The following is a 72089-nucleotide window of genomic DNA, read 5'->3' on the forward strand; positions in this document are numbered from 1 at the left end:
AGATTGAATAGGCTTTAAGTTCAGCAAAACTTTTATCTGCTTCCGGCAATTTTTGAGTACTTATGGGCACAGGAAGAATGAATCAATAATAATGATAATAAAATTTTTGAGCTAGGTGGAGCTTTATACTTCAGCTACTTCAACTCCTTCCTACTAAAGATGAAAGAATTAAGGTTTCATCTTAGTGATGAAGTTCAGTGACATGACTGAAGTCACAGAGCTTGTCAGCTACAGAATTAGTACTAGAATTCAGTTGTTTAAATCACAACTGGTGTTCTTTAGAAGATACTACTCTACTCCTTAAGAAAGTGTAATCCAAATACAAATAATGGATATCATGTTGTGTTGATTTAGTAATAGAACAAATACTTTAGAGTTTGGTGTACGAAGATTATTTCCAGTACTGAAACTTGCTAATGAGAGAAATTTTCATACTTACACTTAAAAATGTTATGTGGCAATGACATCTGTTTCACAAAATTGTTGTAAGGCTGTATATTGGAATTTGCTAAGAAAATGAAAAATTATCCAACTGGCACACTAGGCTGACAAATCGCCTAACTGGCAACTAGCTATTCCCAGTTGAGCATAAACAATGCTCATAGATATAAGCCATAAGCAAGATTATCTTCCAAACCAAATATATATATATATATAAAATATATAAATTCCTCACTTTTGATCAGCATCACTGAGTGCTGCATTACCAATGGTAACCCTAACCCACTTTAATCCACTCACCAACTATAGAGAAATCTTTACAAAATTCACTTATCTGAATTACCCCCGGTTTTTTGACATCTTATTCATATTTTCCCCTTAAGCCCTACTTTTTCATTCAACATATCAAAATTATATTTACAATTTCCTCCTATACCCTCTTATAGAGATGTCCAAGGGCCTGGATTATGTCCCTTGCTCAAAACAGTTAAATAAATCGACTTTATTCACTTATTTATTTTTGTTGCCTTTAGGTATGCTTCTGGTTGTCTTCGAGCAGTAGGCTTGTACAGTCCTTAGAAAAAAGTCACTCTAAAAAATTTCTCCCAGCACATAGAAATGATAAGTACTCAAGCTGATGAACACTCTAAATACCTTGGCTTGATAATTACACATTCTATGCGTGTAACAAAATATCACATGTGCCCCATGAATATGTACACATGTGTACCAATAAAAAATTAATTATTTCTTTTTTGCTTTTCTCGTCAACTTCTGCTTTCTTCTTACTTTTTTTTTCAATGCTTCACTCATAATTTAAGAGTTTGGTTTAGTCTGGGTGGCTTTCTGCTTTCTTATGATCTTGTTTCTGCCCAGGTCAGGGTCTTCCTGTTCACTGTTTTCTTATCCACTGTCCTTATGGTGTTCTTGATTAGTACCTCATATACTTCACTTACTTAAAAATTTTTTGTATGTACTTTTGTTAAGTAAGATTTTTTTGTTCATAGATAGTCTGTCTGTGAAAATTTTTACTTTACTTATCATATACTCTTTACATTCCTTACTTTTTCTCTGAGAAAATAATAATCACAAATTATATTTCTGAATATCTCTCATTGAATTCCAAGCAATCTAAAATTATAATTGCCACTCTTTGCTTTAACAAAATGAATCTGCTAAAAATGAAGAACCAATTTAAAGAATCTATTTCAGTGACTATCATGACATATTATATTCTAGAAAGAGCTCAAAGTAGTGAAATGAGAACTAATATGATGTATATTAGGTAATGTTATTTTTCTTTTAAACTCTGAGTTGCCAAAAAGCTAAATGTGACGCTTGTAACAGATATAAAATTTCTCTGTAGTAATTTCATTTTTCATTTCTATAGATAATGAGTGTCAACTCCTCCACCTTCAACACTTCCTCTCATTCTGGTAATAAAGGAAAAAGTGAAAATGTGTCAAACTAGATAAATCATAAAATTGTTTCTAGTTATTTTTTAAATATATATTGCTACATTGTAAGATATTTTACATTTATTTGTGTAATTAACTATATACCTATGTAAAATACAAACTGAACAAAATGATTGTGAAAATTGCTTTTCCAAGTTTCATAATTACTCTTTTCAAGTTATCCAACCACAATTGATAGCACTGATTATTATTATAGCATCTTCTGGTTATACAAAGAATTTTGAAGTGGCTTTGGGTTGGGGTTTGAATTTTAGGTTTTGTTAGCCTTCTAACATTCCTGTGGTTTCAGTTAATATAATTATCCAGCTTCACTATTTAAGAAACACAGAATAACTCAAAATTACCATGGTTAAATGCTCTAATTGAGTGCATGGCCATTTTAAATGCCGGGCATCACTTAGGATAAGTTCAAATTAGTACTCATCATTAAAGCAGGAAAACTTGAATCTGAATATGGAAAGGATCATAAGATTAAGGAGATCGCTACACTAATGTTAGTAGAATAAGATAAATTTAGAGGCACTTGTCAGTTTATTAGCTCATAGGAGGCAGATGCTTTTCTAGCTCATTTACTTTTGTATTCCGTATTTTGACTAGCGCATGTTACATAGTAAATGTAGCATGTTTAATTAAATGAAAAAAGAAAATTAACGAGAACAAATAAATTTTAATGTGAATTTAATTCATAGTATACTTTTCATCTATATGGAGGAATGGCACATTAACGCAATCCCTACAAAGACTAACTAGAGATAACAATTTAATAAAAGACAAATAATACAATTTATATAATCTTACGGTCAATAACTTTATAGTTTTAAAGCTAATTTTTTGTTTTATAAAAGCATAATATATTACAAACATTTTTCCTTAATTACATTTTAAAACATTTCTTGCACTGAAATATCTGTACTTGTGTAATCTTGTTTTATTAAACACATATACAATTCAGTAATGCTATAAAATTTATAGGGGGCCGGGTGCAGTGGTTCATGCCTTTAATCCCAGCACTTTGGGAGGCCGAGAAGGGTGGATCACCTGAAGTCAGGAGTTTAAGATTAGCTGGGCCAACATGATGAAATCCCATCTCTACTAAAAATACAAAAATTAGCTGGGTGTGGTGGCGCTTGCCTGCAGTCCCAGCTTCTTGGGAGGCTGAGGCAGGAGAATCACTTGAACCCAGGAGGCGGAAGTTACAGTGAGCCAAGATCTGGCCACTGCACACCAGCCTGGGTGAAAGAGCTAGACCGCATCTAAAAAATAATTATACTAGACAAAAAATTATGCCAAACTAATAATGAATTTAAAAGATGGTTTGGGTTCTGGAAAAAAAAAAAAGAGACACCAGATGTATTTGGTATTTACAGTGGCAGCATTTAGTATTATTTCACAGATAACCTTAAGACATATAACTAGTTCATTGACTTTTGATTGTCTTAAGTTTGAAAAAAAATAAGTCAACCTTGAGAATGACTCATTGAAAATAGTCAATAGATTGCTGACCATCTTCTATCTTTTTATCTCAAGCAAATCAAGAAAAAACAACAATGATAAAACCTGTCAGTGAGCTCCCAAAGCAAAACAAAAAGCAAGCAAAATATTATGTAGCAAAGTAACAAAATGATTATTTTAGAGTATATTTAATATGATTTCACATGAAAGAAAACACATTTTAATAAAATAGTTATTACTAATTTTTTCAACTACAAAAAGCACTGAAGTACTCTTTCCACAAGAACAGAATAAATAAGGTGATATTTATATTATTTTCCTATGTGACAAATGCTTTAATGCTAACTACATTTTTATTATATTCCTTATGATTTTTGTATTTTATGGCTATATTTTTCCTCTGAAAGTATCAATATTAGAGAAGAGAGAACTTATACAACTCAAATTCTGTATTTTTTTCTGGAACCGGGAAGATAATAAGTTTCTTGTTTTTACATGAAAGTGAATTGGTAGCCTAAACTAATATGCATGCAGAAAAATGTGTCATATCTTAAAATGGCAATAGCTAAATTCTTGTCAGAAAACATAGCTTCTATAAAGATATACACTGAAAATATTTATGAGAAGGTAAGATATAGAAGTCAGTGTCACAAAGTCAGTGTCACAACACCAAAAATGAGAAGGAACTCAAGTGAGGAAAGAACATTTTAATTTATCTAATGTCCTTAATATGTACATTTGCAGATTTACCTAATGTTTTTGGCCTCTCAAAGCCTCAGTTTCCTCATTATTTAAGAAATGTATTTAAATAATTTTAAGATTGGCTATTTATTAGCTATTAACAATCATGATTTCCCAGTAGTCACGTTGTAATTTTATTAAAAATTTAGATAACAGTTGATGTTGGAAATAGAGAAAACAGGGAGCATTTACTAGAAAGGGGGCACAAATAAGAATACATTGCTTTTCCAAAATCACCATTACTATCTACTGGTAAGGAGTAAAGTCTAGACTGGACCCTGTAATATTGTCTTAGTGTTGGAGATATAAGTGTGTGTGTGTGTGCACGCACTCACACACCCATACCCATATATTTGTGTATGTATATATATTTTTCAAAAAACTTCAGAATTAAATTTCACAATGTTTGAGCAAAGAATAGTTCCTGAATCAGGCAGCACTCGGAGAGGTTCAAAGAGCTCTACCCATCAATGTCAGCATTCAATATTTGCAGAAGAAAAAGGAAGGGACTTAACAAAAACAACTTAATTTGTTACACCTGGGTGTATGCCTTATTTGGGCATGGTGTAATCAGAAATTTCCTTATATGGACATAGTCTAATCAGTTGGCAGCCTGTGATTGACTGTATCTTGACTACTGTAATTGTCTGGGACTCAGCTATTTACAAGAATGTCCTTTTAGGTTATGTTGCAGTTAATTTACATACTATGTTAGGTTGCAGTTCACTGCAGTTCACCCATACACACACACATACAAATACATATATACACACACAGAAATGTATATATATAAATATATATGCACACGCATACACATACAGAAAAATAGATACTGAAATGAACACACACACATGTATTTGGATACATGAGTTTTTCTACACACATATATGCCTTGGCGTCTGTGAAAGGGCCTAGTAACAGTGACACCTCAAAAGCAGCAAGCATACTTAAGCCAAGATCTTGGTTTTTAAGCTCAGTCACCTAATCAAATACCTAGGAATTCTTAAAGAAATGGGGATTCTAGAATTAAAGCAAGAAAAACATAAGTTGAGTCTGTAGCATCTTGCAGAGACAGAAAGGAAGTGCAAAAGAAAGAAGGAAGGAAAGAAGGAACATTCCAAATAATACATGTGAATGAATAAAGCAAATAGAAAATTGTCATTAGAATCTCCCACCAATACTTCCTCAAAGAGGTCCACTAATTAATGCTAAAATTTGTGAGTACATTTTAAGGAGAAACAAGATATTTGCATAGTTTCAAATGTATTTAGCCTCCAATGTATTTATTAATGACTGGTAATAACATAAGCTTATGGAAGCAATGAAACACTTCCCTCTCGGAGGTGAAGCTTAATTTCTCTCCCCTTGAATGTGGGATGAGCTCAGTTACACACTTACAGTGAATAGAATATGGAAAGAGAAAAATAATTACACAGTTGCGAAGCCTGGCAGACATAATTCCAGCTGGTGAAGGCTAACCTCATCAATAATCAGTCATTTTAACAACATGAATTCCTGATATGATGCAATGAGAAGGTCACTTCACTTGTGGGCTATTTTTTCCTTAAATCCATAAACTTACTTTGATAATAAGAAAAACATCTGGCCAGGTATGGTGGCTCACATGTGTAATCCCAGCATTTTGGGAGGCAGAGGCAGGTGGATTGATTGAGCATAGGCATTTGAGACCAGCCTGGACAAGATGGCGAGATGCCGTCTCTACAAAAAATACAAAAATTATCTGGGCATGCTGGTCCCCGCCTGCAGTCCCAGCTCCCTGGGAGGCTGAGGTGGGAGGTTCACCTAAGCGCAGGAGGTGGAGGTTGCAATGAGCTGTGATCCTGCCAGTGCACTTCAGCCTGGGCAACAGAGTGAGACCCTGTCTCAAAAAACAAACAAACAAAAAAAAAAATCAGGTAAACAGAAACTGAGGAACATTTTATAAAAACACCAGACTAGAACACCTCAAGACCAGCAAGATCATGAAAGGAAAGACTGGGAAACTACTACACAGCAGAAGAAAGTAAGAAAACATGAAACTCAATATGTCGTGGTATGCTGGATTTTATCTCAGAACCGAAAAAAGGAAATTAGTAAAATGAAACAAACAAGCAAACAAAGCAAAACAAAACAAAAGCAACAGTAACACAATAACACTAGATAAATCCAAATAACCTTTGTAGGGTAGCACTGTAACAATGTTCCTTAGTTTTGATTAACGTACTATGATTACATAGTACCTTAATGGAAGATGCTAATATTGGGGGAACTTGGGTGAAAAGCTGGGTGAAGTGTACACAAAATACTCTGTAAATCTTTGCAAACCTGCTATAAATCTTAAGTTATTTTAAAACAGCAAGTTAAAAACAAAGAAATATAGGCATAACAGACAACTATTACTAGCAGCCTTAAGAGCCTCCCACAAAAATTTTTCCCTTGTTTAATCTGTTTAAAATATTTGGAATATGACCGTTAATGAGAGATCTTCAGAACAAAATAAAATTCCACTAAAGATACTCGCAACCAAGTAAACTTTCTACTAAATCAGGAGAACATATTGGGGTTTTTTTGTTTAAAAAATGAATGTCTTCATTGGTAAATCTAATGGGATTACGTTAGCTTTTGATCTTTTAGTCATCAGGATAAATGTTAATATTTTTTCTTTCTTTTGTCTCTGTCTTTCTCTGTGTATATATATATCTACATATATAATTAACTAGTTACATATAATATATATTCTATATGTAATGTTATATAATTATAACTACAGAATTACAGTAACATGTACTTGCCTTTAATAATCTTAGACTTCAAAATTCCAATATAAAGCAGCATATTATTTGTTTAAATTTGTAATCCATAAATGTTTAGCGTGATTTAAGTACTAAATAAATTAAAAGTTTTACACTACACTTCATGCTTAACAGTATTCTATTTGCTTGAGAAAAAAGAAAAAAAAAAGGCCATCTGAGATTGATAAAGTACTAAATAAATTAAAAGTTTTACACTACATTTCATGCTTAACAATTTTCTATTTGCTTGAGAAAAAAGAAACAAAGAAAAAAATGGCCATCTGAGATTAAGATATGACACTAAAAAAGAAAATTAATAGCATAATGAAAATTTGTCATGCATCTCTTCACTAATTAATGCCGTTTTTTACCTTTTTATTACACAATATTATCAAATATATGAGCGATTTTAGGAGAAAATAATGATCAAAGGTAATATGAGAAATATTAAAAAATTGTAAGTGGGCAGGTATATCATACATCAAGAATATCCTCTAAAATATACATCAAAAGCTATCTCTTCAAAAGCTCCTTTCAAGATAGAACATTATTTAAAATGTTTCAAAGAAATAAGATGAAATATGATAACAGGAAAATCTAATGGACCAAATTAAGAAATTGCTGTTAATATCAGATGTCACTCTTATCATAGTACTATTGAAAATCCATCTTCTTTCTGAACAGGAGAGGCAGGGTAGTGTATGTCCTATAAATGTTTTCTGTGATTTAGACCAGTGGAATTACATAACGGGCTTAGAAATCAGTTGCATCTGTGAAGATGACTTTTTATTTCATACCAAATTATTTTCTCAAACAAGCTACTTTTACATTTTTCAGCTTATTTTCAAATTTTGCCCTAAGTCATTAATCAAGTTAATCAAATTGAAATCTTGTTACAAAATGCTATAAAGTTTCTGTTAAACAACAAGCTTCTCACCATAAACAACAGACGGCATAATTTAAAAATAAAGAACTGCAAATCCTTGGGAAAACATTCTTATTAAAAGTATAGAGAAAGACTAAATGACAGAACCTCCCTCTCTCAAATTGTTCTAAAATAAATACAATCAAGAAGTTAAGAACACTAGCACAAATTAAACACATACCATTATATCTTAACAGAAAAAAAAGAAAGCATATTTAAAAATCAATACCTGTCCTAAGTGCCAACTATGATAATTGTACTTCATCCAAAATTAGGAGGGAAGGAAGGTGAGTGAGTGGTCAAAGCCTGGCATCCACACTTATTACCACCTAAAAATTATTTTGTGGAAGACCCATCCTGAGAAGATAGGCAGGGATTCTATAGAACAGAGGTTGAAAACTTTAGCACAGATGTGTAACTTTACCACTCAATGTGTCACCACTGCTATCTAGGACTACCCTTTAAAGCTATGATGAAAAAGCTTGTGAGAAAAGGCAGCTAATTTAAAGTATTCTCCCTTGAGACTTCCTCTGACTCATGAGTTATACAGAAATGCGTTTTTTACTTTATAAATACTTGGAGATTTCCCAGATAACTTTCTATAATTGAGTTCTAGCTTTATGTTGTCATAGTCCAAGAACATAACTTTGTATATAATTTCTATCATTTTACATTCATTAAGATTTGTCTGTGTTCCAGAATTCAGTCTATCTTGATGTATTTCAGTTACTCATGGGAAGATAATATATTCTGTTGTTGTTGGGTGGAATATTCTACAACTCTTAGATCCAACTGGGTTGATAAGTGTTTTTCAGGTCATCTATTTTCTTACTGACTTTCTGCCTACTGAGTTGTATCAGCTACTGAGAGAGGCATGCAGATGCCTCTAACTATAATTCCAGATTTATCTGCTTCTCTTTTCAGGTCCATCCATTTTTCCTCATGTATTTTGAAACTTTATTAATAGACTCATGTCTAGTTAGGATTCTGAAATCTTTGTAGAAAATGTACCCCTTTTAGCATTATGTAATATTTCTCTTTATTTCTGAAAAATTTTCTTGTTTGGTAGTGTAATTTTCTGAAATTAATATAGTTAAAACAGCCCTCTTTTGGTTAGTGATTTTTATCTTTATCCATCCTCTACCCTAATTTATCTTTCTCCATCCTGGTTTATCTTCTCCATTTTTCTTACCCTAACTTATCAATGGCTGAGATTTCTACTGTTTCTCATAGACTACATATAGTTGGATCATTATTCTTTATCTAACATAAAATTATCTTTTAATTAGTAGATTTAGATCATTCACATTTAAAATGGTTATTTATGTGGTTGGGTTAAATTGGAACATATTGTTAGTAATTTTCTATTTGTTACAATTGGCTTTTGCTTCTTTTATTTTTCTGCACTCTCTGGTTTTAACTTAGCATCTTTTTAAGTGATATCATTTTATCTAATTTGTGGACTTATTGGTTATATTATTTTTAATACTTTTTGTGGCCACTCTAGGATTTGCAACATGCTTTTTAAAATCACCTGATGTTACCTTCAAAGAACATTATACTACTTCACGTGTAGTGTAATTACATATAGCTAATTCCTCCCTCCCATCCCTGTGCCATCATTGTTATGCATTTTATGCTATACACACCCAATATATAGTTTGGTTTGTTTTTCCTCAGTTGTCTTTTAGAAAAACTAAAAACACTTTCTTATTAGAACAAATTCAGTTTTTGGTAGTTTTTAAAACATTTCTAGCTTGGTTCTCTTACCAATCTATATGACATTCTGGAGCATCTGTTGCAGGTAAACAAGTACTTGGATCCTTTTTCTCCTTTCAGAGGAAAGAGCCTCTTCCTCGACTTTTTCGATATTTGAGACAGGATTTTGTCCTGCAACCTCAGTTTTCTATTGGGCTCAAGAAAGGCTGTTAATTTGCATTTTGTCTAAATTTTTCTTATTGTAAGTGTGTGGGTGATGCTCTTCTTAGTGCTCTCCATTTCCCAGCTGAAAGAAGTCTATTTAATGTAAAATAAAGATAAATGAACAAAATGAGACAATAATTAAGAGAGGCTTTTCTAATGCAATATAATTCTTAGGAGAAAGGGTCTTGATGAATATTTTTTTCTTTACTTCTTATTAACGAAGCCAATGCTAGTAACACACACACAGACACACACACACACACACACACACACACACGGAGGCTTTGCATTTCCATGACACCTCTTAGCTTACTGGGAAGTGAAAATGACTGCTGGAGAGAGGAGAAGTACTGAAGGTTAATGATTGAGATTTAGTCCCTGTATTAGTCTGTCCTCACACTGCTATAAAAGAATACCAGAGGAAGGAGGAGCCAAGATGGCCGAATAGGAACAGCTCCGGTCTACAGCTCCCAGCGCGAGCGACGCAGAAGACGGGTGATTTCTGCATTTCCATCTGAGGTACCGTGTTCATCTCACTAGGGAGTGCCAGAGAGTGGGCACAGGTCAGTGGGTGAGTGCACCGTGCGCCAGCCGAAGCAGGGGTGAGGCATTGCCTCACTCGGGAAGCGCAAGGGGTCAGGGAGTTCCCTTTCCTAGTCAAAGAAAGGGGTGACAGACGGCACCTGGAAAATCAGGCCACTCCCACCCGAATACTATGCTTTTCCGATGGGCTTAGGAAACGGTGCCCCAGGAGAGTATAGCCCGCACCTGGCTCAGAGGGTCCTACGCCCACGGAGTCTCGCTGATTGCTAGCACAGCAGTCTGAGATCAAACAGCAAGTCGGCAGCGAGGCTGGGGGAGGGGCGCCCGCCATTGCCCAGGCTCGCTTAGGTAAACAAAGCAGCCTGGAAGCTTGAACTGGGTGGAGCCCACCACAGCTCAAGGAGGCCCGCCTGCCTCTGTAGGCTCCACCTCTGGGGGCAGGGCACAGACAAACAAAAAGACAGCAGTAACCTCTACAGACTTAAATGTCCCTGTCTGACAGCTTTGAGGAGACCAGTGGTTCTCCCAGCACGCAGCTGGTGATCTGAGAATGGGCAGACTGCCTCCTCAAGTGGGTCCCTGACCCCTGACCCCCAAGCAGCCTAACTGGGAGGCACCTCCCAGCAGGGGCAGACTGACATCTCACACGGCCGGCCAGGTACTCCAACAGACCTGCAGCTGAGGGTCCTGTCTGTTAGAAGGAAAACTAACAGAAAGGACATCCACACCAAAAACCCATCTGTGCATCACCATCATCAAAGACCAAAAGGAGATAAAACCACAAAGATGGGGAAAAAACAAAGCAGAAAAACTGGAAACTCTAAAAAGCAGAGTACCTCTCCTCCTCCAAAGGAACGCAGTTCCTCACCAGCAACGGAACAAAGCTGGATGGAGAATGACTTTGACGAGCTGAGAGAAGAAGGCTTCAGATGATCAAATTACTCCGAGCTACGGGAGGATATTCAAACCAAAGGCAAAGAAGTTGAAAACTTTGAAAAAAATTTAGAAGAATGTATAACTAGAATAACCAATACAGAGAAGTGCTTAAAGGAGCTGATGGAGCTGAAAACCAAGGCTCGAGAACTATATGAAGAATGCAGAAGCCTCAGGAGCCGATGCGATCAAATGGAAGAAAGAGTATCAGCCCTGGAAGATGAAATGAATGAAATGAAGCAAGAAGGGAAGTTTAGAGAAAAAAGAATGAAAAGAAATGAGCAAAGCCTCCAAGAAATGTGGGACTATGTGAAAAGACCAATTCTACGTCTGATTGGTGTACCTGAAAGTGACGGGGAGAATGGAACCAAGTTGGAAAACACTCTGCAGGATATTATCCAGGAGAACTTCCCCAATCTAGCAACGCAGGCCAACATTCAGATTCAGGAAATACAGAGAACGCCACAAAGATACTCCTCGAGAAGAGCAACTCCAAGACACATAATTGTCAGATTCACCAAAGTTGAAATGAAGGAAAAAATGTTAAGGGCAGCCAGAAAGAAAGGTCGGGTTACCATCAAAGGGAAGCCCATCAGACTAACAGCGGATCTCTCGGCAGAAACCCTACAAGCCAGAAGAGAGTGGGGGCCAATATTCAACATTCTTAAAGAAAAGAATTTTCAACCCAGAATTTCATATCCTGCCAAACTAAGCTTCATAAGTGAAGGAGAAATAAAAGACTTTACAGACAAGCAAATGCTGACAGATTTTGTCACCAGCAGGCCTGCCCTAAAAGAGCTCCTGAAGGAAGCGCTAAACATGGAAAGGCATAACCGGTACCAGCCACTGCAAAATCATAACGAAAAGTAAAGACCATCGAGACTAGGAAGAGACTGCATCAACTAACGAGCAAAATAACCAGCTAACATCATAATGACAGGATCAGATTGACACATAACAATATTAACTTTAAATGTAAATGGACTAAATGCTCCAATTAAAAGACACAGACTGGCAAATTGGATAAAGACTCAAGACCCATCAGTGTGCTGTATTCAGGAAACCCATCTCACGTGCAGAGACACACATAGGCTCAAAATAAAAGGATGGAGGAAGATCTACCAAGCAAATGGAAAACAAAAAAAGGCAGGGGTTGCAATCCTAGTCTCTGATAAAACAGACTTTAAACCAACAAAGATCAAAAGAGACAAAGAAGGCCATTACATAATGGTAAAGGGATTAATTCAACAAAAAGAGCTAACTATCCTAAATATATATGCACCCAATACAGGAGCACCCAGATTCATAAAGCAAGTCCTGAGTGACCTACAAAGAGACTTAGACTCCCACACATTAATAATGGGAGACATTAACACCCCACTGTCAACATTAGACAGATCAACGTGACAGAAAGTCAACAAGGATACCCAGGAATTGAACTCAGCTCTGCACCAAGCGAACCTAATAGATATCTACAGAACTCTCCACCCCAAATCAACAGAATATACATTTTTTTCAGCACCACACCACACCTATTCCAAAATTGACCACATACTTGGAAGTAAAGCTCTCCTCAATAAATGTAAAAGAACCGAAATTATAACAAACTATCTCTCAGATCACAGTGCAATCAAGCTAGAACTCAGGATTAAGAATCTCACTCAAAACCGCTCAACTACGTGGAAACTGAACAACCTGCTCCTGAATGACTACTGGGTACATAACGAAATGAAGGCAGAAATAAAGATGTTCTTTGAAACCAACGAGAACCAAGACACAACATACCAGAATCTCTGGGATGCATTCAAAGCAGTGTGTAGAGGGAAATTTATAGCACTAAATGCCCACAAGAGAAAGCAGGAAAGATCCACAATTGACACCCTAACATCACAAATAAAGAACTAGAAAAGCAAGAGCAAACACATTCAAAAGCTAGCAGAAGGCAAGAAATAACTAAAATCAGAGCAGAACTGAAGGAAATAGAGACACAAAAAACCCTTCAAAAAATCAATGAATCCAGAAGCTGGTTTTTTGAAAGGATCAACAAAATTGATAGACCGCTAGCAAGATTAATAAAGAACAAAAGAGAGAAGAATCAAATAGATGCAATAAAAAATGATAAAGAGGATATCACCACCGATCCCACAGAAATACAAACTACCATCAGAGAATATTACAAACACCTCTACGCAAATAAACTAGAAAATCTAGAAGAAATGGATAAATTCCTGAACGCATACACCCTCCCAAGACTAAACCAGGAAGAAGTTGAATCTCTGAATAGACCAATAACAGGATCTGAAATTGTGGCAATAATCAATAGCTTACCAACCAAAAAAAGTCCAGGACCAGATGGGTTCACAGCCGAATTCTACCAGAGGTACAAGGAGGAGCTGGTACCATTCCTTCTGAAACTATTCCAATCAATAGAAAAAGAGGGAATCCTCCCTAACTCATTTTATGAGGCCAGCATCATCCTGATACCAAAGCCTGGCAGAGACACAACAAAAAAAGAGAATTTTAGACCAATATCCTTGATGAACATTGATGCAAAAATCCTCAATAAAATACTGGCAAACAGAATCCAGCAGCACATCAAAAAGCTTATCCACCATGATCAAGTGGGCTTCATCCCTGGGATGCAAGGCTGGTTCCATATATGCAAATCAATAAATGTAATCCAGCATATAAACAGAACCAAAGACAAAAACCACATGATTATCTCAATAGATGCAGAAAAGGCCTTTGACAAAATTCAACAACTCTTCATGCTAAAAACTCTCAATAAATAAGGTATTGATGGGACGTATCTCAAAATAATAAGAGCTATTTATGACAAACCCACAGCCAATATCATACTGAATGGGCAAAAACTGGAAGCATTCCCTTTGAAAACTGGCACAAGACAGGGATGTCCTCTCTCACCACTCCTATTCAACATAATGTTGGAAGTTCCGGCCAGGGCAATTAGGCAAGAGAAGGAAATCAAGGGTATTCAATTAGGAAAAGAGGAAGTGAAATTGTCCCTGTTTGCAGATGACATGATAGTATATCTAGAAAACCCCATTGTCTCAGCCCAAAATCTCCTTAAGCTGATAAGCAACTTCAGCAAAGTCTCAGGATACAAAATCAATGTACAAAAATCACAAGCATTCTTATACATCAATAACAGACAAACAGAGAGCCAAATCATGAGTGAACTCCCATTCACAATTGCTTCAAAGAGAATAAAATACCTAGGAATCCAACTTACAAGGGATGTGAAGGACCTCTTCAAGGAGAACTACAAACCACTGCTCAAGGAAATAAAAGAGGATACAAACAAATGGAAGAACATTCCATGCTCATGGGTAGGAAGAATCAATATCGTGAAAATGGCCATCCTTCCCAAGGTAATTTACAGATTCAATGCCATCCCCATCAAGTTACCAACGACTTTCTTCACAGAATTGGAAAAAACTACTTTAAAGTTCATATGGAACCAAAAAAGAGCCCGCATCACCAGGTCAATCCTAAGCCAAAAGAACAAAGCTGGGGGCATCACGCTACCTGACTTCAAACTATACTACAAGGCTACAGTAACCAAAACAGCATGGTACTGGTACCAAAACAGAGATATAGATCAATGGAACAGAACAGAGCCATCAGAAATAATGCCACATATCTACAACTATCTGATCTTTGACAAACCTGACAAGAACAAGAAATGGGGAAAGGATTCCCTATTCAATAAATGGTGCTGGGAAAACTGGCTAGCCATATGCAGAAAGCTGAAACTGGATCCCTTCCTTACACCTTATACAAAAATCAATTCAAGATGGATTAAAGACTTAAATGTTAGACCTAAAACCTAAAAACCCTAGAAGAAAACCGAGGCATTACCATTCAGGACATAGGCATGGGCAAGGACGTCATGTCGAAAACACCAAAAGCAATGGCAACAAAAGCCAAAATTGACAAATGGGATCTAATTAAACTAAAGAGCTTCTGCACAGCAAAGGAAACTACCATCAGAGTGAACAGGCAACCTACAAAATGGGAGAAAATTTTCGCAACCTACTCATCTGACAAAGGGCTAATATCCAGTATCTACAATGAACTCCAACAAATTTACAATAAAAAAACAAACAACCCCATCAAAAAGTGGGCGAGGGACATGAACAGACACTTCTCAAAAGAAGACATTTATGCAGCTAAAAAACACATGAAAAAATGCTCACCATCACTGGCCATCAGAGAAATGCAAATCAAAACCACAACGAGATACCATCTCACACCAGTTAGAACAGCAATCATTAAAAAGTCAGGAAACAACAGGTGCTGGAGAGGATGTGGAGAAATAGGAACACTTTTACACTGTTGGTGGGACTGTAAACTAGTTCAACCCTTGTGGAAGTCAGTGTGGCGATTCCTCAGGGATCTAGAACTAGAAATTCCATTTGACCCAGCCATCCCATTACTGGGTATATACCCAAAGGACTATCAATCATGCTGCTATAAAGACACATGCACACGTATGTTTATAGCTGCACTATTCACAATAGCAAAGACTTGGAACCAACCCAAATGTCCAACAATGATAGACTGGATTAAGAAAATGTGGCACATATACACCATGGAATACTATGCAGCCATAAAAAATGATGAGTTCACGTCCTTTGTAGGGACATGGATTAAATTGGAAATCATTCTCAGTAAACTATCGCAAGAACAAAAAACCAAACACCGCATATTCTCACTCATAGGTGGGAATTGAACAATGAGAACACATGGACACAGGAAGGGGAACATCACACTTCGGGGACTGTTGTGGGGTGGGGGGAGGGGGGAGGGATAGCATTGGGAGATATACCTAATGCTAGATGACGAGTTGGTGGGTGCAGCGCACCAGCATGGCACATGTATACATATGTAACTTACCTGCACGTTGCGCACATGTACCATAGAGCCTAAAGTATAATAATAATAATAATAATAATAATAATAATAAAAAAGAAAAAAAAATACCAGAGACTGGATAATCTATGATGGAAAGAGGTTTAATTGACTCATAGTTCCACATGGCTAGGGAGGCCTCAGGAAACTTACATTCATGACAGAAGGTGTAGAGGAAGCAATGACCTTCTTCACATGGCTGCAGGAGGGAGAAGGGCATGTGAGAGGGCAGAAAAAACTACCATTTATAAAACCATCAGATCTCATGAGAATTCACTCACTATCACAAGAACTGCATGGGGGAAAGCACCCCCATAATCCAATGACTTCCCTCCCTCCTCACATGAGAATTACAGGTTTTTCTCTCAATTCATGGGGCTTACAATTTGAGATCAGATTTTGGTAGGGACACAGAACCAAACCATATCAGTCTCTGATCAAGTTTTAACAGAAACCTCTACCTATGATGAGGAGTTAACTATGTACAAACTCTTTGACATTACATGAAGAAACCTAGGCACTATATCTATGAATAGCCATTGAGTTGTCCTTGTTCTTTTGTATCAATAAGGTTGTGTTTAGTAAGAATTTCTACCAGAGATGTATTATCACACCTAACATATAACTAACACCCAACAAAACAGGTAATATCTAACAGAAGGCCTGTAATAGAGAGTCCTAGACTGGTTCAGATCATCAGAGATACAATTTGGAAATGAGGTGTAGACATCCTTAAATATCAACCTGATTTATAGACTTACTTTCTATTATTTGAAATCCTGGACATCTCACACCTAGGTAAAGAATAGATTTATTTTCATTATTTTTTTAAGTCAGGGAATAAGACCTTTTGCAGAAATCATCCCCCCAGCAGACTTTCTCTGGGTCTATTCCTACTATGAGTCAAGATTTATCAATATGTCTTATTTGCTTACTGTGATTGAAAGTGGAAAAGCTAGTGTCTGACATTAGCAGTTTTTATAGTAGAAGATAAACTCACTCAGATAGGAAAATGTGTAGGTCATTGGGCTTTTGGGTATGCAATTATTGGCACTATGAAACATATATCTCCTTAAAAATATCTTGCTATGAAAGATGGACAAAATCAACAATATTTATCTCTCAAGACAAAACTTCAAGGGAAAGACAAATGTCTTGGGTTACATGGAAATAAAATCTCACCATCTCAGTAACATCATCCTGGTTCAAGCCACCAACAAGAGTTACAACATCCCAATATGTTATTGTGAAAAATTATTTTATTATTAATGTGATAAGCTGAATTATATATGATAGCTAAAGGTAATTCCAACCTGGCATTTATCATTTCAATATTTAGAACAAAGTCATCATGGTATGTTATCTGGTTATAATTAAGCTAAAGTTTAGTATAGGGCTTAATTTTCATGGTTAAAATGGAATAGAAAAGAAGGTCTCATTTTAGGCATTCTAAGCACGGCTTTCTCATGATATCTTTGCTCTTAGAGCAACATTCCAATAAGAGGGCCTAAAAAGAAAATATTGAAAAACACATCAGCAATCTCAGGAATTGGATAATGCCATTAAACAAAATAATAGGACAGTAATTTTATTCATCATCAGCATATTATTAAACAAGTGTACTCCATATTTTAGTTTTTGTTTTAATACTGAGAAATGTAGATCATGGCAAAAATAAATACATTTGTTTTAAATCATAAAACACATTATGAATCAATTTAAGATTAAATCTTTCCTGCTATAAATTCAAAATTACATACCATTATACATCCTAATTCTAAAGCATTATGCTTTATGAAATCACTCTCCAAGAATATTTTTGTAGTGCAATTAGTGGCATCATTAATGAATAATTCAAATTTCTTAATTCAAAGAACTTGAAAATGGCAGAAGTATTTGGTGGATCCCTGAAGCCAATACAGTTTATGTTCAGTTATTCTATAGTTGTTATGAAAAATTTATAAAATACTACAATTATTTGATAAATTAACAAATAAGAATCAATACTTATGAACCTCATCAATATCTATATACTTAACATAAAACAAATATATATAAAGTTTTAGGAATATTTGATAGACTATTTAGAATATTACAAAGTATTTACAATATATATTTAAAATCCAAGGACAACTGATAATGTCAAAAATTATAGAGAGAGTTACTAAAAATATATGTATTAGAGGGCTCACAAAATGATTTGAAGAGTTAAATGGAAACATGTATAATATATATAAATCAAAATGTCATTTAAGTGGAACAGAAAATTGATAATATTATATGAAAAATTTTAATAAACTTTCCTTAGAATAAAACCTCATCATTTCTCATTTTCCCCTCTCCCAAGTATAGAAATTATCAACTCTTATTGAATGCCTATTATGTTTCAAGCTTTCTATGGGGTGCTCAAATTGAAAGAGTGACAATTTCCAAGGTCTTCTTAGACTAGTAGAGATGATAGACAACTAAGCAATTTCAGTATAATTTAAGTATTGTGTGAAAGATTAATATACAAGCTTTTATAATAGTACATCAAATATGTTCTTCTCATGAAAAGAATGATATGATCAAAGCCATTTATAGTAAATTGTCATCTAAGCTAAACTGTCAAGTTAAGTAGGAATTGGTCATGTGAAAGTAGTTTTCTCTCCACAGATGGACTACTATATGAAATACCACAGAGGCACAAGAAACAAGGCACATTCAGAAAGTTATATTTATCCTTCCATTTTTCTGGGGGCATGATGTTCAAGAAAAGAAAGGACAGAATAAAAACCTGGAAAAGTAAGTATGTTCAAGACATTAGGGGTTATGTGTGAAGTCACAGCACAGTAGCTATGACTGTTCTCTCTCTAAAATTCCAAGTTTTTTTTTTTTTTTTTTCTGGCTACTTGCTTCTTGGTAAAATTACCTGAACTGGTAGCCATGTGGACTAAACTGACCATAATTTTGTGCTACGATACCAGCCTGTACATAGCTTCCCCTAAAATATATGTGAAAGTGTGAGACCAAGAGCCATATCCCACTGACAAGAACAAGAGGACAAAACAGAACTTGGCAGTTCTACCAAACTACCCAAAGCATTACCCCAGCACTCTCATTGATGTTTTATCACTCAGAGCTTTTGATATATTCAAGAGGGAGACTTTCATTTGCAGATGTTTAACGTGACTGTCCATCTGTTTATCATCTATGTATTCATACAATAATGATCCAAACGAAAACAGGAAAAGTTTCCATTGAATTTAACTATGGGTCTACAGTAAAATGTGAAACAACACTAAAATATTTAAACACCATGTATGTAGATTGTTATTTGAGAACTGCAACCACAGGGATTGCCTTTTCAGGTCTGAACTGAACCAGTAAGTAAGTTTTATATTATGTATAAAGTTTTATACAATATATAGTATTGGTATCTAATGTATACATTGAAGTTTTTGTCGAGTTCTAATTACAGACAATCACCTGGTGTGCTCAGAATTTATAGATAAGAGAATATAGAAAACTCTCAAATAGAAGTCATTGTAAAGATATAACTAATTAGTCGCAGACATTTTTCAAGGCATTAGAAGGAGTAAAATACCTTACACTGTAATTTGTAAAGCTAGAGCAGAATGTTAATATGGACTCTATCTGTAACTGTTTTCGCTGAGTCCCAAACGCTAAAAAATATACAAAGGGCCGGGCGCTGTGGCTGATGCCTTTAATCCCAGCACTTTGGGAGGCTGAGGCGGGCAGATCAGGAGGTCAGGAGATCGAGACCATCCTGGCTAACATGATGAAACCCCATCTCTACTAAAAATACAAAAAGAAATTAGCCGGGCGTGGTGGCGGGCACCTGTAATCCCAGCTGCTCAGGAGGCTGAAGCAGAATGGCGTGAACCCAGGAGGCAGAGCTTGCGGTGAGCAGAGATCGCGCCACTGCACTCCAGCCTGGGAGACAGAGCGAGACTCAGTCTCAAAAAAAAAAAAAATACATGTATGTATACGTATATATACATGTATATATACGTATATATACATGTATATATACGTATATATACATGTATATATACGTATATATATATACATGTATATATATATAAAGATTACAAATATCCACTTAGCCAAAAGCAGGACACAAGCCCATTTATGCTTTTTAAAAATCAATTCTGCCCACATTAATGATCTATCTCCAGGGTATAAATTGATGGGCGTTGAAATTGGGATAAAAATACTTAGGAAGAGTTTTCAGCATAATATATTTTTCCTCAGAATCATGGAGAAGAAAGAGAAGTCATTCTACTGTTACTCCAAGCTGAGAAAAAAGGAGCTTATAAAGTCCCTAAAATAAATATTTGCACCAAGAGATTTAGCAAATATGAAATATTCATGTGAGAATGAGTGATAGCAAAGGTTATCAGAAAAAAATAATTACCCAAAACTTGACAAAAATAAGGTAAAAATTTTGGTGGCAGTTTATTTTGACACTAAAAGAGACACAAAAAATATCCAATGACAGTTTAGGGTAATGAATTTAGTTTAATGGTTTTAGATTAAGTAAAGTTTCTTTTGAACCTTTAGGTTTTCAGCAGTAGTGATGCAATATAATTTGTTCAGTGACAGAGATTGCTCCAAAGATTTTTGGACTGTTGAGTATTGACCAGTTTCATATCTAATCCAGCAATCTTTGTCCAATTGCCTGCAAATAGGCTGGATTCTCAAATGCTCATTAACTTAATTTTTTATTCAATGATTAATGAGTCAAATAAAATCTGATATATATGCATTTTATATTTGTCTGAAAGTTATAATTTTACCTTTTTGAAATTTACACTTTTTAACTTGGCATGGTGGCACATACCTGAGTTCCCAACTACATAAGAGGCTGAAAGAAAAAGGATCACTTGGGCCTAGAAGGTTGAGGCTGCAGTGAGCTGTAATCATGTCACTGCACTATGCCCTGTGTGACAGAGCAATACCCTGTCTCAAAAAAAAAAAAAAAAGAAAGAAATTTACACTTTTTTAGGTTATGTGTGGCTTTGCAGAATAAAGAGGGGAGGCTACAAAACAACAATCTGTCCTTCACACAAACGATGTCATGGGAAGGGAGAAAACGTTGGAGTTCATCCTAAATTAATCTCTCACAAGTACTGCCTGTGATGGCAGTGGTGAGCCTTCTGGAGTTGTGGCTGCCATCATCCTGGCTGCAGCAGGGATGCAAGGTCAGGGCTGCATGCTCCATGGAGCCAGAAGGAAACTCTGGCCAGGGACAAGTGGCAGCCTCACCCCTTCCCAATTGGGGCAGGAACTCCTTGCGTGCCACTGCATGGGGCTGTGGCCCCAGACATCCCTGTGCTCTCAGGTGCAGGCAGGAATCCAATCCCACCAGGTACAGCTGCAGCCACCCAAACCTCTGCTGCCCACAAGGAAGGAGGGGATGGGGGGTGGGCTTCCCTCTCCACTGAGCAGGCAGGAGCCCTGCCCTCTGGGGATGCAGCTGCAGCCACCCAAATCACAGCTGTGGACCCATCCCTGCACTCTTGAGTGTCCAGGCAGGCCCCCCTTGCCCTCACAGACTCCAAAGTGCCTGCTCCCACTGTCTGGCTTCTCCCTGCTGTTGGTGCCTGCAGCAATCTCAGAGCAAAGTCAGAGCTGCACCCAGGCACTGTCACAGCATGGCCAGGTGTGTACACACTCACAGAAGTGTACACACTCACTGACACACCAGCCTCCTGCCTCCTTGGCCCTCCCTGGACTTTTGAAACTGATGAGCATGAGAGGAAAGCCAAGGGGTGGCTGAGGGCCAACCTGGCCTGCAGGCAACCCTTGACATGAGTGGGAGGCAGGCAGTCTCCTGGGCAGAAGGGGGCAGGTCCTCACTGAGGCCCCACCTTCAGGCCAGAGAAGGCCTGAAGGCTGCAGTCCAGGCTACCAGTCCTGATGAGCAGAGTGGGAACTTGTGGTGCCCTTTTTGGGCCTGCCCATGGCTGCCCATGGACCAATTGTCATGCACTTTCTCCCTTCTGAGGACCATGGAAGTCCCAGGTTCAGCCACAGCTGGGCAGAGGGTGGGATGACCAGCTGCAGAGGGGAGCTACCCACTCCAGGACCTTCTCTCTGCTGAGAGTCAAGCAGACATCAGACAACCAGCTGCAGAAAGGAGCTACACACTTCAGGGCCTCCTTTCTACTGAGAACTGCAGAGATGTTGGAATGATCCGCCTGCAGAGAGGAGCAACCCATTCCAGGGCTGCTTCTCTGCTAGGAGCTGAACACTCGCTGGGACACCTTGGCTGTGGAAAGGAGCTGCTCCATGTGGAAAACTGAGCTCTTTATAGCTCCTCTTCATCTTGTTCACCCTCCACTTGTCTGTGTACCTCATTCTTCCTAGTCACATGATAAGAACTTGGGACCCATCAAATGGTGGGGATAAAAGAGCTATAACACAAACAGGGATGAAACATGCCCCTTGCCTGCCATGTTGCAGGCAAAGAGAAGGAGAGAAGAGCTGCAGCCCTTCAGGGAGCCCAGACGTGGGAGCTCCCTGAGCCAGGGCTGTGACTCTGTCTTTAGGGCCCTGTGGTTCCTGGCATCTCCAAGCTTCCGGTGCCAACATGTTCCCCTGTGTAAACCATGAAAGCTGCTTGCACTGCACCTGGTCTGGCTGCAGCCTCACAAAGAGCCAGCAACCATGCCAGCCTCACAAAGAGCCAGCGGAGTGGAGCTGCTCACCCCACTGCAGTAGTTGGCATGTCTGACTGTGGGCAGTGTCTGGACCCCACACTCACTCACACACGCTTTGCTGTTCCAAGCCTGACTTGCCCTTGGGAGTTGTGGGACCCAGGCTGGTAGTGTAAGCCAAGCACAGTCTGCCAGACTGAGTAGCTGAAATGAGCCCAGCAGTCCTGAGCAAAACTTGGGCTAAGGTGCCACTGGCCACAGAGGTTTCCAGCTAGAAAAACAACAACCCAGAGATCCTGTAATACCTGGAGAGTCAATATGATTCTATTATACATAGTACTTGTTCGTGATGGATTGCCAAAATACCTCATTATTAATAAGTTAAACAAAACACTTGATGTATGTTCATTTTATATTTACCTGAGTAAAAATTTTACCTTTTTGGTAATATACTTTCTTAGTTTTGGAAGGCATCTGCAGATTCCCAAGTGGACTCATGTAACAGTCAATAAATGATTGAGGAAGTATACTATATAAACTCATGTTGGCTAAATAAATCTTTATAGAATCCTAAAGGGTATCCCAACCAAAGAACAAAACTTTACCTTTACTCACTTTGTTTTCCTGTCACACATACTACCCCATTTTTTAACTGACATTGATGTTTTTTCCTGTTTTTCTAGTTTGCACATGGACATGAAGTTATTTACAATTGGTAACAGCAGTCTCTGTTATGTAAGAGATGATTGAGAGTCCAAATATCTACTTTTTAAATTAGGTCTGAGTTTTTCTGTAAATGAAGCAATTAAAACATCTCGATTTATGATGTCAGAACAAATATCTATCTTATTTACCATCGTATCGCAAATGTCTACCACAGCTTTGTTCTACCAAGAGTAGGCATTTACTACTTGTTGAGTAAGTAATAGTGTTGCATCAGTGATTGTGTTTTCTTCCTTGCCACATTTATTATGTTAGTAGGTGGTGATGTTTCTTCCAGTGAACTACCCATTTTGCACTTTATTTTCGTTCTTTCTGAGTTCTGGCAGACTATATTTTGAACCAAATGGATTAACTTTTGAAATACCACTCCATGTGACCACATTGAGTTCTTATATGCCACTAAAAGCTATTTAATGGAAGACATCTCAAGTTGAAAAATACCTTCTGGAAAATATTATATTTTAGTAAAAATAAATAAAAATGGATTGTGGTTAAAAGTCCATCTAGAATATATTTTGTTTGTTTTTTTCTGACAGATTCTTATCTAAATCTGACAATAGTAATGTTTTATCTCTGGCTTAAAAATGTAGCTGGATCAATTTATTTAAACATTGCTAGAATGTGTTGAGCTATTGGAAGTCTGGCAAGAATCAATGCACAAACATTTTTAACAATCTAATACAAGACTAGATAAATCACTTATCCTTTCTCCTAACTAAAACCCTGAGACGCTTCTCTGGCTAATCTTACTGCCTTACTCCTTGTGCCTTCTTTTTTACTTTGTAGAGATCATACTTTTCATTCTTTTTTTAGAGCTGTCAGTAATATTTTTTATTGAAGTGCCTCATAAAGCCCAAGACTCCTCATCAGTTAAGATATCTCATGTTTTTATCTCCCTATTTCCTTAACTCAAAAAAGTAGTTCCTTCATACATTAATTTTTTAATGCAAAACCATATAAGATTAAGAAAGACTAAATGAATAAACATGGCAAAATACAAAGATTTAGGCCACATAGCTAGTATGTAATGCCTGGTTTATTATCTATTTTATATCTAAAAGCCATGGTAGTATTCTGTGTTTTTAATTTTTCCAAGTTATATATCTTTCTCTTTCTTAATTTCCTAGTACTTATTCATTGAACTCCTACCTCTCTAATATTAAATTTTGTCAAAAACTAAAAAATCATTCAAAGTCGTGGTTTTCTTGGTTAGGCATTATATATATTTCCATTAAGACAGGCCCACAGATTCAAACAGGAAAGAACATATTAAAGCATTTTCTGTTACTTAACATATCTAATATTTAACCAAGTCACATTCTTGAAAAGACAAGGTGGTGTTAACTAGAATAATACACCCCATAAAGATTAATTGAACAACCAACTATTTATAGTAACTACCACTATTGCTTTCTAAATACAGAATTTACTACTGTCCTAAGTACTCTAATAAGATGGGAGCAAAGTCATCTATTTTTAAAAATGTCTAGCACTTCAAATTCCTCATATTAAAAGTGAATATCCTACCCTTTTCTCGAAATCTATTCTTCCTTTTGTGGACTGTATTCCATAAACCGCTTCAAATGTCATTCATAGCTAGGAAGATAGCAATGATTTTTTTCTCCTTATACATTTATTTCTGAATTCGTCCCTGAATAGTGTACTCAGAATGTTTTTTCTTAAATGCAATCCTGGTTATATCAATTTTGAATAGAATTATGCAGAGTACCCGTTAGAATAATTATATGAATCAGTTAAGTGGCATTGGAAATATCAATCTAAAACATAGAGAAACAGGTTGGATTAAAAATTCATTAGCAAATTATCATGACAGGTACTATACACCCAACAAGTCAAGAAAACTACTCAGTGGCAACTTAAGCAACTGGATAGTAATATCAAAAATATCAGCAAAATCTTATAAATATATACAGTAAAATTGATTTCAATCAGAGAAGACATCCATTTTGTAGTCAGAGCCATTAATGAGTTTGGTTGAAACAATGGGAACTCAAGTATTCATCCTATAATAGACATCAATAATTTCTGGATGTTACTAATCAAGTTTATATAAACCAGTCAGCATGAGCTGATTACTGTAGCATTAGGAATAATACATACACTGATTTGCACTTTTCCTTTTTATAGCATCTTTATTGTATAACTTTAATGTAAGTTCAATGAAGCAACTAAACTATATTCATTTTATTTCAAGAAATTAAGTGTATTTAGATATCTAGGTGGAACTATATTGCAATTACTTTAAAATCAGATCATCCTTACATATTCAGTAAAAATTTAATTATATTATCTCTTAGATATTTAATGGTAAATCAAACTTCTCTTAATCTACGTAAAAACTTCTTAATTCCATATTCCCATGTACTGATGAATTCAACTTAAATTCAGCTCACACATAAAGTGATAAGCTCTACTACCTTCTACTCATTAAACTCTAACGGAAACGTTGAGTGGCAGTATTTAGGATTATTGTTGTTTTTTAAAAGGCAAGGCCTTTTCAAAACAGATGCTCATCCACAAACACATCCAGGCATAGTATTTGTCATGATTTTAAAGCCACTTTAAAGAATCACTGGAGGAAAAAATTCTGTATCAATCTCTAAGGGGCTAGGGTTGAATTAATTCCTGTGTTGCCATTCATTCTGAGGAGTGCCAGTGTTAAAACAATATTTTATCATGAGTTTGCATGTTAGATTAGACCAAAGCTTTGATTTTTTTAAAAGTAAAATTCTAGAGTAGAGATATTTCTTGGGATTTTCTCATCCTATAGGCTTAGTTAAGAGCATTAGATAATTATGTTGTTCCTTAAAATAAATTCTAAAAATCTGAAAATATTAGCAATGTATTATAGCTTCCATTCTCTTTGAAGAGTCCTTATTTCTTTTGTTTGTTTGTTTGTTTGTTTGTTTGTTTTGAGACGGAGTCTTGCTCTGTTGCCCAGGCTGGAGTGCAGTGGCCTCCTAGGTTCATGCCATTCTCCTGCCTCAGCCTCCCAAGTAGCTGGGACTGCAGGTGCCCGCCACCACGCCTGGTTAATTTCTTGTATTTTTAGTAAAGATGGGATTTCACCGTGTTAGCCAGGATGGTCTCGATCTCCTGACCTCATGATCCACTGCCTCGGCCTCCCAAAATGCTGGGATTACAGGTGTGAGCCATCGTGCCCGGCTGAAGAGTCCTTATTTCTAAGCAACCATGTTTTAATCTTTATTATTTTAGATTGCAAAAGCATCAGAGGAATCTTGTGCAGAAAGATTGTGTCCTTTCACAATGTTGACATTATATTTTGAATTTTTAATGGACGTTGGCAGTAACTCAGTTTGAAAATTGGATGAAATCAACACCCCCACAAACTTAGCCTTTCATTAACTCAGTGGAAAGCTTAATGATGTCTATGGTTGCCAATATACAGTCACATTTTTCTATTTATCTACTCAAATAGTTCCAGAAAAGGTCAGATTGAATTTATAACAGTGGTTGGGCTGCTGTAGTTATATATCACTAGAGGAATAAAATACAGCCTTTGAAATGATTTTACTGCCAACCCAGAAGAGCAATCAGAAATGTTAATTATGACAGGAGCAGTGAGTGCTGTTGGATCATAAGCCCTAAAAGATCTTACTGTCTTAATTTTATTTAAGGAAATGAAGAAATATGGATGCACAAAGAAGACTGATTTTCTTTCATGAAAAATTGGACTTTTAAAATCTATTTTATAAATATACCCAACATACATACATAAGCTAGTACATATTTAGACTGAACTTTTGTTTTAAAAAATCAATATATTTTCTGTTACTTTTAGGCATTTGAATATCTTAGAAAATTGCATAAACTAAGCTAGCCAATGAGTACAATGGAAGAGCAATCGCCTGGTGGCTTCTAACATTGACACTAGTCATGCTTCTTCCATTGACATGTAGTCTGATGCGGGGATAGTGATATATGTCTTAAACCATAGAGGGTATATATGTAAAACAAAGCTACTGAACTAGGTGATATTGCAAAATATCTTACAACTTTAAACTTTACTACATGGTTTCCTGTTTACTTTCTACAGTGCTAAAAATAAAAAGCATTGTAACTTCTCCAGTTATCTGGTTAAGATTAATTGAAACAATCTGCAAACACTTTCAAGTTGAAAGAACATTATTTATTGAAACAATGCAGTTCAGTCTTTTTTATTCTCATCTGTTGTAGAAAGTACATTTTATATTTAATGTAGCACTGGCCTAGGAGATATTGAACCTGAATATAGAGTTTTTCTTACAACATGAAGCAATAAAGAACCATCAACTTTGAAATACCCCATTACACAAGACTATTATTGCACCTAAATATTCATTCCTAAATAATGGACAATAGGACTTATTTTAATAAATTAAGTCCAGACATATTTGGAAATTAGTTTTTAATCCTTAGTTAGCATAAACAAGATGAACTCCCTTTTCCTGCACTGAAAAATTTCTAATAATACCTCTTAGGAAACTATTCAATAACCCCCCTCATTGTCATGGATTATCTTCTATGGCAAATTAATAGACTCAGCTTTGTGTGTGTTTTAGTCATTATTGTTTGCTTTGCTTTGTTTTGGCTTTAGCTCCAGCAGTCATTTTAACAATCTCAAGTTTCCACTGAGATTTCCTTGGTGAGCTTCACTCAAAAGTACTTTGCCACTTGCCCACAGAAATGAAAAGTTAGCGTTTATAAATCCTTTTGTTCTCAGTTGGTCTTCTGGTGGTCCTGAATCATGAGTGAGTTTCATAGCGGAAATCATAGCCTCCTGTGAAATTTTGTTTTAATTCTGTAACGATTTAACTTTTTGTGTATTTTTATTTTTGTGTGTGTGAACTTTCAGGTTGGTTAGTTGTCCATGAACTTTCAGGTTGGTTAGTTGTCCATGATCCTATTTAGATAAGAGAAGCTATTGTTACTTTTTCATGGATTCATTTAATTCTGTTTTTCAGCTATAAAAGAAAACCTTTCTGTGTCTGTTCTATGTGAAGCATGGGAGTTCTATGCTTTAAACAGTTATGCCCTCCTCCCTCAATGTAAACTATTTTAATTTACCTTTACATTTGCCTATAAAGTTTATCATGACATGTATACTTAAATGAATACCTGATCAATGCAGTCAGGTATAACACAAGAGCAAATTAATGCTTCAAGATTATAAAGTCTCAAAAATACTTCAGGAGCTTCTGTGTTAATTTATAGAAATTTCTGCATGTTTTTATAAATTAAAATAATATTGTTTAAGATAAACTTTGCTGTTTAGACAGGAACTCAAAAAAGGTTTATTCTTTACTTGGTTATAAAATATTAAAAATTAAAACTTATTTCATGTTTTAAAGTAATTTAAAGTGCTAATAGTTTTTAATAATAGTGTCAGTAAACAATGTAAAGTATAACAATGTAAAGTATAAACAATATAAAGTATAAATGTATACACACTAATATAATATTAATAAACAAAAATTTTAAAAGTGATACAAAAAGAGGTTGGATTGCTGCTCCAGGAATGAGGCAACAAAGACAACTATTAAATGTTTTTTTTTGGGGTGGTGGCTTATAGGAGATATGTTCTACAATTTATAATATTGTTATCCCTAAACCCAACTTCCACATTTACAATCATGAAAATAATAAGATTTTTTAAAACTTTCTTGAAAAACTTCTAGGAAAACATCAATATTTGCTTCTTCCTCATAAAAATGCAGAGATGTCAAAAAGTATTAGGCTTTTAAAATTAATTAAAATTCTACAGAGCTCAATTAAATCAAAACTTTTGTTAGACTTTAAGATTTTAAGAAAAAACTCAGAAATCATAGTTCAGCTTTCATATGTTAGAATATATAAATAAATTTTATGTTTTATGTTTAAATATTCTTACCAATTGAGAATATGCATAGTACACTTTATGACATCAATGATAGGTGCTTGAGCATTGCCAGTGCCCTCTCTGCTGCCAATAATATGTTCTTATGCCAAAATGATTTAAGACTAAGTCATTATAAGTGTGTATTTGTATATACACCTATATATTCATGTTATATCTTAATACAATTTTCTATTTTCCTTCGTTCTGGTATTATAATAAATTCATCAGAGCCATTTAATCTTATCAAACATAGACGGATTCTGATAATTTTTCCCGTCTTATACTTGCCTAAAGCCTCCTTTCACAAGCTATGGATCAGAAATATGAAAGAAACATTAAAAAGTTTCAGAAAACTGCACCAGATGCTATTGAATACAATAACAAGAAATAAAGTATGGATTCGGGCTTCCCAGAATAAGCTGGCTATTTTGACACAAGCATATAATTTTCAAACATGATCAAGTAACTGTGTCATGATTTCTCTCTTTTTTTTTTTTTTTCCTGAGACAGAGTCTCGCTCTGTCACCCAGGCTGGAGTGCAGTGGCACAATCTCGGCTCACTGCAAGCTCTGCCTCCCAGGTTCACTCAATTCTCCTGCCTCAGCCTTCCAAGTAGCTGGGACTACAGGCGCCCGCCACAACACCTGGCTAATTTTTTGTATTTTTAATTAGAGACGGGTTTTCACCGTGTTAGCCAGGATGGTCTCGATCTCCTGACCTGTGTCATGATTTCTATATATTTTTAGTCCAATAACATATGGAGTACTGGGATTAGACTGAATAACCCAAACCATGTTGATCAGAATTGACACTTAATCATAGAACTATTGGTTTATATCTAAATTCCTTACTTATTTTAATAATAAAATATAGAGCTTTTTATTTTATTTTTTTTTTTACAACTTCCAAAAGTCTCCTTACATAGGCAAACCGTTTACTAGAGTCTGCAAAGTCATCACTGTATTAGGAGATGTAACTAATGGTTGAGTTTGTCATCTTTTTTCTAGAATACTGGAAATTAACTGTTTACTAGGGTATTATGCTTAAAATGTTCCTATTTGTAAATGTAAGATTTATCCATTGAAACGGTGTCCGGAATTGGTTCCATCTGGTGGGTTACTGGTCTCGCTGACTTCATGAATGAAGCCGCGGACCCTCACGGTGAGTGTTACAGTTCTTAAAGATGGTGTGTCTGGAGTTTGTTCCTTCAGATATTCAGATGTGTCCAGAGTTTCTTCCTTCTGGTGGGTTCGTCATCCCACTGGCTTAAGGAATGAAGCTGCAGACCTTCGCAGTGAGCATTATAGCTCATAAAGGCAGCGCGTCCAGAGTTATTTGTTCCTCCTGGTGGGTTCCTGGTCTTGCTGGCTTCAGGAGTGAAGCTGCAGGCCTTCGCTGTGAGTGTTAACAGCTCGTAAAGGCAGTGTGGACCCAAAGAGTGAGCAGCAGCAAGATTTATTGTGAAGAGTGAAAGAACAAAGCTCCCACACTGTGGAGGGGACTCTAGCCAGTTGCCGCTGCTGGCTCTGGTGGCCAGCTTTTATTCTTTTATTTGGCCCTGCCCATGTCCTGCTGATTGGTCCATTTTACAGAGCGCTGATTGGTCCATTTTACAGAGTGCTGATTGGTCCGTTTTTACAGAGTGCTGATTGGTGCATTTACAAAGCTTTAGCCAGACAGACAATTTCCTCAAGTCCCTACTGGATGCTGGAAGTCCAGCTGGCTTCACCTCTCAAAACTTTTTAGATTAAAAAAATAGAACAAACTAGTTTTAGTAGACACTTTTAAAATGATAAAGCAACTTGTGTTAATTTAATTCCTATCACTATGACATAAATATCTAAGTAATGAAAGATAATATCTTTTATTATAAAGCTGCATAATGTGAAATCTTGCTGATGGTGTCACATCACTGGACATTACTGACACTTTTTATTAAAATACTAACATTCTACTGATCAGACCAATACAATTTTTCTATTATCAACTCAGTAATTTTTTATTATAATGGATCAGAGACATCTGAGAAATATATGTTTGAAATATAACAAGTATATTTCTTGTGACCTCGTGACTTAGTGTGTTTAGGCCAAGATAATATTGTCGCACAATGTGGGCTTTGGCGATATGATTCTACTAAGAAAGATTTTATTCAATATTGGAGTTTTAATAGTTCTACACATTAATATCCTAAAATACTTAATCTTATCTTGAAAAAAATTATCTTAGGATGACAGACAATAAAAACAAGTATCCCAATTACAACAGAACTTATTTAAGATAGAAGACCAAATATTAAGTTTCATCACAACTGTCTCTAATCAGCTGAGGACATAATGAGCCATCAACCTGGGATGACTGTATTATGCCAGACCCTTCATGAATGTAACCAAAGACTCTCTCCTGAACAATGTGCATGGTATTTCTTTAAAGATGTGTATAGACAACTGTGAACTCACTCCATATTATCCAACATCTGAGTTTTCTCGGTAATTATGATAAACACTTTGAACTACTTAAATCTATGACTTTCCCCTTTAGAGAGATCTTCAGTGAATTTTTTCGTTGAAACATGTTTCTTTGTCCGAGAAGTTGACACAGATTTATAATGTTGACTTTTTTAAGTTTGATAGTTACTTTGTTAAAGAATAAAACAATAACTCCTGAGATTTATGAAAACACACAAGTAAAGCAATCAAACACAACAGCAGCAGCAAGAACCTACTAAAAATTTTAATTTACAAAATTGATGTTTGTACAGTTACCTAAACTGATTATTATTAGCTTAATTCAAATTTAGAATAATTTATACTCCAGGAGCAAAATAAATAGCAGTGGATAAAAACTAGAATATAAAGATAGTAGGTAAGAAATTTTCTAGAACTAATTTGTTAACTTTTAGAAAAAAGAAAGGACCAAGTTGGATGAACCTTGATGAAGAATATAATCTGATTATTTTAAATAACATAGGGGGTGCAAATGTTCATTTAACTGGAAACTTATTATATAATTAAATACGTACTTAACATAGCAGTACTCTATATAGTGACCTGTCTCTTCGTGTGCCTATCATAAAGTATTTAAGTATATGTCTATATTTTCAACATGAGTTTTAAAATTAACTAATGAAGTAAATCATTACCAGTATCATGACAGTATTTTATATTAAAAAGTTTGGCCGGGTGTGGTGGCTCATGCCTGTAATCCCAGCACTTTGGGAAGCCAAGGCGGGCGGATCATGAGGTCAAGAAATCGAGACTATCCTGGCTAACTTGGTGAAACCTCCATCTCTACTAACAATACAAAAATTAGCCGAATGTTGTGGCGGGCGCCTGTAATCCCAGCTAGTCAGGAGGCTGAGGCAGGAAAATCGCTGGAACCCAGGAGGCGGAGGTTGCCTTGAGCCGAGATCATGCCACTGAAATCCAGACTGGCGACAGAGCGATACTCCATCAAAAAAAAAAAAAAAAAAAAAAAAAAAAAATCAAAGGTACCTTAGTGTTTACAGCAAAAATAATAAGAAAATACTTTATGGTTTATAATATGCAAAGTAAAGTTATGACAAATAGCATAAAGGCTGCATGATGAGAATTGCCAGTGTAATATTTTAAGGTTTTATGCTATTTATTAAGTGGTATAAAACCTGTAACTAACCATACTTAATTATGAAAGGCTGAATTATTTCACCCTAAGTTCAAAATAAATCCCAGGACACTTGTTTTCACTATCTCTGTTTCCTGGTTATATTATATACTTAGTACCTGTATTAGGCCATTCTTGCATTTCTATAAAAAAATACATGAGAACGGGTAATTTATAAGAAACAGGTTTAATTGACTCTCAGTTCTTCAGGCTATACGGGAAGCATAGACTTTCTATGCTTCTGGGGAGGCCTCAGGAAACTTTTACTCATGACAGAAGGCAAAGCAAGAGCAGGCACTTCACATGGGGAAAGCAGGAGCAAGAGAGAAAGTGTGGGATGGTGGTGGGGGAAGGTGCCACACACTTTTAAAGGACCAGATCTCCTGAGAGCTCACTCGCTATAGTGAAGACAGCACCAAGCCGTAAGGGATCCACTCCTATGACCCAAACACCTCTCACCAGGACCCACCTCCAACACTGGTGATTACAATTCAACACGACATTTGTACAACGACAGATATACATACTCTATCAGTACCCAAGCAACAAAAATTCAACAACAAAGAAATAGAAAACAACATTAATAGCAATGAGTGATTTTATAAATCTCGTTAAAAGAGTTAAAGAAATGGTATATAGTAAAATACTTATAAATACATAGCTGAATTCCCAAAAATAGGAAAAATGTTCCTAGTAACTATAAATAATTTAGACAATATAGGACTTCAGTGTGTATGCATGGCTGTCCCTGGAGAATGCCAGTCTGCAAATGCCTTGCCTATAATGATCACCTAGATACTGGGTACACAAAATTGGAAAGCCCTTCCTAAAGTCAATGATCTCAAAAGTTCAGCTTTTAAAGATCAGCTACACAAAAGTATCTGGTTTGGCTTAGAATTTGTGTGGGTAAAAAGCCACTTTAGAATGTGTAACCGTGGGCCATTCTCACATGAGCTTTTGGGTTGATTTCATATTAGTAGCATGATGTAGAGAATTTCACACTGAAAAATTAATAATTACAGAGTTTTAAGAATTGTAACAGTGTGTGCCTGTCAGAAAAAAACACTCTCAACAGGTCTCACACAATCCCTGCAGACTAAGTAAATTGTATCTTTGGAGGAAGGAAATAATTTCACAAAGTGAATGACAGACACAGGAGGAATTTGAGCTGAGAAACTGGTAGGCCTGTTGGCAACAAACTTAAGTGATTTAAACATATAACAATGTAAGCACAGATTTACAGAATTAAATGAGTAAATTGAAAGAAAAATCTATCAATTCAGGAGGCATTCTTAAAACTCTTAGTGATACAAAGGCACAGCAAATTTTTGGATTATTATAATTTTGTGTGAAAGAGAAAAAATAAGGAGAGCTATTTCCAAAATCACAGGAAAATGTTTTTTGACTTACAAATATTTTCACATGTCGAAATGTGATAAAATTTGCTATGATGAAGGTAGAATTTTCATCTGTGTATTTTCTTGATGAAGAAAATTAGGAATCTTTTTGTCAATATTGGGGATATGTTTCTTAACTTCTCAACTAATCATGGCAAACAATATCTAAACTTTATAGAAAATTACTGAGTATGCAAACAAAGGCTTGTCATCCACTATAATTAATACATGGAGTAGAAACAAAACAAAACGTGTATACTTTTAAATCATCATTCACATCTCTTCTCTTTAAATACCACATAAGCTTTTACATAAATTTTTGACTTATTTTGTTGAAATATAAAATGTATCAATTTTTTCCATACAGATATAGTCCCCTGAGAATACAAAATCTATGAGTGAGGGATATATTTGCTATATTTTAATACCAGTTTGAAATGTCAGTGCTTTTTTTCAAGGATACACTTTTAAGTCAAATGTGTAGCATTATGTCTTTTAAAAGAACTATAATATGTTGAAATCATAGATGTGATTTTCTGTGATGACTATCATTAAATAAAACATTAACTAAGAATGAATAACTAGCTATCAATTTTAATAAATACATAATATATTTATTAAAATATTAATATCAATACAATATCCTAAATTGCTCTTAGTGGCAGTATATGAAATTAATAGAAGTATAATTATGCTTTCTTCACGTACACTTCTGAAACATTAAAATTAAATATCTAATTATGTGCACTGGAAGGACCAACAAATAAGTAAACAAATACATAAATCTTTGTGCTGTTTTCATACTGCCTATTACTTCTATTGCCAAATTAAAAAAAAAAACACATTTTTTTTGAGGCAAAATTATCTGGTTGTAAATAAACCTTCACTTTCTTTCAGAGTTCTTGTATTCAGTTTTTTACAATAGACATTATTCTTAAAGCAGTTTTAGGTTTACAGCAAAATTGAGCAGAAAGTACAGTTTCGTGTATACCCTCCCCCAAGACATAGTCTCTCCTACTGTCAATATCCTTCATCAAGGGTATATGTTTGTTGCGATCTATGAACCTACATTGATACATCATTATCATCCAAAGTCCATAGTTTACATTAGGATTTATTCTTGTTTTATAGTATATGGTTTTACAAATATATTACATGCCATTGTAATTTCAAGTATAATTTCACTGCCGTGAAAATCCTTTGTGTCCCTACTATTCATTGCTCCCTCCTTGCTGACAATCACTGATATTGTTTTAGCATACTTTTTTATTGTCATATAATTGGAACCATAAATTATGTAGGCTTTTCATATTGGTTTCTTTCACTTAGTTATATGCATTTTAGTTTCCCCCATGTCTTTTCACGGCTCAATAGCACACTTCTTTTCAGCACTGAATAATATTTCATTGTCTCTATATATTACAATTTACTTATCTATTCACCTACTGAGGATCTCTTGGTTCTTTCTAAGTATTGGCAGTTATGAAGAAAGCTGCTATAAACATCCATGTTAGGTTTTTTTTTAGGTGTGTACATCTATGTGAAGGGCATGTTTTCAACTCTTTTAGGTAAGAGAGAAATTGCTGGGTCATATAGTATGAACATGTTTAGTTTTGTAAGAAATCACCAAACTATCTTCCAAAGGGGCTGCACCATTTTACATTCTCACCAACAATAGGAATTCCTGTTCTTCACATCCTTGTTAGAGGCATTTTAGACTTTGGCCATTTTAGTAAGTGTGTAGTGGGTCTCTTAGTTGTGTTAATTAGTGTTTTCCTGAATATATATGACGTGGAGCATCTTTCCATATGCTTATTTGCCAACTCTATGTCTTCTTTGTAGATCTGTTTATTCATATATGTTGGCCATTTAAAAAATTTGGTTGCTCATTTTCTTGCTGTTGAGTTTTAAGTGTTTTTTTATTTACTTAGGACAACAGTCTTTTGACAGATATATATTTTGCAAAAATTTTCTTCCAGTCAATGGATTGTCTTCTTATTTTCTTTACTTGTATCCAATTTTAACTTTTACTACAGCTATACAACCTGGAGTCATGCATAAATCAGTGTTATATAAAATACTTGACTAAATGTCTGTTCATTCTAGAATATTAGCTTTAGTGTCAGATGCACTTTGATTCTAATCCCACATCTTCCACTGACTGATTGTGTGACCTTTAAATTACTATCAAATCCTTTTAATATTTATCTCATCAGATGATTTGTTGTGAGAATTAAATAGCATTTGTGTTGTCAAAGCTCTGTCAGAATTTAAGGAGCAGAACAATATATGCAGATACACAAGCCAATGAGGTGATATTAGAAGAATACATGAGGAATTTATGAAACAGTGCAATTTCAGCTGCAGTAGTCAGAGCTCATGGGGGCTGCAATTCTGTTCAGCGGCTATACAATCATTTAGCACACAGTAAAGTCATATGGACTCAGTTCTTTATTGCTTCCTTAGCAGGAGCTATAAATTATTTGTTATTCTTGTGCTTCCATGCATCATAATGGTTTCTCCTGACTCCACTATTTGTGTGCTTCAGCTTCTGATATTCTTATACACTACCTATCCTCTATCTTCATGTTTTACACACAAAGTCTTCAAGAAAGAAGAACTGATTCATTTGGTTCACAAAACTTATACACCAAAATAATTATTAAACTGCTGCTTCATCTGTAGTTGGACAACTTTGGGTAAGATATTCACTGCGTGCACAATTAGCTGTTGCAGGAATGGTGAAACCTTGGGTTCAGCTGTAGCAAGAAAATTTCTCTGTGCTTTTCAAAAGTATTTCATTAAAATTGAAAAAATATATATATAATATTTATGTATAAAATACAACGTGTCATTTTGCACTATTATGCCTCAAAAATACTGCATTTCAATCACACTGTCTTTATATTCTAAATTAGCAAACGTGTCCCTTCCACAGGGTCTTTGGCTTTGTCCTTTACATTGCTGGGAACACACTTTCCTAGATATTTTCATAATTGGTCTGTTTGAATAATTCAGGACTCTCCTTAAATGTACTTTCTAAAGTGTTCGACTTTCCCTGGACAACCATCTAAGGTCACTCCCTATTCAATGACCATGTTTTATTTTCTCTACACTACACCCCACTGTCTAAAATTGTTTACTTTTTTGTTTGTTGGCCCATTGAAATATAAGTATCATCAAACCCTGGACTGTGGTCACTTTGTAATGCTAAATCACTGGCACCACACACTGACTAGGACAGAGGAGGTGCCTCTTAGGTGATTTTGAATACATGAATAACTTATTGGCAAGCACTTAGAACAAAATACTATAAAATACCTTGTACGATACAAGAGTTGATTCTGATAAATGCTCCCTAAAATTTAAGGTGTGAAAATGTTACATATTTTAAAATTTTTGAAAATAGAACTTGCGTATATTTCCTCAGTGTGTGTAGGCATTGTTTGTTGTTCGGTTTTTCAGGACCACTGAGTGTACTAAAAGACCTGAAACTCTGTTTGGGTGGGAACACTCCACAAATCCAAGCACAAAAGCATCTAGCTTCAATGCTCTCAGCAGCAATTAAAAAAAAATCACAACAACAACAACAAAAATTTAGACAAAAACAAAAATAAAACTAACAAATGAAAAATAACATTCTTTAAATTTTTTGAAATCTAGAAAGACCCATATCCTTTTAAATTTTCTGTAGTTTCTCACATGGTAGCAGTTCATTGGACAAGGAACCTTGGAACTCCTCAAAATAAATAGATAATAACATTTCACTTTTGTATAGAAAGTAATTGATAGTTATCCTTTCATTAATTTTTATGACACTATTTTTTGACCCATACCACATTAGGTGTATATAAGACTAAAAAAGTAAAAATAGAATGTGAGAGGAGGTGCAGAAAGAAAAAACGGGAATAGAACCAATAAAAATGCTTGTATTACTACTTAAGGAGTGTTAGCATTATCATAAGTACTAAAATGCAAAGACAAATTTTTGCTTCTGTTGCAACTGCTTTTGCCATTTTTGTCAACAAATCTTTGTCTGTGCCTATGTCCTGAATGGTATTGCTAGGTTTTTCTTCTACAGTTTTATAGTTTGGAATTTTACATTTAAGTTTTCAATCCATCTTGAGTAAATTTTTGTATAACAGCGCCCCCTGTCAGCAGGAAGTAGCTAAGACAGGTCGTCATCCATAATCTAATGGCAGTTAGATGTACCTTTTCAGAGGGGGACATGATATAGGAGGGAGGCAGGGAAGTGCTGCATACAGAAGAGTGGGGTCCCTGGTGAGGGCTCCACCCTCGGACCTGTGCCCATGGACCTAAGTGAGGACAGGCACTCCTGTTGTGGTAAACCAACGCGTATAAATAAAGCCAAAAGACTACATCAGTGCCAGATTATGAAAGACTTGATGGTGACAAGGAATTAGTTTTTTTTCTTTTGTGGACTGTGGGAAGCCACTGTCACCTTAAGGAACTGGTATAACATGATTGTGAATATTGAAATGTTAAATTTGGTAAGGATAGAGCATGCTTAACTTGTAGACTAAGTTGACTATCTTGGAATGAAAAGAAAAAAGGAGCATATACAGTATAATTTCATTAATATATATCAAGAAAGTGTCAGCTAATCGTAGTAACTGAAAAAAATGATTTGTGATTGGATACTGAGGGATTCCCAAGGGGCAAAACCTTCAGGGTATTGGAAATATTCATATCTTGATTGTGGTGATGGTTATGGGTATATTCAAATATAAAAATTGTCAAAGTATATGGTTTAAATATGTGCAGCTCACTCTATGTCAACTACAACTCAATAAAGCTGTTACAAGGAAATCACATATCAAAAGCAAAAATGAACTGTAAAAAGAAAGAAAGACAAAATTTAATGTATAAAATACAAATGATAAAAAATATTTAAAAATCATAAACCAAAATAATGATAAATTAGAGTTTTATCACTAACGTCAATTTTCATTAAAGCCTTCAATGCTCAATAAAATTATTTTGCTTATTTTTCTGACTTCCAACTAAAATTCACATGACATCAGGAATTTAATAATTTTTTCACTGTATCCAAAAGGGTATCTGGCACACAGTAAGTGCTTAAAACATAACAAAATGAATAAGTTAAAAAGAATGACTTCAAAGCAGTATCAACAAATTGATAAGGAAAAATCATTATTATGTATTTAAAAATAATGACAGGGAGAATATTTTTAGATTAAAACCCAAAAGATAGGGAGTGTTTGAGATTTAGGAAATTACATATGAAATGATAGGTATAAAAATGAGAAAATATTTTTATGTATTGAAAAAATTATTTTAAATCTGCAGATTAAAAGGGGCACACTATATAGCAAGAAAAAAATAATGTTGAAAAATCTATATTGACATATGTGGTAAACCACATTATTATTCAGCAAATAATTCCTTCTTACCCTTGGTAATTTCCTTTGTCCTAAAGTCTACTTTTTCTTATTTGCTACCATTTTATTTCCATCTAAAAAACTGTTTAGCAATTTTTTTAAAATAACAGATTTTTCTGCAATGAATTATTTCAGTTTTCTTTAATCTGAGAATGCATTTACTTCACCTTCATTGCTAAAGAATATTTTTACAGGATATAGATTTCTGGGATGATAGTTGATTTATTTCAGCTCTTTAAACATTTTATATTACTTTCTTCTGGACTTTGTGGTCTTTGAGAAGAAATATACTGTCACTTGAATTGTTATTAACCTATAAGTAGTGTATAATTTTACACAGGCTGCTTTCAGGATGCTTTTTTCTTTGTAACCAAATTTTTTTTTAGCAGTTTGATTATCATGTATCTCAGTATCAATTCTCTGTGTATCTACTGTTTGGAGTTCAGTGAGCTTCTTGAATCTATATGTTTATGTCTTCTGTCAAATTTTCCAGACTTTTAAAAAAAATTTTTTTGTATTTTTCTATGTAAATCTTTCTCAATTTAGACAAGTGGTCTCTCAAAGGAACCTGATGTTCTATTCTTTTTTATCCATCTTTGTTGGTCAGATTGGACATTTTTTCTTTCTTATTTCAACTTTTATTTTATGTTCATGTAAAAGTTTGTGTCTTGGGTTCATTGTATGATGTCGAGCGTGGGGTTACACATTAAAGTTTGTTTCATGGGTATATTGTATGATGTTGAGCTTAGGGGTACAAATGATCCCATTACCCAGGTGGTGAACATAGCACCCAATAGGTAGTTTTTTAAGCCCCTCCCATTCCTCTCTTCACCCTCTGATTTTCCCCAATGTCTACTGTTTCTTTCTTTGTGGCTATGTGTACTAAATGTGTAGCTCCCACTTATATGTGAGAAATGTAGTATTCGATTTTTTGTTCCTAATGTTAATTTGTTTAGGATAATAGCCTCCCAGCTATATCCATGTTGCTTTAAAGGATATGATTTTGTTCTTTTGTATGGCTACATAGTATTCCATGGTACATATGTACCATATTTTCTTTATCCAATCCGCTATTAATGGATATGTAGGTTGATTCTTTTTCTTTGCTACTGTAAATAATGTTGCAATGAACATACAAATGGATGTGTCTTTTTGGTAGCATGACTGATTTTCTTTTGGGTACATGCCCAGTAATGGGATTGCTGGGTCAATTGACAGTTTTAAGTTCTTTGAGAAATCTCCAAACTGCTTTCCCCAGTGGCTGAATGTACAGATCTATCTCACTGACTCCTTTGCTATCTCCATCATGTTATTAAATCCCAAACAGTAGGAGATTCTTGTTTTCCTGGGTTTAGTTTGTGTTATTAAGTTTTTCACCTATAAATTTTCATTTGATTTTTAAAAATGTTTCCATTCCTTGTATCATTTATTACTTTGCTGAGAATTTCTCTTTTCATTTGTTTCAAGGGTGATTGTTTTTGTTTGTTAGAATATTTTTACAAGATGTTGCTTTAAGCCTCTCAGATAAATGTAACATCTGTTGTTTCAATTTGATGTTTTGTTGATTGTCTTTTCCCATGTGAATTGATATTTTTCGGTTTCTTTTTATGCCAAGAAATTTTTAATTGTCTGTTGTTCATTTCTAATAGTATGTTGTGAGATTTTGGTGACTTTAAAAAATTCTATGGTACATGCTGGTATTTTTGTTGTTTGGACATAAAATCAACCTAGCTGATTGAAACTACGTTCTGTAGGTCATAGCTTCAATATGAGGATTGTTTTAAAATTTTTGCCTGGCTATTCAATGCTGGTTTATCTATGGCCTACTCACTGTGTAGTCTGGGCTTTGGCGGTGCTTTATGTCATAGTTCCAGTGTCTGTGCATGCCATTTGAACAGATTCACATTTGCAAACTTCAGGGTTGAGCTCAGGAGTTCATAAACAACTTTCTGGGCTTAATTTCCCAGGTTTGACTCTCTCTCTGATGCCCCTTGTACACTGTGGTTCTCTGCGATTTCTTTTTTTTTTTTCATCCTTTGGCCAGAGAGCTGGGCCTTCATTTACCTAGATCTGTCATAAACTTCCCACATCTGTGCCTATGTATGAGGCTAAGAGGCAAGAGAACAAAGAGAGGGAAAGAAAAGGAACAAAAACAGCAGAGATTTTCCCATCTTCTTGAGGCCACCATCCTCTGGAGAGCACATTTCGCTCCCTCTGAGTCTTAGATACTGCAGCCACCCATTCTCTCTGCTGCTGCTCCTAGTATAGGATGGACTTGTTTGGGTGCTGAGGTATAGAAGAAAAGAGAAAATATTAACAATTGATAATTTATTCAACTCTCTCTAAATCTCAGAAGACCATTGTTCCTCTCCTCAAGCCAGAACCAAAAGACTTTTCCTCAAGCTGACAGTCAAGGCCCATGCTCACTCCCACATCTCAAGCTGCATTGAGTCCAGGTAAGGGAAAAAAATGACAAAGTCACCTCTGCTTTGGTGATACTTTGAATTCTGTTTTCATTCCTCAATTCACTTCCTACTACTAACTTTTCAAGGCCTTCAAATACATGCTGTGTGCATTCTGTCCAGATTTTATGGCTGCATTCACTGGGAGATACAGGGCAGGGTGTATTTACACCTACATTACATAGAAGCAGAAACTTTGAACTTATTTTTATTTTCAAGAATTTTTTTTAAATTTTGTCAAAAAGAGCCATCATTAGTCCTAAAAAGAGATATCACTGAATTTGGAAATTCAGAATAACAAATTTTTAAAAATCACTTTAACACTTTATCTGTAGAATCTTCATCTATTGTAACTCATTTTTTTTTGCTGTAGTCATATAGAAAATTAGTCACAATTCATTTTGCCAATTAATGTGCATTGCAATGGGACAAATTCCTGTAAACCTTGGCATTTCATTTCTTCAGGAGTAAAAATGAATGAGTCAGGGCAAAATTTTCTAAATTATTAGTTTCAATTCAAATTATTTTATTTGAAAATCAAATTATAAAAGTCAAAAATTCTAGCTTTTTAGTGTTTATTACCTCTCTATGGCATGTTAACCTTGGATTCTTTTTCTTTTTGATGCTAAAAAATAAATTCAGTTCTATATTAAACTTATCTTATTCACTGATATGGCGAAGTTTCTGCTTCATGAGAGCAGAACTGTGCAACATCTCTTTTTAACTCCACATTCATTTATGACATGTTGGTAAGTTGAATGCAGCTAGAGTAGAAATATTTACCCACCAAAAGTTATTATTAAATGTAACGAATCAGGTTTTTTTCTTTTGGTTCTTTCTTATTTGAACCGGTTATTAAATATTTACTAGAACAACACTCCTTGTACTTCTCAAGAATAGGAATTTAACTTTATAGATAGAAAAATAATTTTATAGATGGCAAATGTTAAAGATGTATTAGGATATAGATTACATATATCAGTTCTTCTGGCAATACAATTTGCTGTCACATAATTTGGCTGTGACTTTTGAAATCTTGCCTAGCATAATCAGACACACTGTCAGATTCTGTCTGTAAATAAATAGAAATTGTACAAATAAGTCGTAGCTTACATAGCCAAAACCTTGTCCATTTTTTCAAAGCCTCTACTAATTGTGCTAGGAGCAATGCTGGCAAATATTGACTATAGAAACTGTAGATACAGCTTATATGCTATATCCAACTGTAAATCTATCTGAAATGGGGGAAATTTTTGCAGCAGCTGTAGTAAATTTGTTTCCAAGTAACATTCAAGTAGAAGAGGCTGGAAACATATTTTATGTGAATCACCTTGATGGAAACTAATCTTTTCCTTATAATAGTTCTTCCAAGAAGGTAGAGTTATCAAGACATATCTTCTCTGAAATGTGGAGAGAAGTTAGTTGATGGAGGGAAAAAGGGAGGTGCACATTAGTTTTGTACAGGAGTTGTGAAGTGATGAATGGCTGTCATCCAAGGCACATTTGCCCTGGTGATTTTATTATAGTACCACAATTCAAGTTATAGTCATCTTGTAGAATAAACACAAACCCAAATTGATCAAAACAAGAATGAACCATCTATTAGGGTGATAGTTATATAAACAAATCTAAAGATTACTATATGAAAACAGAATACCAACCATACTTTGCCATAGTACATGAACCAGGCTATACAACCAGGCAGACTGACCTGAAATGCCAAATCCTAATCAGAAGGTTATTGAAAAATATTGAATAAAATGAATGTATGATGGCATTGGTTCAAAGACAGCCTGATTCATTCATTTCTACAATAGGATTTATCTAATAACTGAAGCTGTAATTCTTTAAATTATTGGCCGAGATAACCAGCGCTGTCTCCACATTAGGGATGAGCTTGGGTTTCGGAATGCACCATCCAAAATCTATTAGATGTTACTGTGACTCAGCTGATATGACAACTCTATCTGATATTCAGATGGAGGCATTCTCTTATTTTGTGTTGCTTTTTAAGAATTATGGTGTTTTAGACCAGCTGCAATGGCTCACGTCTGTAATCCCAACATTATGGGAGCCTGAGGTTGGAGGATTGCTTGAGCTCAGGAGTTTGAGACCAGCCTGGGCAACATAGCAAGACCTCATCTCTTTTTTAAAAATTATCTGGGCATGGTGATGCCTACCTACAGTCCCAGCTACTCAGGAGGCTAAGGAGGGAGGATCACTTGAGTCTGGGAGATGGAGGCTTCAGTGTGCTGTGATCACACCACTGTACTCCTGCCTGGACAACAGAGTGAGACCTTGTCTCAAAATAAATAACTGAACAAATACAAATAAAATAAAAATAATGGTGCTTATCCAGATTAAAAAAAATTGTTCCTCTTCCCCTATATCTGAAATTGTAGAAGGAAAGAACAAACTTATTTATAAAAGTAGAATTTTTCCCATTATTTTGACCTGCATTAATAATATTAAAGTAACTTTGTAAGCCTGACACGGTTGTGTCTTATAATTAGTGTGCAGAAGATGCTGTGATATACTTATTTCTATTTATTTCTCTAATCCCTACCTCCAAAAGCATTTGATACAATTAACAGGTAGAAATACAGCAAAAAACGTAAGATTCAACAGGATACAGCAATCCTCTTTGGCAATGTGACAATTGTGGTTGTGTAGATTCCTTTTTGCTTCTGAATATATAAAAAAATTAGATTGAAATTTTTAGGAAATGCAAACATAAGATCCAAAGAAAATACTCAAATATCAGAAATTAACTCTACCAAATAAACCCTACTCATGAGTTGAAGGAAAAATAAAGAAAGCTTGTTTTCTGGATGGTATTGAAGGGGAGAAAGAAAAGTGATTTGGTAACAGAAAATTAAATTTTCTAAAATCTAAGAGAAAATATATGATTACCTGATTACTTTCTACCTTGAATCATTGACCACAGATTGAAAGACCCTCTGTATAAGAAGTTGGATTTTTTTTCACATTACAGGTGGGCTAGTTTGGACAGAAATTGTTTCATTTTCATAGAATTTCCTGAAAAACATAAGACATAGCTGATACATATTTGTAAAATAAAGTTGTATATTCTACAGCCTTGATAATAGACTGTCTGGTTTCAAAAAGATATAAGAAGCAAAAATTCAATAAATTGGTTTGCTGTAAGGACTGTGGACATCCCAACTGATGATGAAATAATTCTCATTGCTCTATTTACAGCCTCAACAGAGACAATTTTACATTTCAAGTACTTCACTTGAAATATTATATCTTTATATGTCAAATTCTGTGACCAAAACCCAGATCAAACTAGCTTAACCAAAAAAAAATAGAATATTAATATATTGCCTCACACAGCTGGGAACTGGGAATTTGGTGGTTTCTGCTAGCTTCAGCTATGAATAGACCCATGGACTTAAATTAGTCTCTAGCTTTTGTCTCCCTCCCTACTTTTTTCTTGCCTTCTCTAGTCTTTGCTTAGCTGGATTTTTCAAGGATAATCTCACTACTTGTTGAAATATATGACTATCAACTTCACTGATGCAAATCTTCTCAGTCTAATCTCCTTCTCAGGAAAATATCTTTCCTGATAGCTCAGGCATAACATCTCCAGTCAGATTTTTATTTTCTCAGCTTGAGTTACATAAACCTCTGAAACAAACAAGTCGCCAAACTTATGAGGTTGTCTAGTTGCTTTGATTTGTGTCACATGCCTACCTCACCCTTCAGGTTATGAATTTGCTTCATCTAAACTGTATGGTATGTGTTCCCATAAGGAAAGAGAGAGAAGGAAACAATTACAACGTCTGATGTCCACTGTAGTGCCCTTTCCAAAGGCATTTTCCATTGCTCGAGGACATTCACTTTCCAATATCTCCATTTTTCTGTCTACACCAAAAAGAATAGGGTATAGAGAGAAAGATGGGCTAAATTGATGAGCACTCTTTCCCCTGTCTTTGAGTTGCATTTAGGTAACAGAATCCCAGGACCTGGCTGCGGGATAATGAGAATTAGGTTGATTATTCTACCAAATTTTCCATGTACAGTCACTTGAAGCTAATTACATTCATAGGTCATAGATTCTTTCAAGGTGCACTTTTTCTCATTAATCTCACCCCACCATTAATTATTCAAATCTGATAGTGCTCTTTGTCTCCTCTTGGAAATCTGATTGGTCACTGTCTTTATTTGTCTTTATTGGTTTCATGATTTTTAATGTTTTCAACTATTAATTTTGTATTTATTATTTCCTCCTTTTAATGTTGATTAGTTTATTGTTAATTTTCTAGTTTGCTAGTTGAAGCCTTACTATCTTGTCCATTTTTGCTTCTATAACAAAATACCACAGACTGGCTAATATGTAAATAATAGAAATGTATTTCTCACAGTTCTGAGGCTGTATGTACAAAATCAAGGCATGGGCAGGTTTGATGTCTGGTGAGGCCCTGGCCTGTGCTTCAAGATAGGAACTTGTTGCTGTATTCTCATATGGGAGAAGGTATAAGGGCTAAAGGGCCTAACATTTTGTCTTCAAGCTCTTTTATAAAAGTCCTGATCCATTTTTGACGGAGGACCTCTCATGACTTAATCACCTTTCAGATGGCTTCAACTCTTAATACTATTGCATTGGGAATTAAGTTTCAACATGAATTTTGGAGGGGACAGAAACCTTCAAACAGCAAGGCTGATTTTACATATTTTTTTATCTTTTCATAGGTCTGGATACTGATTTCTAACTTCAGACTTAGAAATAGCCCATCTACAAGAAGCTCATAAAGTCTAGCTAACTCCTTTCCTCCACTTGTCATACATAAACTGCCCACACCTATGGCTCCAGTTTGCTGCTACCTTGTCCGTGGGAGCAACCCCTAATGTGGCCCTGTCTGGCAGCCTTCTCTAATTCACAACTGTAAGTAGCAGAGTTTTTCCTTTCATCTATCTGAGTGTCAGTGTGTTGTGTCAAACCATCTAGAAGATCTTTAAATATTAAAGAACATATTACTCCTTGATTGTCATCCATATTTTTCATTCTCTCAACAGCTTTGTCAATTACTATTTTACACCTCTTTTATCCTAAAGTATTTCATGCTAGTAATCTAGGATGTGTCTAATTATATAAATTCATACAATAACTTATTTATGAGGTGATTAGCATAGTTTCCCGTACATGTCTTTCATTGTCTTCCAATTATTTATTCTGTTTTATCATTCCAAATGGCTTTCTAATAGATTGGATTAGGGTTTTCATTTCCTTATACCCTTCTTCTATAGGAAATATATATCTTTGCCCTTTGATATGTGACCCTCTAGTTTCCTTCTAGTAAGGTGTATTATAGTTGCCTGATCCATAAGTGTTGGGCTTAGTTTGCCATTTGATTTGTTTTGGCCTATAGGTTTTGAGTTGAAGTGACAGTGTGACAGTTCCAGGACAAAGTATTGAAATGCAGTACAGGTCAAGTATTTCTGATTCAAAAATCTCAAATCCAAAAAGCTCCAAAATGTAAATTTTTTTGCACTGATTGATGCTCAAAGAAAATGCTCATTGTAACATTTAGGATGTCATACTTTCATATTAGGGATACTGAACCAGTAAGTATAAAATGTAAATATTCCAAAATCAGAAAAAAACCTCCAAAATCTGAAGCATTTCTGGTCCCAAGTATTTTGGATAAATAATACACAACTTGTATGTATTTCTGCTCTTCTTATGCTCTGCTCTAGTATATGCCATGAGAAGAAACATTGGCTGATTAGGCTTTTATCCAAGGACAAGGAGAGATATGAGGGGTAATTGTATTCATTTTCTATTGTTGTAATAATAAATTACCACAAATTTAGTGTTTATACAACATGACACAAATATATTACCCTACTAGATCAAAAACTTATCTGAGTTCTTGCTGGGCTAAAATCAAGGTGTTGGCAGGGTTGTATTCCTTTTGGAGGATCTAGGGGAGGATTTATTTATTGATCTTAAAAAATTATACTTAATAGAGACCTTTGTTGTTGTAAGACTCCTGGCTGTCAGACGAAGGCCAGCCTTGTCTTTTAGAACCAACATACATTTTTTTTTTCTGCTGGTGGCCTCATTACTCCATCACTTAGTCCAATAATGATAGGAGGAGTTTCTCTTACATTTTGAATATTGCCTCCTTGTTCTCTCTCATCACTTTAACACAACCAGGGGAAGTTCTCTCATTTTAAGTATTCAAATAATTAGAATGGGCCCACTGAGTTAATTCAGTATAATTTCCCCGTTTCAAAATCCATAAACTTAATTACATTTGCAAAGTCCCTTTTGCCCTGTTAGGTAACATATTCACAGATCTGTGGATAAAGGTGTAGATATCTTTGGTGAGGTGTTATTTTGCCTAGCACGATAACTGACAGCCAATTGGTATCCTGGAGAATGAAGCAGAGCCTCTCAATAGAATCTGTGCTGAAGCCTTGGGGAACAGAAGTGAACTCTATTTGCTGGAGCCAAGTCCACCCATCTTACAGACTCAAGCAAAACTGTTAAATTGGACTGAATCTTGATTCTCTAAGCCAAATTTGGCCTGCATATCCATAAACATAATAAATACGTGTTGGTATTTGGCAATTTTGTTACAGCATTATTACATTAAAACAGACCAGTACAGAATAAGTACAAAAGTAACAGTAGGAGCAACATGAATGTTGTTATATAGTGGATCCAGTGGTATTTGTAGTATCTATGACAGATAGATATAATGCACAGAACTTTGGTAATCAGCATTAATCCTTATGATTTTATAGCTAAGCCTTGCACATTTTCTATGTATCACTCCTGATAAATATTTCTGGCTTAATACTGTGCCCTGGAAAATGACTAAGTGCTTCACCACGAGCCATCAAATTATCATATAACCTAAGATTTCCATTTTGAAATCAGTGTTTTCTGATCTACCAAGTCATAAATTTGGATGTGCACAGCAACATTCTATAATCAAATAGAAGTGTGATATATAAAATCAAGCTCAAGGGACTCCACAAAGCACAAGTAAGTTCCATTAGTAACTAGCTCAGTTTCTCATGGTATATTCCTAATACATAGCCCCTTCTTCGACCCACATGTATGACCTCACAAGAAATTCCCTATAACTAGCCAGCTGAAGAAAAATAGTTGAACTGGTTTACAAATGATTCTGGCATTTGTATTATTATTATATTTCAGCATGACCTAGTGGTGGCAAATAGCAACATTACAGCCCCTATCAGGAGGACCTTGAACGCTGCTGGTGAAGGAAAATCTCAGTAGACAGAAATTCAAGCAACATATCTAATTGTTCACTTTACCAGGAGGAATAAATAATCTGAGCTATAAATCTGCAGTGATCCATGAGCCATGACTCACATGTTGGCTGGATGTTCATGGAGTAGAAAAGAACACAATTCACAAATTGGTTACAAGACATCTAGGGAGGAAAAAAGTAAAAGGATATCTGAGAATGGGCAAAAAGTGAAACCACAACAGTTAATTCCCTCAATATCCAGGTAGGAAAGATGATCAGTTCTGTAAATATCTGATAGCCTCTTTTCCCAGAAATGCCAGTTCTTTCTCAATGGCCTCTTGAATTAAGTGGCCATGATAGCAGGAGTAGAACTTAGCAGGGAGCTCTAAAACAGATACTTTCTCTATTAAAGATCTGATCTGATGTAGCTTACTTGGCAGTAACAGTGATTAGTCATGAACTCCCAATATAATAACATCCCTGGAGACAAACACGTCACCTAATAGCAGGTTGGTTATATTGCATACCTTCATATTGTAAATGGCAGGATATGTATTCTTTTAGAATAGACACTTGTTGTTAATATGTATTTCTCTTTCTTGCCTTATAGAATACCCTAAAAATAATAATGTAGCATAATTTACCATAAAGCCTTGTCATTCATTACCTGAAAACTATTTTATAGAGCAGCAGAATGATATTTGAAGAACAGTACTAACAGGGAAAACCCTTTGTGTGGCGGGGCAATGTCCTAGATTTGTTATATGCTCTGAACCATTGATCAATGTTACAAAGCACTTTCTCTTACAGCCAACATTCATGGGCCCAAGGGCCAAGGAGTAGACGTGAGAGGAGTTGTTCACTCTATAGATGTTAATTTCCCAATAGCAAAATTTTGTTTTCTATCTCCGCAACATTAGGCTCTGATGGTTTGGAGACTGTTGTCCCCGTGGGAAGTATGCTATTACCAAGGCATGCAAGATTGTGTCTATTAAATCAGAAGCTAAGCATTTTTGTATTCCTTCTGCCACAGAAGCATTTGGCAAAAAGAAGGGATTTACTGTATTAGCTGGAATAATTTATCATGATTGATTTTCTACTGTTCAATGGAGGCAGAAGATTCTCTTACCCCCCAGGAAAAGAACCATGACTAGCTGGCACACTGGCTGAGGATGAAGGGAATGAGGACTGGGTAGTGAAAAGAAAAGTTACAGATGCCAACTATGAATATGAGATCATTTGCATAAACAAGGATGGTAGTAGTTATCCATATTTTCTTCTTGCTTATATATATGCATATATATATATTTTGTATCTATTAACAAATAATGTTTTAATCTTTCTCACTATAGTTCCTTTATTATCTAATATAAACAGCGTCACTAAAAATTGCTCATATAATTTAGTCTTTAAGTTTTAAGATACAAAAGAATGATTGTGACTGAACTAGAAAAGAAACAAAATTCATTCAGAGATAGATAGAATGTCACACAAGGTTTTGTATTTTCTCTTGATTATGTGTGTTTGAGCTTATAAGGGTCATTCTGAACTAGGTAAGAAAAGTATGATGGTATTACCTTTGGTCAGAACTGAAAATATGGATAAAAGGGAGTTGTGGTTTGTAACTGCTGAGTCCAAAAATCCATGCATTGAGAAGGACCACTGGAGGCTGGTTAGGCATCAACACCATCAAGGAAGTGATGGAGTTCCAAAGTGCCCCTCATTGTACAGTTCTTGGATAAGGCTCCCTTATGTGAGGAATTCAGGGTATTTGGAATACTGTAATGAAGGTGAAGCTATCATTCTCTCTGGGCAAAGGCAAAGTTCACACAGCAACATTCTTGCATGTTCTTGAGGACCACTGTTTTCACTGTTCCAGACTGGGTAATTTATGGTAGCTTCTTAGAAGTCCTCAAAGAACACAACAGCTTGCAGGCAGATGCCTGAGGACTTCTAATTCAACTCTTCAGGTGAAAAACTTCAGTTCAAATTCTGTGACCTTCGGTGGGAACTCCCCAAACAATTAATGGAAAGTTTTCATGAATTCCACTCCTCAGCCAGTAGCAGAGTCATGTAAATAACTCTATTCAGTTGCAATCAGTTTCTATTTTCCTTACTAAATCCAGACTGATATTGGATTGTAGCTCCTGGAGGACTGTAAATTGAATACATGTTTTCTGTGCCATCTTAGTTATTAAAGCTGAACAATTGTTCAATCAACTGTCTATGAGGTCAAATTTTGCTCTTCAGTTCATACGGTGAAAAAGCTAAAAAAGGGAAATTGTTGGGAATTCTGGAATGACATGTTTCCCATGTCATCACCTTCCATCCTGAGTATAATTGGCAAAGTATCCTCTCTTGACTATTTAGAGGTCTTTACTTATTTATCTAGGATATGGTAGCATTGATTGCATATTTTTCTCCTCTTAACAACTGGACTTCCCTCTGAGAGTTTAGATCTGCGAAATGGTGATTCAATCTTCACTGAGATTTCTGGATATTAGCTACTTCAGTGATGGAGCAGGAAATAGAAAAAAAGGAAAGAAAAACAACAAAAACCTTTATTTGTACAATTAAATAAACTATTTATTAGTATTATAATTAAATAAATTTTTATAACAATTAAACATTAACTCTTTAATGCCCAGGATTTTTTAGCTATACGTGGACATTAATATTTTTGTAGTACTCAATTTCTAAAATCATGTGAGATGTAATTTCATTAAAACAATATCTTGTGATAAGAATTTCTTTAAATAATTTTAGTAGGCTTCAAATATCTTCAAACTTTGATTTTTTTTTCCTGAAACACACTTTCTTTGAAATATTGAAAATTATGTTTTCCGAAGAAATTTTTGTTCAACCTGCAGTACAAAATTTAGAGACTGTCAGAGTCACAGCACTGAAATCCTTAATCCTTTGATGGCATGGCCCTAAATCATGACTGCTTGCATGTTTTTTTTTTTTCCTCTTAACATGGTTATGAGTAAATGGAAACATTCAAGCTGGGAAAATTGAGGTCTGTGCTGAGGATAGATAATCAGACATAATAGGAGCTGGAAACAGACTGTAGGTTATATAATTTAATATCAGCAACACCAACTGGAAAGTAGTCAACAGGAAATTATAAAATTTCACTGACAACATTTTGAGAATGATGTATTCAATTCACTCAATGTCGTCTACAATTGACCACTTACTTGCTAGAACTAGCAAGATATACTTACTTCTGACAGTAATCCTTGCTATTGATTTCCAAAGTCTGCTTCAGCTAAAGTCAGTTGACATTTATATCACTAACGTAGCAGAGATGAAATTTTGAGGAGGTTATTGCTCTGCCCTGAGGGGTAGCAGCAGCACAAAACATACAAAGCTTTGATGTGGGTTCTAAGGTAGAGGGATAGAAAATGTATGTGAAAGTAGCAGTTCTTTATTTTCATACACCAATTTAGCTGCACAATGGACTACACTGTTGTAATTGGAGTGACTAAAGAGAAAGGCAAATTTTAGTGAATGGATTTATAAGCCGATATCATCTGGGTGAATTCAACTGTTAATAAGCATAATGGAGAAAGAGAAGTATCAAATTAAGTGTGATTAAACTGAGGAAATAAGCCTTTTAAGACTCTAAACATTTTCTTTGGAATCTAGATAAGAACCAAACCTCCCTGAATTCTCTGATATCTGTGCCTAAGCAATATAATAAAGGCAGTAACTAGCACGATTCAGTATCACTGTCTCAGTTATAATGCTATTAATGTTATTAAATTTGGATGGTTCGTCTCTGTTTCTTTGCTGCACTGATATTGCTATCATATTGGACGATAAATTCAATTTCCCATCCAATATTGCTGCAAACCTATTTGAAGATATGTTACAGAATCTACAGTCCTGCTCTTTTGGTAATTTCCAGTGTTTATTTTTCTTTAATATTAATTAAATTACATTATTACCCACTGCATTACTCCCATCAGTCCACTTGCTTTTGATGATTTAATAACTTCATTATAGCTTTCAGCCTGGTCTATAACAGATTTCCATTTTAACTCTCTTCTCTATTTATAATTAGTCTGATACTTAGAGCTCATTCTAGAAAGATTCCAATATCTATTTTAGTATTTTTATATTTTTTTAATTTTTATACCCAATTATGAAAATAGCTACATTTAGACAAATTTGTATCCATCAAGTTGCAATAATGCCATTAGTATTATTTAAATTAAAAATTCAGTAAATATTTGATGATATCTACACTACTGAATAAACTGAGGATGTCATAGCATTTGCAAATAACTTTGTATGGTTTCTCAGTTACTTATAAATCTTTTTGGAAAAGTTGGGGACTTAAGAAATGTTTTGAAATTCCATTTACTTTATAATATGCATTTAGTTAAATGGAGGCAATCCCACAACCATGTGAGACGTATAGAAAAAGCTGGTTTGTACTGCAAATTTATTTAGTTATATACAGTAAAATAATTTTTGCAATGTAAAATAAGACTTCTACTTTATCGGGTGAATATATTTTTAAAATATCACCAGATTTGAAGAGGATGAGAATGGTAAATGTTTTTGTCCTTTTTTTTTTTTTTTTTTTTTTTTGTAGAGACACTGTCTCTACATATGTTGCGCAGGCTGGTCTTGAACTCCTGAGCTCAAAGTATTTTTCTGCCTTGGCTCACCAAAGTGTTGGGATTACAGACGTGAGCCACCACACCCAGACTATTTTGTCTTTTAAACTCTGTACAAGTAGTCTCTCATGAAGCAGATAACACAGATTTTGCTATAGGTAAGAAATTATAACTAGAACTCAAAGGCCATATACGATGATCCTGTTTTGTATAATACAAGGAAATAATAGTTTTTTGTGTTTTTCAAGAAGATTAAGACAAATCACAAGGTTGTTAATAAACTAACACCATTTTTAATTTTTACCAAAATCACAGATTTTGTAAAAATTTTATTATTAAAATTTTTTAGATGTAAAATTATGAAACGATGAAAGTCCTCTCTCCAGATAATCACATTATTTTAAAAACATAAATAAATGTTTAAAATTCAAATATATTAAATATGTAAAATAAAAAGGAAAATTTCATATTCTCTTCCACAATTTTTTCTCCCACTTGTTTAATGTACCTACTCTAAAAAATTGCATCCCACAAAAATAGATAAATAAACGTGTCGGTTCATATATTTTTGATATGAAAAAATATAATTCTATGCTAGTTATTTTTAGTATAAAATTCACTACAAAGTTTTCCATCTATTGCTTCTTTATAATACATCATGATGGATATATTTTCATATCATCACATAATGATCTAACTCTTCATTATAAATAACTATATTATACACATATATACATACACAGATATTCACCAGAATTTTTAAACATAAATCTGCTTATTTAACTTTATATTGTTACAATTATTTTGCTATTAATGCAATATGAGAAACCATACCCTTGTGTATGAAAGCATATTTTTGTAAGTATAACCCTATAGCAAATTACTATATGAGAAACGTATTGCTTGTAAAGTAAGTGCAATTTGAATTTGTATCTAAATTATCAGTTATGGCCCTGAAGGGAATGAGATTTGAATGAATATACTCCCTAACTTTCTTCCTCTTTCTGTGTTCTCTCTTCTTCCTCTCATTTTATCTTTCAAGCAAAAAAATTGTGTCCTTTTTATCTACTTTTCTTTTTACTACTTCTCTTCTTCCTTTCTTTGCTGTCAATGTTTTGCAGGAAAGAAGTGCAGATTCTACTTTGTAGCTTTTGGACTTTGTGTCCTGATTCAAAGCATTCCCCACTCAAGATCTTAAATACAAGAAGACTTCTTTTTTTAACCTAGAACAGTGTTGTTCAATAAAAACAGTTTGTGGGTCACTCACATATTTTTAAATTTTCTGATAACCACATTAAAAAAGTAAAAAGAGACAGATAAAATTAATTTTAATAATATATTTTATTTAATTCCATACATCAAAAATACTATCATTTAAACATATAATCAATATAAAAATATTAATGAAATATCTTACATTATTTTTATGTTTGTGTTTTCCAATTACAATATAGCTCAAGTTACAGTTAACTTTTTATTGGCAATGCTAGATCTCAATTTAAATTAAGTTTAAAATGTAGATTCACATATCTGGTTTTTCCAGTCACACCTAAATGTTTTCCAATAACTGAATTGAATATAAGTTTTACATTTAAATGTAAGTTAAACCAAATTAAAATAGCTCATTTTCACTAGCTATATTTCAAGTTCTCAATAGCCACATGAGGCTAGTGACTACCATATTGGACAGCACAATTCTAAGATTATTTTGTTTGGATGGTTTATTCGTCCATTTGAATGAGTTTAGAATGCAGTTTGATTTTTCCCCAGGTAATTAAGCATTTTTTTAAATTAACAGCACATTTTAAAAATAAAACAAAATCTTTTTTTTGTACATGAATCTGAAATGCTGTCTTTATTGTGAACAAAATCCTTAAACTCTAGGTCTATATCTGGGTTTCTTTTAAGTTTCATAAAATTGCTTGACTGTTTTTTTCCTCCTGCATTCTGTTATTTCCTAATGAATCTGATGGAACTCATGTAAGCCTTCTTTTTTATTTAAAGAACTATGATTATAAATTCATCCTAAAGTACTCTGAAGAATGGAAACATTTTTTCATGCTGGCTGACATTTAAATTTTAATACTGTCAGAGTTGATGAAACTGTAGTTAACCAACTGTTAAGTTTCTTCACATTCATTGAGAATTTTGGCTTTACTTCTTTATTTGTATTTTATTAGCTATATGTTTCCCATTTAGAGGAATAAGATTTATCCTTAGATTCTTCAGTGGTAGAGAATGTTGAATTAGAGTCATTTATCCTCTCTTACTCATTATATGATGAAAAGATTTGCCGCACAAGTGAGAAAGTTGTGCTGCAGCTGAAGTGTTGATCTGCTTGGCTCTTCTTCACTAATGTAAAATATTTTTCATCAAAATTAAATGACCATTTGGAATATAAAAATTGAGTGCAGAACTTCATTCATTGTGTCTAATTTAATACTGCATTTTCTATAACTTTATCTTTAGGCTTGTGGACATCCCCTAGTGACTGTTATAGATTCCTGCAGGGGCAATCCTAATACTATAATCTCTCCAGTGGAATCCAGGTATTTGAGCTTGGCTTTAATCAGGAAGTGGCGCATCTTTCTTCACTTTCTTTCACTTTTTAGTTTTAATTCATTCAGTATCAGTTTTGACTTTTGGATAAAGTTATGCAGGGGAACATAATTTAATCCCCATTCTTTTCCACAGGTTTCAAAGTGATTTTAGCTGCCTTCATACTCAACATAAACATGAATTCCACCACAGGGTGAGCATGCTGTTGCAGGGGAGACTCTGCAACATGCCTTTGTAGTCATGGGAGATATAACTCTTCAAAATGGTTTTATTTGTATAATGTAAATTATTCTGGTTGTCTTGTTCTCTCTTTAAGACTCATTTTAACAGTGTGTCACATTCAAAGAGCATTCATTCAACTGCAAAAGGCTTCAAAAATAATGTAAGTTTTATGCAAGTTTTTTGAGCAGAAAGCCTGGAAAGCAGTGGAATTTCATCCTTATACACAGCACCATATTCTAAAATTCAACTTTGAGCAGCTTTTCCCTTAAAACCTCTCTCATCCTCGGGGCTACTCTAAGTCATTATCTACCTGAAATTCCACTCTGTCTTCAATTCCTTCCTTTTGCTTTGCAGATATCCTCTTTTTGGGAAAAAGAAAACAGGACTTTCTTTTTAAATGTAAACCAAATTTGCTCTTCTCTCCTTATTTTGCTTTTTTATTACTTCTTTTTTATATCCTCTGGACAAAAGAACCAGAACCATTCAGAAAAGAGAGAGGAAGAGGATATTCTGAATGCATGTATAGATTTTTTTTGTATTATACTTACAAATATATATTTGATGTGAACTTTCTTTTTCTAAAAATCACTAACTCTGTCACATAAAAATTCATCAGCTGGGCGTGGTGGCTCACGCCTGTAATCCCAGCACTTTGGGAGGCCGAGGCGGGCGGATCACGAGGTCAGGAGATCAAGACCATCCCGGCTAACACGCTGAAACCCCGTCTCTACTAAAAAATACAAAAAATTTGCTGGGCGTGGTGGCGGGCACCTGTAGTCCCAGCTACTCGGGAGGCTGAGGCAGGAGAATGGCGTGAACCCGGGAGGCGGAGCTTGCAGCGAGCAGAGATCGCGCCACTGCACTCCAGCCGGGGCGACAGAGCGAGACTCCATCTCAAAAAAGAAAAAAAAAATTATCCAATTATTCTCCTTACAAAAATTCTATTTTCCTATAAATTTACATAAGTGCCCTTTATATTTATAAATGTCAGATATCTCTTCTCATATTTATCATTATTCACTATATTATTGGATTAAGATAATAAAATATTGTCTAATCATACATAGTCTTCCCCACAAAACTGATTCTTAGCTACTATCTTTTAATATTTTGGTTGATACCTTTTCAACATTTATAAAATGCCCAAAAATGGAACATGTTTTTTTCAAATTTAGAAAATATTAATGTAATACTAAAGAAATATATATGAGGGAGATCATTCTTTGTTAAACAAATTATGAATAAATTTGAAATAAATTATGAATAAATTGTTTACATCCATAAAACATACCTAAGGTTAACTTTTTTCTTTGTATTTAAAGTCTCAGGATCTAGCATTTGTAAAGATGCTTTTGTAAACAAAACAGGATCTAGCATTTGTAAAGTCCTAGAAAAGAGAGCTCCCATCATTTCCATATTTGTTCTAATATACTCTCTATTACCAAGAAAGAATTATTGGAAGGAAGAATTTTTCTTCACCACATATCTAGAATAAGAGGTACATTACACTTGGGTATATCTTTCCATTACTCAGAACTAAGAAAAGATACACTAAGCATGGTCAACAAAACAGTTATTGAAATGCAAAACTGTGTAATGGTATTTGAATTCATGCTACAGGTTATTTAAAATTATATATCTACTTTTAATACTTTAAATACAATCCTTTACATACAAGCATAATTATAAAATATGACTACTTCCACAAATTATTGGGGGAAAAAATCTGATACAAACATTATATGCTGCTAGCAGTAAACTCTAGACAAATAGAAGAATTATAGGCTTATTTGAAAGTTTAGGTAGACAAAACATTTGAGAGAACTATCAGACAATAAAAAACCAATAAGATACATCACAATGGTAATGCTGTACATAGCAAATATCCTGAACATATGAAATGACACTTTACAGCTACTAGATCCCCAGAAAACTGAAGTTATTGTTATATTTGAACAATATTGATGTTCTGTATTCTGCATATCCTAAAATACCATTAACTTCATACAATGGCTACATTTATGAAGAAATGTGAGAATACAGCCTGCCTTAACATTGCAGACATAAATTTAAAATATGAATATGTGTAATCCAGTCAATCTTATATATGGTATTGCACAGCAAGAATAATGCTAAAACATTTAGTGGAGAGAATGGTGCAGAATGAATTTTTCATAATGGCTAATGACAAGGCCAAAAACAAATCTTTCCCGTTTCTTAAACTTGTTGATAAATGACAGACACAGATCCATTTTGTTTTGTTTTCACACCAGTATAAAGACAGACCTGAGACTGTGTAATTATATATATACATATATATATGTATATATGTATATACACACACACACACACATATACATATAAAAGTGGCTTAATTGCCTCACAGTTCTGCAGGCTATACAGGCGTCTGCTTCTAGGGAGGCCTCAGGAAACTTAAAATTATGGCAGAAGGTGAAGGGGAAGCAGCCAGAGTCTTCACATGGCCAACAGGAGAGAGAGAGCAAGGGGAAAGGTGCCACACACATTTAAATGGCTCGATCTCGTGAGAACTCTATCACGAGACAGCACTAGCTGGATGGTGCTAAACCATTAGAAATCACTACCATGATCCAATCACCTCTCATCAGGCCCCACCTCCAACACTGGGGATTACAATTCAACATGAGATTTGGGTGGGGACACAGAGCTAAACCATATCAGCACCTAACTAACTTTACTCTTCTTTGTTTCATGAGTAATTAGCTAGGATTAAAGCTCTTTATACCCCTGAAACTAGCTAGGCACAGAAATAAACATTTTCCTGTTAAAATAACTGACAAATATTCCCTGCTTACAAAACAGCACTGAAAATTATTCTAGTATTAAACTATTTACAATATGAAATACACATAGGTATTTTGTTTACCTCATTATTTGCTTTTTCTTTTTAGCAACTTCTTTGGTGTTCTTTTTTGGGTTAGAGAGTTGGACTCATGTACAAAACAAATGAGCACCTCATCGGCAACTTGTTTACTCCTCCCTGTAAGAATGTCAAGGCAAAACCATTCTGTTGAGATACTTTGATGTTCAAAAATATTCTCCTGCCCCTATTGCCATAGTCCATGTAAAATCATCTCCTTGATTGTCTGGTAAATTTTATCTTCAACTGTACCATATAACTCCATCAATATTCTAAATAGATAAAAGGATAGTAAATTGCATTTAAATTTTGGCAAATGATTGAAAGAATGAAAACAATATGGAGGAAACAGATGAAAACAAAACACACTTTTTATTGACTATAAGCAGTTGACATTTAGGTAGTGAAAAATTCTAGATAGAAAGCATTGTGGGAGCTTAAGAGAATAGAAGTTTGGTCACTACAAGCTGGGGAGGGTAGCTGGGAAGAGAGGAAGAAGTAGAGTTAATGGGTGTAAAAATATAGTCAGAGTGAATGATATCTAGTATTTAGCAGCACAATACAGTAACTATAGTCAATAATAACTTATTGTATATTTTAAAATAACTAAATGAGTTAAATGTGAATGTTTCTAACACAAAGAAATGATAAATGCTTCGGGTGATGGATACCCCAATTTTGCTGATGTGATTGTACATTATATGCCTGTATCAAAGCATCACATATGTCCCATGAATATAAGCACCTATTATTTGCCCATAATAATTAAACATTTTTAGAAAAGCAATTATGCATGATAGTTTGAAGTATTTTAGGAGACAAATTTCAATAATTGATACCTAGAAAAATTAGAAAGAAAGGAAGAATGTTTTTTAAATCTGGAAAGAAAAAATTAAAAGCTTAATTACTACATAATCTTCAAATCTCTTCTGCAAACAAGCCTATTTCTTAACATCTGCTGAATCTTATGACTGTCATTTTAAATAATATATCTCATATGTGGAAGACATATAGAATTTATCCAAAACCTCAAAATGATGTGAAATCAAAGAAAGTACAGAAAAGGTATAGCTAAATGTAGAATTACAAAAATGATACTGAAAAATATTCTAGTAGTAAACCGTTTACAATCTGAGATACATATATGTATTTGGTTTACCTCATTATTTGATTTTTTCCTCTTAAGATTTTTAGATTATTTTTAAAACATTTTGTGTGCTTGTTTCACATTGCATGCTTTTTCTTTTTTGGCAACATTTTTGGTGTTTTGTTTTGTTGAGAGAATTGGATTCATATGCACAGTACTGCCCATTGTTTCTACCTTTTTAAAAAAGATTTTCTTGTTCTATTGACACCCACAGCAGCACAAAAGACACTAGCTTAAACTCTCCCAATTATTCTCCCTTAGCCACTGCATATCTGACAGAATGGAAGAGTAGCCCATGATTCCAACTTCTATTCTTTTGTAATATATGTATAAAAACATTATTAAATTCTTAACTATTTGAAAAATTTTGAAGATCATAAAAAACAAGGCAAGACCTAAACACCATGATAGATTGGAAGAGATAAAGGAGAAATGTCTGAAATTTAGTTGATAGTAATATACAAAGTTGGTTTCTTTGTTTTGACAAATTTGCTATGGTTCTGTAAGATGTTAACATTGGCAGAATCCAGACAGAGGTCATAAAAGGGTTCTTTATGCTATCTTTGTCACTTTTCTAACTTTTTCTAACATTATTTAAAAATAAAAATTAAAACAACAAATCAACAGTGATATAGAGGTACCTACCAAGTTATTCCTCTCCAAGCCAGGCATTCATTAACGTACCTTGTGAGACTGCCTAAAGGTGCCTCACTATACTTATTGGGAGGATTGTGATTTGGACTGAATGGTGTCACAGTGCTCCCAAAGTTTGAGATTAAGGAAGTCATGCATGTCTATATATTTCACTCTGATTATTATTGTTGTCAAGGGTGATATTATTTGCCCATCTCCCCATCCTAATTATCATTCTGCTCTAGTGAAGACACTCACTTCAACAATGTTGTGAGCCCTCTCTCCAACTCCGATTATCAGTCTGCTCTAGTGAAGACATTCACTTGCCTACCAATAGATTAGAATCTGAAGAATATATATAATTGTTTATTATATGGAGTAATAGTTTCATTACTTCCCTTCCCTGCTTCCATCCTGCATTTAATCATCTCCTGCACCCTTTCAGGATTAACCCTGCACCCTCAGGATAATATGGTATTTCCTCATAGGCCTTTATGTCATCCAAACAAAGTTTGTTTTCCCACATATTCAGCTAAGGCAATGTGAGATTCAGCTGTAATTGGAAGGTATTTAAAATAGTTGAAAATCCATTGGTATTGTCTGATTCATAGACCATGAAAATTAATATGTTATTTGTATTCTGCACAGCTGTCTTTAGTGCTGGAAGTTAAAAGGTTTGAGAAGGGAAGGGACATTGAAGGGAATTATATTTTCAAGTTAGAAGAAAGATGGCATGTAAAGGAGCATTAAAAATTCATAGATTTACAAAGTGCTTTTGGATTTGCTAATTGTTTTCAAGGATTTACATAGTATCTAAAGAAATATAAAGTTATGAGCAATAATAAATTTTTAGGTAATTTAAAAAATTGATTTGGATCAGTGGCACTTATTCACCAGTATGGATATTATTGACTTTATGTAAGAGCAATAAATATTTTGCATTTCAATTAAAATGGTACATCGCATTACTTGTATCTACACTAACCCACAAGCCTACAAATGCATGATTTTATGATTGCAAATAAATATAAACAGGAACAGACAATGCCAAAAACAGTTTTTTTTGTTGCACTGATTTTAAAAATTAAAGTTATTTCAAATAAAATAGGCCATACCAACATTTAATTCAAATAAAATTATAAGGAGAATGAATAATCTCTTAAATCTTTTTTAGATACCAGGAAATATCTTCTTCCACTTACTTGATTCATATACTCACAATAACTGTTATTGTCTTGCTCATGAACCATAATTCCCCTTAAAAAGATTCATATATATGATGTATATAAATATAACAAATGTATTCATATATTAGAATACAATGATTGCATAGTTTCTTCAGATTACAAAATCATGCATTTATTATTTTCCTAATTGTTTATTAAAAGACAATAATAACAGGAGATGGAAGAATATTATGCTTTTCTAATGGTTTACAGTGAAAAAAACTGATAATTGAAAAGATAATGGAGATACAGATTTCAGGGATTCTCTAACAAGGGTGATGCAATTCTAGCTTAAGAGAGAGAAAGACAGAATGAAGACAGAATGATAGACCATTTTCATCTTTGGGAAAATCTAATTATTACAATGTTTCTTATATATCTATCCAAAACAGATTTTTTTAAAATAATGCTTTATCCTTGATCCTCTTTACTCTATGGAGCAGCAAAGAGTAAGACAAAAGCTGTTATGAGCTCAAGACATTTAAGAGTATATATAACATTCTCTTTGTTGATTAAAAGAAAAAAAAATTCAAGCATAGTTTCTTTAGCCATTGCCTATCCTGTTTGTTTGCTTTCCTTGCAGATATTATGACTATTAGTCCTAATAAAAATCTGGATTTCTGAGCTAAATGCAACATAAGGTTTGATCAAGGCTGTAGGATGGATCTAGCCTTTACTCTGGATTATAGTAATGCAGACCAAATCTTAGTAGCTTTTCTGTACACATATGTCCCAGTATTTTAACTATTTGTTAAAATAGTGAAAGGTGAATTCTAAAGATAATTTTACCAAATTCGTCCTGTTGTGTTATGTAATTAATCCTTAACATTCACGCCCACATCTCCTAAATTAAATTAAGCAGTCTCATGTGTTTCTAGAATAGGAAAATTGTAAGAAAAATGTTACTATGTAATTACATGCTGAAGGTTGGTACTTATGTGTTGAAAATATATTTACCAACCAAATATTCTATGTAAATGGAACTGAGGGTCAATTTTCAAATCCCGGGGGTTAAGCATTTCTTGCGAAGATTGCAGCAAGTATTTATTTATTGCCTACTATGTGACGTACATTGAGCTAGGTACTGTGGATTTAATAAAGGATAAAACTATGCAGGATTATTTCCTTAAATGCTTCTACAGTTATCTGGTAGGGAATAACATTGCTAAGTTATTACAAAAATCACAATTGTTAAAAATATATGGAGAAAACAGTGGATTGTTTCCAATAATTTAATTACAGAAATTTTCAAAAAATATAACTACTTAAAAAGCAACAAAAACATCAAATATTTAGAAAGAAATTCAACAAAATATGTTCAAGACTTAGACACAGACCACTCTAAAATATATTTTGAAAAATTAATGACCTAAATTAATGGAAAACTATAGCAAGTTTATGGTTTGAGCACTATATGTTATATAAATTTCATTTCTTCCAAAATTGATCTACAGATTTAATGTTATCCAATTTTAAATTTTCACATATTTTAGTAGATTTTGGCCAAACCCTAGGTGGGACTTTGCACTACCAAAGAAGTAATGGTTTTTTCCATAAAGTTTTCTAGCATAACTGGATAACTATTTGTAAAAAAATGAAATATGAAAAGTAACCAAATGAAACTTCACAACAACAAAAATGTCTAATCCAAGAGACTATATATCTAAAGGCCTAATAAGAAAATTTCTAGAAGATATCATAGTATAATGGAATACTTTTCTGACCATAGGGAGGTTTTGTTTTTTATTTTTACTATGTATTTCTATGTAGGGTTGCCAAATTTGGTATATAAAAATGCATGAAACTCAGTTTAATGTGAATTTTGGATAAACAATGAATACACTTTTTTAGCATAAATGCATGCATGCAATATTTGGGACATAAATATACTAACTTTTTTATTGTTTATCTGAAATTCCCGTTTGATTGGGTATCTTGTGTTTTATCTGGCAACTCTGTTTCTCAGTAAATACATAACATAAAAATGCATATGTGTGCCAAAGAAAAGTACATTAATGTTCATAGCAGTATTATTTGTAAAAGTTCCAAACTTGATACAATTTTAATGTCCATCATCAGTAGAATGGTTAAAAATTATAGCATATGCATACAATAAAATACTTTAAATGAACACACTACAGCTAAGGTAAATAAAAATACTGACATGGAAGAATACCCATTATACGATTACATTTATATAAAGTTCAAGAACAACAGAAACTAAAGTATGATATCAAAAGTCAGGATAGGAATTACCCTTAGGGGAATGGGGAAATAAGGACTGGGAGAGTTTATAGGTGGGCTTCTGAGGTGCTGGCAATATTGGATTTCCTGATTAGGTTGGTATGTATACTTTGCAGCCTTTCTTTGAGTTCTATATTATATATATTACACTTTTCTGTAAAAGCATAAATTCGATAAAAAATACTAAAATGTTACAGATACAGTAACATAGGCAAAATTGGCTCTAAGGCAAATAACATTACTAGGAATAAAAAGGTCTCTATTCTATGATAAAAATGTTCAATCAGCTCACTAGATGTGAAAATTCTAGACTTGTATTTGGATAGTAATTTATATTTAAAAACTTGAAAGTAAAAATTAACAGATTTTTTAAAACAATAATGAGAGGTTTCAACATTTCTTCCAAAAAGTTAAAATATAAATTTTTACAATGGGAAATTAAACTTCATCTAATGCACATAAAAAGAACGTTTCAACCTATAGAAAATAGTTATTAAACTCACCATTTCCAAGACCATAAGTTACATTTCAACAAGTTTTAAAGAATAGGTTTCTTTAAGCCTACTTTCTTTGCCAATGAAGATTTTAACATAAAAAAATTCTCAATTTCTTTCATCAGTATTTCATAGTTTTCATTATTTAGATCTTTCACTTTGGTTAAGCTAATTTGTAGATGTTTAATTATATATGAATTTATGCAGTATCATTTGTAATGTCTCTCTCATTTCTGATTTCTGGCTAAAGGTTTGTGAATTTTGTCCAACTTTTCAAAAAATAGAGCTTATTTTTAATTGATTTTTTGTATTGTTTTACTCATTTCAATTTCATTTATTTCTTTTTAATTTTTTTCAATTTCATTTATTTCTTCTCTGATCTTTATGATTTACTTTCTTCTACTAATTTTGGGATTGGTTTGCTTTTGCTTTTCTAGCTCTTTAAGATATTAATCATTAGATTGTTCATTTGAAGTTTTTCCTCTTTTTTGAGGTAGGCACTTATGGCTATAAACTTCCCTCTTAGTACTGCTTTTGCTTTATTCCATAGGTTTTGGTATGCTGTGTTTCCAGTATCATTTGTTTCAAGAAATTTTTAAATTTCCTTCTTAATTTCTTCATTGACCTACTGGTCATACAGGAGCATGTTGTTTAATCTCCATGAATTTGTATAGTTTCCAAAATTCCTCATTGTTAATTTCTAGCTTTTTTCTATTGTGGTCAGAGAAGATGCTTGATACTATCTCAATTTTTAAGACTTGTTTTGTGAGCTAATGTACAGTCAATCCTTGAGATGGATCCATGAACTGAGGGAAAAAAATGTATATTCTGCAGCTGTATGGAATGTTCTGTAAATATCTGTTAGACCCATTTGGTCTATAGTGAAAATTAAGTCTGATGTTTCTTTGTTGATTTTCCATCTGGAAGATCCGTCCAATGCTGAAAGTGGGATGTTGAAATCTCCAGCTATTGTTGTACTGGGGCCTATCTCTGTCTTTAGCTCTGCTAATATTTCCTGTACCTATCTGGGTGCTCCACAGTTAGGTGCATATATATTTAAAATAGTTATATTCTCTTGATTAATTGAACCCTTTATCATTAGATAGTAATGTTCTTTGTCTCTTCTTATAGTTTTTACCTTTAAATCTATTTTGTCTTATACAACTATAGTGACTTCTACTCATATTTGGTTTCCATTGGTATGGAATATTTTTTTTCATCCCTTTATTTTCAGTGTATGTGTGTCTTTATAGGTGAAATTTGTTTCTCGTAGGCAAGAGATCAATGAGTCTTGTTACTTACGTATTCAGCCAATCTATGTCTTTTGATGAAAGAATTTAGTCCACTTACATTCAATGTTATTGTTGATAAGTAAGAACTTACTCTTGCAATTTTGTTATACATTCTGGTTGTTTTGCGGTCTTCTCTTTTTTTACTTCCTGTCTTCCTCTGGTGAAAGTGATTTTTCTCTAGTGATATGATTTAGTTTCTCACTTTTGTGTGTGTGTATCCACTGTATATTTTTTGGTTCAAGGTTACCATGAGGTGTGCAAATATTACTTTATAACCCATTATTTTAAGCTGATAAAAACCACTATTTGCATGAACAAACAAAAAGAAAAAAAAACTGACAAAAACTCTATGCCTTAACTTTATCTCCCTGCTTTTAAACTTTTGTGGTTTCTATTTATATCTTACTGTATTGACTATGTCTTTAAAAGTTGTTTCAGTTAGTATTTTTGATCGGTTCATCATTTAGTCTTTATATGTAGGATTAGACTAGTTTAGATACCATAGTTACAGTGTTATGATATTTTTCTGTGTGCTTACTATTACCAGTGAGTTTTGTACCTTCAGGTAATTATATATTGCTCATTAATGTCCTTTTCTTTCTGATAGAAGTACTCCCTTTCGCATTTCTTGTGGTTTTGTCTAGTATTCATGATATCTGTCAGCTTTTGTTTGTCTGGGAAAGTCTTTATTTCTTCTTCTTTGAAGAATTTTCTCACAAGATATACTATTTTAGCATAAAAGATTTTTTTCCTTCAGGATTTTAAATATGTCATGCCACTCTCTTCTGGTTTGTAAGGTTTCCACTGAAAAGTTTGCTGCCAGAAGTATTGGAACTCCATTGTATGTTGTTTGTTTCTTTTCTTTTGCTGCTTTTAGGATCCTTGCTTTATTTTTTACCTTTGGGAGTTTAATTATTCAATGCTTTGAGATAGTCTTCTTTGGGTTAAATCTGCTTAGTGTTCTATACCTTTCTTGGATATTAATATCTTTCTCTAGGTCTGGAAAGTTATCTGTTATTATCTTTTTGAATAAACTTTCTACCCCTATTTATCTCTATCTTCTCTTTGAGGCAAAAAACTCTTAGATTTTCCCTTTTGTGGCTATTTTCTAGATCTTATAGGAGTGCTTAATTGCCTTTTATTCTTTTTCTATTATCTTCTCTGATTGTATATTTTAAAGTAGCCTGTCTTCAAGCTCACTAGTTCTTCTGTTTGATCCATTCTACTATTAAAGGACTCTGATGCATTCTTTAGCATGCCAATTGCATAATTGCATTTTTCAGCTCCAAAGTTTCTGCTTGAATCTTTTTAGTTATTTTAATCTCTTTGTTAAATTTATCTGATACAATTTTGAATTCCTTCTCTGTTTCCTTAAATTTCATTGAGTTTCCTCAACCAAACTATTTTTTTTTTATTATACTTTAGGTATATCTCCCAATGCTATCCCTCCCCCCTCCCCCCACCCCACAACAGTCCCCAGAGTGTGATGTTCCTCTTCCTGTGTCCATGTGTTCTCATTGTTCACTTCCCACCTATGAGTGAGATATGCGGTGTTTGTCAACCAAACTATTTTGAAGTATCTATCTGAAAGGAAGGTCACATATCTCTGTTTCTCCAGGTTTGGTCCCTGGTGCCTTATTTAGTTGATTTGGTGATGTCAGGTATTTCTGGATGATGTTGATTCTGGTAAATGTTCTTTGGTGTCTGTGCATTTAAAAGTTAAAGATTTATTGTAGTCTTCACTGTATAGGCTTATTTGTAGCCATCCTTTTGGGGAAGGCTTTACAGATACTTGAAAAGATTTGGGTGTTACGATCTAAGCTGTTTCTGCCTTAGGGAGCAGCCCAAGCACAGTAACACTGTGGTTCTTGCAAACTGATAGAGGTAGCACCTTGATGATATTGGACAAGATCCAGGAGAATTCTCTGGATTACCAGGCAGAGACTCTTGTTCTTGTCCCTTACTTTCTCCCACACATTCAGAGCCTCTCTCTCTGTGTGTCTCTGTCTCTCTCTCTCTGAGCCACCTATAGGTGGGATAGAAGTGGTACAAGCACCTCTGTGGCTACTACCACTAAAATTGCACTGGGTCAGACCTGAAGGCAGCACAGCCCTGGGTCTCACCCAAGTCCTGCTGTAAACAAGCCCTGGCTACTTACTATGCTTGCTAAAGACCCTGTGGCTCTCCAGCCAGCAGGTAGCAATGCCAGCCAGGCCTGAGTCCTTCCCTTCAGGGTGGCAAGGTCCTGTAGGCACCAGGTGGATTCAGAAGTCCTGTCCAGGAGTAAGGGACTAGAGTCAAAAACCTTAGAAGTCTATCTGGTGTTCTATTGTATTGCAGCTGAGCTGGCCCATAAACAACATGATGCAGTTCTTCTCACTCTTTCCTCCCCTTTTCAAAGGCAGAGGAGCCTCACCCCATAGCCACCACCATCCCAGGCCACAAGGAGTACTGCCAGACTATCGCTGATATTCCCGTAAGGCCCAAGGTCTAATACAGTTTGTTTTGATTGCTACCTGTCCTGGGACTCACCCTTCAGGGAAGTGGGCTCCCCTCTGGCCCAGGGCAGATTCAGAAATGCCATCCAAGAGTAAAGTCCTGAAATTCAAGACCCCAAGATCTTACTTGGTGCTCTGCTCCCTTGTTGCCATGCTGGTACCTAAAGTGAAAGACAAAGTCCCTTTTATTTTCCCTCTGCTTTTCTCAAGCAGAAGGAGTTTTGTCCCATAGCCATATGTTTTGCCCCTTATCGATGTTTGCCCTAGAGCTGGTGATGTGCTAAGTCTCATTCGAAACCAACAAGTCTCATAAACTCACCCACATCCCTTAATGTAGTACCTAGTTGTCACTGCTAGTTATTAAGGGCCCAAGGGCACATCTGTTAGCAGATAATGAATGCTGGCAGGACTAGGTCCCTTTCTTCAAGGCAGCAGATTCTCTTCTGGCCCAGGATATGTCTAAAAATGTGGTCTTGGAGCTAGGACCTCATGACTCTGACTGGTACCCTATCCTACTGTGGCTGAGCTGGCATCCTAGATGGAAGACAGAGTCCTCTCCACTCTTTCTTCTCCTCTCCTTGAGGAGAAGAAAATGGTCTCTTTTGGAGCTTTGAACTGTGCATCCTGGGATTAGGGGAAGAGCAATATCAGCACTCCCCTAGCCACCATGGCTGCTGTCTGAGTATGTCATGTGTCCCCATAGTCCACTGTCTCTGGGCTTAATTCAGCCCTATGACTCATCTAAGATTTGCAGTCCTTATGGCCTAGACTGCCTTTCAAGTTTACATGGAGACAAAGAGTGTTGTAGCCCTCCTTGGTAAGATTTGCAGACACTCAAGTTCAGACTGCTAGGACCTGCAATTTCCCTCTGGTTAAGGCTGTTTTAAATGCTCCCTCCATGGGTGGGCATCACCTGAGTTTGGTCTGGTTTTTCTTTCTGAACTAACAGGACAGCACTGAGTTGAATGCCTCACAATTGCTGTGCTCTTCCTCCCCCAGCATCCAGAGACACTCTCCACACTGTGCTGTGGCTGCTGGGGTGGGTGACGGGTGGTGTTCAGTGCCTCTTTCAGTGATATGAAGTTAAAACCAGGTACTATGGGTGCTTGCCTAATTTTTGGTTCTTATGAAGGTGTTTTTTTTTTCTGTGTAGATTGTTGTTAACTTGGTGTCCTTGTTGGCAGGATGATTGATAGAGATTCCCATTTTGCCATCTTGCTCTACCCTATATTGACTTCTATTTTCATTATGTGGTCATTTGAGAGTGTGGTTGGTATGTTTTTGTTTTTTTTTTCTAATACAATGAAAATTGTTTTATGTTCAATTAGGTGGTTGGTTTTAGAATATGTGCCATGTGGTGATAAGAAAAATGTATATTCGTTTTGGGGTAGAGCATTCTGTACATGTCTATTGGGTCCATTTTGTGAAGTATTGAGTTCAGGTCCTGAAACATCTTTATTAATTTTCTGCCTCGATGATCTAATACTGTCAGATGGGTGTTGAAGTCTCCCAATTTTATTGTGTAGTAATGTAAGTCTCTTTGTAGGTGTCTAAGAACTTGCTTTGTGAATCTGAGTGCTACTGTGTTGGGTGCATATATATTAAGGATAGTTAGGTCTTCTTGTTGAATTTAACCCTTTACCATTATGTAATACCTCTCTTTGTCTTTTTTGATCTTTTTTGATTTAAAATCTTTTTTTTTTCTGAAGGTCACATAGCTACCCTCATTTCTTTCTATTTTCCATTTTCTTAACAGATTTTTCTGTATCCCTTTACTTTGAGGCTATGAGTGCCATTGCATTTCAGATATTTGAGATAGGTCTCTTGAAGATAGCATTCCATTGGGTTTTATGTCATTATCCAGCTTGTCAATCTGTACCTTTTAATTGGGGCATTTGGCCTATTTACATTCAAAGTTAATATTGATATGTGTGGATTTAATCCTGTCATCATGTTGTTAGCTGGTTATTAGCATACTTGTTTGCCTGGTTGCTTTTTAGTGTCAATGGCCTGTATATTTAAGTGTGCTCTTGTAGTGGCTGATAATGGTCTTTCCTTTCCGTATTTAATACTCTTTTCAGAACCTCTTGTAAAACAGGTATGATGGTAATAAATTCCTTTAACATTTGCTTTTTTGAAACGCATCTTATTTCTCCTTTGCTTATTAATCTTAGTTTGGGTAGATATAAAATTCTTGGTTGGAAATTCTTTTCTTTAAGGATGCTGAATATAGACCTCTCATTTTTTTCTGGCTTGTAGGGTTTCTGCTGATAGTTCCACTGTTATCCTGATTGGTTTCCCATTGTAGGTGGCTTACCCTTTCTCTGTAGCTGCCTTTTATGTTTTTTGTTTCCTTTTGACCTTTGAGAATCTGATGATTATGTGTCTTGGGGATAGTATCCTTGTGTATTACCTTGCAGGGATTCTCTGCATTCCCTGAATTTAACTGTTGGTCTCTCTAGTGAGGTCGGGGAAGCAAATGGAAAATAGAAATTTTCATGGCTCATATACTGAAATATGTTTACCAAGTTGCATGCTTTCTCACCATCTTTTCCAGGGATCCCAATAAGTCATAGATTTGGTCTGTTTATGTAATCCCATGTTTCTTAGAGGT

General features: G+C 34.7%; 1 long non-coding RNA gene across 1 annotated transcript; it reads left to right on the forward strand.

Annotated features, from left to right (window-relative positions):
• The first annotated feature begins 18725 nt into the window (after nt 1-18725).
• On the forward strand, nt 18726-52177 carry LOC129059477 (uncharacterized). Its single transcript, XR_008525401.2, has 3 exons — nt 18726-18947; nt 42266-42368; nt 47094-52177. It is a non-coding gene; the product is annotated as an uncharacterized LOC129059477 (long non-coding RNA).
• The last annotated feature ends 19912 nt before the right edge of the window (nt 52178-72089 follow it).

Source organism: Pongo abelii, chromosome 4 (assembly GCF_028885655.2).
Source record: "Pongo abelii isolate AG06213 chromosome 4, NHGRI_mPonAbe1-v2.0_pri, whole genome shotgun sequence".
Taxonomy (NCBI): domain Eukaryota; kingdom Metazoa; phylum Chordata; class Mammalia; order Primates; family Hominidae; genus Pongo; species Pongo abelii.